Source organism: Phymastichus coffea, unplaced genomic scaffold, assembly GCF_024137745.1.
Source record: "Phymastichus coffea isolate CEN01 unplaced genomic scaffold, Cenicafe_Pcof_1.1 PCOF00044, whole genome shotgun sequence".
Taxonomy (NCBI): domain Eukaryota; kingdom Metazoa; phylum Arthropoda; class Insecta; order Hymenoptera; family Eulophidae; genus Phymastichus; species Phymastichus coffea.
The window spans coordinates 1709122-1775000 of NW_026706855.1; the positions used below are offsets into that span (position 1 = coordinate 1709122).

At 41.4% G+C, this 65879-nt stretch overlaps 9 protein-coding genes and 1 pseudogene across 13 annotated transcripts in view; 3 read left to right on the forward strand and 7 right to left on the reverse strand.

The window, feature by feature from the left end:
• Positions 1-6919: 6919 nt before the first annotated feature.
• On the reverse strand, positions 6920-8353 carry LOC131664692 (putative inorganic phosphate cotransporter). The gene is made up of 2 exons (XM_058935990.1): positions 8204-8353; positions 6920-8143 (listed from the first exon to the last, which is right to left on the reverse strand). The coding sequence occupies exons 1-2, from the start codon at positions 8351-8353 to the stop codon at positions 6920-6922; spliced, it is 1374 nt and encodes a 457-aa protein (XP_058791973.1).
• Positions 8354-11861: 3508 nt separating this feature from the next.
• LOC131664413 (COMM domain-containing protein 2-like) lies at positions 11862-13331 on the forward strand. Its single transcript, XM_058935466.1, has 6 exons — positions 11862-12056; positions 12118-12195; positions 12400-12482; positions 12569-12742; positions 12829-13117; positions 13198-13331. The coding sequence occupies exons 1-5, from the start codon at positions 11990-11992 to the stop codon at positions 13033-13035; spliced, it is 609 nt and encodes a 202-aa protein (XP_058791449.1). The 5' UTR covers positions 11862-11989; the 3' UTR covers positions 13036-13117; positions 13198-13331.
• A 1202-nt stretch (positions 13332-14533) lies between these two features.
• Positions 14534-17918, reverse strand: LOC131664412 (sialin-like). 2 transcript variants are annotated; one of them, XM_058935463.1, is made up of 4 exons: positions 17267-17918; positions 16403-16626; positions 14734-15955; positions 14534-14672 (listed from the first exon to the last, which is right to left on the reverse strand). In XM_058935463.1, exons 1-3 carry the CDS (start codon positions 17304-17306, stop codon positions 14741-14743), a joined length of 1479 nt encoding a protein of 492 aa, XP_058791446.1. In that variant the 5' UTR covers positions 17307-17918; the 3' UTR covers positions 14534-14672; positions 14734-14740. The 2 variants fall into 2 exon arrangements, with proteins under 2 accessions (XP_058791446.1, XP_058791448.1); XM_058935465.1 differs by having other exon boundaries at positions 14553-14672; positions 14729-15955.
• Positions 17919-20602: 2684 nt separating this feature from the next.
• Positions 20603-21556, reverse strand: LOC131664693 (putative inorganic phosphate cotransporter; annotated as a pseudogene).
• A 359-nt stretch (positions 21557-21915) lies between these two features.
• Positions 21916-26251, reverse strand: LOC131664494 (putative inorganic phosphate cotransporter). The gene is made up of 3 exons (XM_058935640.1): positions 25960-26251; positions 25532-25764; positions 21916-23834 (listed from the first exon to the last, which is right to left on the reverse strand). The coding sequence occupies exons 1-3, from the start codon at positions 25982-25984 to the stop codon at positions 22635-22637; spliced, it is 1458 nt and encodes a 485-aa protein (XP_058791623.1). The 5' UTR covers positions 25985-26251; the 3' UTR covers positions 21916-22634.
• Positions 26252-31616: 5365 nt separating this feature from the next.
• On the reverse strand, positions 31617-33838 carry LOC131664399 (putative inorganic phosphate cotransporter). Its single transcript, XM_058935444.1, has 3 exons — positions 33623-33838; positions 33311-33555; positions 31617-33242 (listed from the first exon to the last, which is right to left on the reverse strand). Exons 1-3 carry the CDS (start codon positions 33639-33641, stop codon positions 31986-31988), a joined length of 1521 nt encoding a protein of 506 aa, XP_058791427.1. The 5' UTR covers positions 33642-33838; the 3' UTR covers positions 31617-31985.
• A 180-nt stretch (positions 33839-34018) lies between these two features.
• On the reverse strand, positions 34019-37486 carry LOC131664400 (putative inorganic phosphate cotransporter). 2 transcript variants are annotated; one of them, XM_058935446.1, is made up of 5 exons: positions 37411-37486; positions 37046-37100; positions 36570-36643; positions 36417-36508; positions 34019-36064 (listed from the first exon to the last, which is right to left on the reverse strand). In XM_058935446.1, the coding sequence occupies exons 3-5, from the start codon at positions 36622-36624 to the stop codon at positions 34856-34858; spliced, it is 1356 nt and encodes a 451-aa protein (XP_058791429.1). In that variant the 5' UTR covers positions 36625-36643; positions 37046-37100; positions 37411-37486; the 3' UTR covers positions 34019-34855. The 2 variants fall into 2 exon arrangements, with proteins under 2 accessions (XP_058791429.1, XP_058791428.1); XM_058935445.1 differs by having other exon boundaries at positions 36417-36643.
• Positions 37487-37983: 497 nt separating this feature from the next.
• Positions 37984-44163, reverse strand: LOC131664436 (uncharacterized). Its single transcript, XM_058935514.1, has 4 exons — positions 43434-44163; positions 41301-41570; positions 40757-41002; positions 37984-40086 (listed from the first exon to the last, which is right to left on the reverse strand). The coding sequence occupies exons 1-4, from the start codon at positions 43622-43624 to the stop codon at positions 39894-39896; spliced, it is 900 nt and encodes a 299-aa protein (XP_058791497.1). The 5' UTR covers positions 43625-44163; the 3' UTR covers positions 37984-39893.
• An 11069-nt stretch (positions 44164-55232) lies between these two features.
• On the forward strand, positions 55233-61126 carry LOC131664478 (zinc finger protein 260-like). 3 transcript variants are annotated; one of them, XM_058935612.1, is made up of 5 exons: positions 55233-55661; positions 56229-56354; positions 56438-58081; positions 58161-58326; positions 59223-61126. In XM_058935612.1, the coding sequence occupies exons 3-5, from the start codon at positions 56685-56687 to the stop codon at positions 59937-59939; spliced, it is 2280 nt and encodes a 759-aa protein (XP_058791595.1). In that variant the 5' UTR covers positions 55233-55661; positions 56229-56354; positions 56438-56684; the 3' UTR covers positions 59940-61126. The 3 variants fall into 3 exon arrangements, with proteins under 3 accessions (XP_058791595.1, XP_058791594.1, XP_058791596.1); XM_058935611.1 differs by having other exon boundaries at positions 55233-56354; XM_058935613.1 differs by having other exon boundaries at positions 55233-56354; positions 58161-58320.
• A 4567-nt stretch (positions 61127-65693) lies between these two features.
• Positions 65694-65879, forward strand: part of LOC131664435 (protein yippee-like 1) — a 21293-nt gene continuing 21107 nt past the window's right edge. Inside the window, exon 1 of the mRNA XM_058935512.1 lies at positions 65694-65879. This exon is cut by the window's right edge and continues 172 nt beyond it. The gene's annotated coding sequence lies outside the window, so the exon portion shown is untranslated.

Here is a 65879-nt window from a genome sequence, read left to right on the forward strand (position 1 = left end):
AGGATCGAGAGTTGGGATTGAGAGATAAAGAGTTTGGACGTTTGGTTTGCGGGGGCAAGATTTCGAGAGTTGAGAATGAGAGAGCAAGAGTTCAGGAGATGGGATGGAAAGAGCAAGAGTTCAAGAGTTAGGATTGAGAGAGTAAGAGTTCGAGAGTTGGGATTTAGAGGTCAAGAGATCGAAAGTTGGGTTTTATAGGTCAAGAGTTTGCGAGTTAGTATTGTGGGAGTAAGATTTCGAGAGTTAGAGTCGAGAGAGATAGAGTTCGGGTGTTGGGATAGAGAGAGCAAGAGCTCGGGAGTTGGGTTGGAGTAGCAAGAGTTCGAGAGTTAGGATTGAAATTGACAGAGTTCTTAGGTTGGGATTGGGTGGGCAAGAGGTCGAGAGTTGGTATTGAGAGAGCTAGAGTTCTTAGGTTTGCATTGAGATAGAAAGAGTTCGAGAATTGGCATTTAGATTTCAAGAGATCGAGAGTTGGGATTTAGAGGTTAAGATTTCGAGAGTTGGGAATGAGAGAGAATGAGCTCGATAGTTGGGATTGGGAGAGATAGAGTTCAGTAATTCGGATGGAGAGGTGAAGAGTTCAGGAGTTGGGATTGAGAGAGAAAGAGTTTGAGAGTTAAGATTGAGAAATCGAGAATTCTTAGTGTTGCATTGCGATAGAAAGAGTTCGAGAATTGGCATTTAGATTTCAAGAGATCGAGAGTTGGGATTTAGAGATCAATAATTCGAGAGTTGGGTATGAGAGATCAAGAGTTCGGACGTTGGGATTGAGGGGGCAAGATCTCGGTAGTTGTGTTGGAGGAGCAAGAGTTCGAGAGTTAGGATTGAAATTGAGAGAGTTCAAGAGTTAGGATTGAAAGAGTAAGAGCTCGAGAGTTGGGATTTAGAGGTCAAGAGATCGAAAGTTGGGTTTTATAGGTCAAGAGTTCGAGAGTTAGTATTGTGGGAGTAAGATTTCGAGAGTTAGAGTCGAGAGAGATAGAGTTCGGGTGTTGGGATAGAGAGAGCAAGAGCTCGGGAGTTGGGTTGGAGTAGCAAGAGTTCGAGAGTTAGGATTGAAATTGACAGAGTTCTTAGGTTGGGATTGGGTGGGCAAGAGGTTGAGAGTTGGTATTGAGAGAGCTAGAGTTCTTAGGTTGGGATTGAGAGGTCAATAATTCGAGAGTTGGGATTGTGAGATAAAGAGTTCGGACGTTGGGATTGAGGGGGCAAGATCTCGGGAGTAGTGTTGGAGGTGCAAGAGTTCGAGAGTTAGGATTGAAATTGACAGAGTTCTTAGGTTGGGATTGGGAGGTCAAAGGATCGAGAATTGGGATTGAGAGATAAAGGGTTCGGACGTTGGGATTGAGGGGGCAAGATTTCGAGAGTTGGGAATGAGAGAGAAAGAGTTCAGGAGATGGGATGTAAAGAGCAAGAGTTCAAGAGTTAGGATTGAGAGAGTAAGAGTTCGAGAGTTGGGATTTAGAGGTCACGAGATCGAGGGATGGGTTTTAGTGGTCAAGAGATCGAGAGTTAGGATTGTGGGAGTAAGGGTTCGAGAGTTATGGTCGAGAGAGATAGAGTTCGGGTGTTGGGATAGAGAGAGCAAGAGCTCGGGAGTTGGGTTGGAGCGGTAAGAGTTCGAGAGTTACTATTGAACCGCTCTTAACCGTTAAATCCCAACTCTCGATCTCTTGAAATCTAAATGCCAATTCTCGAACTCTTTCTATCTCAATGCAAACCTAAGAATTCTTGCTTTCTCAATCCTAACTCTCGAACTCTTGCTCCAACATCCCAACTACCGAGCTCTTGCTCTTTCTATCCCAACATCCGAACTCTATCTTTCTCGACCCTAACTCTCGAACTCTTACATCCACAATCCTAACTCTCGATCCTTTGACCTCTAAAACCCAACTCTCGATCTATTAACCTCTAAATCCCAACTCTCATACTCTTACTCTCTCAATCCTAACTCTTGAACTCTTGCTCTTTACATCCCATCTCCTGAACTCATTCTCTCTCATTCCCAAATCTCGAAATCTTGCCCCCTCAATCCCAATGTCCGAACACTTTATCTCTCAATCCCAACTCTCGATCTCTTGAGCTCACAATCCCAACATAAGAACTCTGTCAATTTCAATCCTAACTCTCGAACTCTTGCACCTCCAACACTACTCTCGAGATCTTGCCTCCTCAATCCCAACGTCCGAACTCTTTATCTCTCATACCCAACTCTCGCATTATTATCCTCTCAATCCCAACCTAAGAACTCTAGCTCTCTCAATACCAACTCTCGACCTCTTGCCCACCCAATCCCAACCTAAGAACTCTGTCAATTTCAATCCTATCTCACGAACACTTGCTCCTCCAACACAACTCCCGAAATCTTGGTCACTCTATCCCAACATCCGAACTCTATCTCTCTCTACCCTAAGTCTCGAACTCTTAACCTCTAAATCCCAACTCTCGATCTCTTGAAATCTATATGCCAATTCTTGAACTCTTTCTATCTCAATGAAAACCTAAGAATTCTTGCTTTCTCAATCCTAACTCTCCAACTCTTTCTCTCTCAATCCCAACTTCTGAACTCTTCACCTTTCCATCCCAATTACTGAACTCTATCTCTCCCAATCCCAACTATCGAGCTCATTCTCTCTCAATCCTAACTCTCGAACTCTTGCTCCAAATCCCAACTACCGAGCTCTTGCTCTCTCTATCCCAACACACGAACTCTATCTCTCTCGACCCTAACTCTCGAACTTTTAGTCCCACAATCCTAACTCTCGAACTCTTGACCTCTAAATCCCAAATCTCGTACTCTTACTCTCTGAATCCTAACTCGTGAACTCTTGCTCTTTACATCCCATCTCATTTCTCTCTTTCTCTCTCATTCCCAACTCTCGAAATCTTGCCCCCTCAATCCCAACATGCGAACTCTATCTCTTTCTACCCTAACTCTCGAACTCTTACCGCTCCAACCCAACTCCCGAGCTCTTGCTCTTTCTATCCCAACACCCGACTTCGATCTCTCTCGACCCTAACTCTCGAACTCTTTCCCCTAATGTTAGGATTGAGAGAGTAAGAGTTCGAGAGTTGGGATTTAGAGGTCAAGAGATCGAGGAATGGGTTTTAGAGGTCAAGAGATCGAGAGTTAGGATTGTGGGAGTAAGGGTTTGAGAGTTAGGGTCGAGAGAGATAGAGTTCGGGTGTTGGGATAGAGAGAGCAAGAGCTCGGGAGTTGGGATGTTGGTGCGAGAGTTCGAGTGTTAGGATTGAAATATACAGTGTTCTTAAGTTGGGAATGAGAGAGATAGAGTTTCTGGAGTTGCGATACAGAGAGTAAGAGTTTGGGAGTTGGGATTGACGGCAAAAGAGTTAGAGAGTTAGGATTTAAATAGATAGAGTTCGAGAGTTGGGATTGAGAGATAAAGAGTTCGTACGTTGGGATTGAAATATAAAGAATGTATAGGTTGGCATTAAGAGAGAGAGAGAGAGTGTTTGGGTGTTGGGATGGATTAGTAAAGAGAGATTGGTTAAGTTGGGATTTAGAGAGAAAGATTTTTGGAGTTGGGATTGAGAGAGCAAGAGTTTGTAGATTGGCATTGAGCGGTTAAGAGTCCAATGGTTAGGATTGAGAGAATGAGCTCGATAGTTAGGATTGGGAGAGCTAGAGTTCAGGAATTGGGATGGAGAAGTGAAGTATGTACTTTTTCACCATGATTGTAGCAAAACTATATCAAACTTTGATTAGCCTGAGTATGCACTTAATTATGAAAAATCTAAACTATATAAAAACAATTTCATTTTTTACCTTATTTTACTTCCTTATTTTATAAACTATTTTGTACTATTTAATTATTCGATACAAATACTAATATTTCATATATCACAGTTATCATAATTTAAATAATTATTTTATCCTCTAGTAGAATTTTTAAGAAAATTGTTAATAATTTTTATTTTTACTTACTTTTATTTAAAATGCGACTCCACTACACAAGGAACACTCTTACAATAATTTAACGGTTTAATAGCAGTCACAATTAGTATTTTTAATTACTTTAAAAGCAATCACAATTACTGGTAAAAAACGTTAAACGTTTTAAGAGAACGATTTTCAAACAAATCGTTATTAATCGATGACGATCGAACGTATATGTATGGATATTCAAATTTGTATTTTGTATACAATAAAAGAAATTATTACATAGAAATAAAGACAGATATATTTTAATATATTTTTATTGTCAAATAAATTATTTATATTATTAAAAATACATAAGTATGGAAAAATAATCAACCCACGTCGTAATGCCTATTCTAATTTTATTTTTTGCATCACCGCAGAATGACAGCATTCTGACTTGTATTATGCTCGCATTCTGACGGCACGGCGAGCGTCGCTTTTCGTGCGCCCACTGTACTTGCATTATGACGGCACGCCGTGACGAGCACGCGTGTGCCAGACCGTGCTAGCAGGCTGTGTTATCTGGGATAATTTCGTCAAATTGACGAAAAAAGTGAAAAATCTTGAAATTTCGACAATTTGATTAAAAATGTGTACAATTTTGAAATTACATCAAATATATAAAAATAGTGAAAAATCTTGAAATTTCGACAATTTGATTAAAAATGTGTACAATTTTGAAATTACATCAAATATATAAAAATAGTGAAAAATCTTGAAATTTTGATAAAATTTATGAAAAAGGTGAAAAATCTTGAAATTTCGATAAATTGACGAAAAAGATGAAAAATCTTGAAATTTCGACAAATTCACGAAAAATGTGAAAAATCTTGAAATTTCAACAAATTCACGAAAAACGTGATAAATCTTGAAATTTCGAGAAAATTACGAAAAAATTCCTTGTATAGACCTTTTAATACTATCGCTCTTAATGAAGTTTTTGTACAGCTGTATTTGTAGTTTAGTCATTTTTATGCAGACTGCTAATTTATACTTTAAAGGCAATTTTGATATTTTGATAGTAAGACATTGGTACGTCTAATAAGACATTTATTTACAATTGTGACTAACTCTCGTAATCTTTCTTGAGCTAGTTAACATTCTTTATCAATGGTGCCAGCAAGGTCTTATTCTCGAAGAATTGGAATTTCAAAATTTTTCCTAAATTCCTGTGAGACAAGTTTTACAATAAATTTTATATGCAAAATCAATTACTTACGTTCTTACGTACAGTGAATTTTTGTTTTCGATTGCCCTGAATTTTAAATTGATGTGATATCACTAAGTGAAACGTGGAACGAAGCCGAATCATTTAGCCGATGGATTGAAAACATAGCTAGAAACGGTACGACTATAGAAAAAGAACTTTTTGATTGAATGGTCGGATTCTCAGCATTGGACCGAGTCAAACCTTTGCAAAAGACTACGAATTTCAACTGGTTGCTGTTGTACTTATTTACAGATACAAATGATAACATGCAATCATTACAATCAGTTTCCATAAAACTGTATATAAAAAAAAATATTGGAATATTTTTGGAAATGTCGTAGGACAGTCTAATGAAGTTAAAAAAGAGAGATGCAATGTCATAATTTTTATTATAAATAATGATTAGGCTATAAATAACTCATATGTTAAAATATATACACATCGTTTAACTCGAATAATAACAAATTTACAATTATAATAATAGCATAAAACTAAAAAATTATTTCGAAATTAGTGTAGGGAAAAATTTTATTAGAATTAAAGGAAACGGAGAGATATGTACTCCATGCATACATTACGAGGGTGAATTCATGATCGAGCAACTCTTTCAATCTAAATCTTATTTAAAATTCCGATTTAACGTTGATTGTAAATGACGTCGACTTACAATTGCTTGAAATGTCATTAAAAATTCTAAAAATTTTAAGAACTGATTTATTATCATTTAAGGTCGTATATTATGACAACTGTTAAAAAATGATTACTTTAAAAAATAATACAATTAATCTTGTTTGATTTTGCTTGTTCGAAAACAAGATAGCGAGATTATAGGCGATATCTGTATAATTTGATAAAATTCCAATGTTAGATTGGAGTCACATTCCCTCAGTGGATAAGAGTGTGGGTACTGTGCAAAAGACCATGGGTTCGAGCCCCACGCATTTCAAAAGTCGTAAGGGAGAAAAGTCTATACATGCTAATAACTATTGGGAACCAAAACTAATGTGTACAGTGTACAGACACTTATAGTGTACCTCTCCAGCATTCTACATAAACGTAGTTCTTGAAGTAATAATAACAATAACAATAGCAATCAACAGTTACAATAGTCGTCGAGATTATTGGATTATTTGGAATTTATGACACATTTCAATCATAAAAAAAAATATGTAGAAAAAATATACATAATTTATTAACACTTTCGAAATTCTAATCCGTTGATTCAGCATAGTTTGAAATAATTTACAAAAATATAGTTTATTTAGCTCAAAAATAATCGAAAATTTCAACTCACCTCTCATTTGATAATTAAGGAATTAAATGTGATATAAATTTCGATTATTATAATTCGAAAATAGCTGCAAATAAATTATCTAACCAACTACTAAACTTTCAATGTAACCCCAAATACATACATCATTTGAGGCGCAGAAAACGGTAAAATTAAAGTTTAAAAGAATACAGACGCATTACAAAAATTAACATATATTTGAAAAAACAAACTTAACTTAACAAATTTACACTAAAAATATCGTATTTATAATAATATGTATAAAAATATATATTCTACATAGTTAATAACTTAACAATTGTGTGTAAAAAACTTTAAAGCAATTGTTATTAACTAAATTTTGTTTGTACTGTGTAAAACAATCAAATAAAATATACGATAAAAAAATAGATAAATTATACTACGTATACGAGAAAATGTTAAATGATATTGTCTACAAAGATTTTTTCGAAATGCGCGTGACAAATCGCTAGGAAATTACTTTGACTTGAACATTGTTCCCCGATTTTGCATTACTCGTTTGATTTCTTTCAAAGTTGGGATCGTTCCAAGGCTTGATTTCGGCGTTAAACCAAAAAAGATAGACAACATTCGATAAGACAGCAAACATAAATACAATCCAAAATACCAATCTCCATTCGACGAGCGTTGAGTTGGGTGTCAAAACACCGATGATATACGGCGTAATTATTCCCACGGACGCGGCCAATCCGTTTCCAACGGCCATCAGCGAACCCGCGTAATTAGGGCTCAAATCCAAGGGATTCATCATAACACTTGGATAAAGGCAGCCCATCAAAGTTATTCCAAACATGAATGCCACAACGACGAATGTCTTGTCGCACTCGGCGTACGAAGCCAGCACTAAAAATAAACCTGGACCCATAACAGAAACCGAGGCCAATAGTTTTCTGACGTTGGTCACAGACATGCACTGGTGCTCCAATAATTTGTCGTTGATCCAAGTGCTCACCATGGTGTTGAGCCACATGAACAAGTAGGGCAATGCCGAGAAAAAACCGTTGTTCTCCAGTGAAAAGTCAACGACGTTTCCCATGTAGATGGGCAAATCGCTGACCATGGCGAAGTATCCCCAGTTGGTGCCGACGAGCATGAAAGTGAATGCCCAAAACTCTTTGCACAGCAAGATATGCTTCCACGGAGCTGAAGGTAGTCTGCTCTGCACCTTCTCGGCTTCCAAGCTGCTTTCTAAATATTTCGCCTCTTTGTCGGATATGTAAGGGTGCAATTGTGGATCCTCGTAGACGAACAACAGCCAGAATGGGAACCAAATCATTCCTATCGCACCGAAAAAATAAAAGACAGAAGGCCAACCCATGCCGGAGTATTTGATGATTTGAGCAGGCGCGATGGTGCCGATGAATAAGCCTAGCAGTGGTCCGGCGTACACGGCATTTCCGATCTTGGTTCTCTCGGCGGGTGTCGTCCAGTGCGACACCATTGTGCTGGAAACCGGGTACATGCCAGCGTTGGCTATCCCCATGAGCACACGCGTAACTATGAGAGCAGTCGAGCCGCCCCAATCGACTGCATAAGGCGTGATGAAAGTCAGCAGTGCAGGCACGAAGATTGCCACGCCTAGGAGATGTTTGCCCCCGAAGCGCTCTGACAAAGACCCGTAGAAGCACTGGGCGATCGTGTAACTCCAGAAAAATGAAGACAGAATTACTCCCTGCGCAGACAATTTTTCAATTAAGGCCTGAGCACTCGCAACTTTGCATTTTCCTCGAACCTGCGTCCTGCTGTCCCATGGATAGCGTCGAGCTAACGACTCGTCCGCGCTGCGAAAAACCAATAACGTGTGATTAACCGAATTGGCACTATTCGAACTTTTGCAATTTCCAGTGTCCGAACTTCCTGATTCTTCGGTCGGTATTGCCATTTCAATTATAGTGATTGAAATAATAACTCTCAATATACTTCCTATACATAATCCTACACCGGCAAGAACAGTGAATATCCATTTTTGGGAAATTCCAGAGCCTGAAATAATTTATATTGCTAAAGTGGAATTCGTTCGAAAAGCCAGAAATAATATCGCCACTTTTTCTACTTACAACAAGATTTCCAAGATGATAACATTTTAATTTTTAATGAATCGCTATAAAGATACAGTTGGCATAACTTTATAGGCTTCCATTCGAATGCTAAATTCAAGGCTTTAATGGCTGGAAAGCAATTCTTATATTAACAGTATTTGTTACAAATTCATGTAAAAAGCAATTCAAAAATCAAACTTCCATTCTCACAAGCAAACTCACACTTCAGCGAATAATATTATTAAAATAATTAGAAACTTCTTTCAATTAGCTTACTCTCAACACTTCGCCTCTAATTCATATAATTCTGACACAAATTTTCTCTTATTCCTTTTAAATATTCTGTGCACGTTTACATTGCAGACAACTAATTCCTTTCGAAGTTTACGTGCGAATAATTCGTATTACGAATGCTTTTCTTTTTCAGATTGCGCTTTATTATCTTTTGACCCATATTGTTAAATCTACAGTGTGTCACACCTAATTAACTTGATTAAATCACTTAGATAAAGCTACTGGTTCTTTCAATGGTCAGTACCTACGTGACCAAGAATGCAGATTGATGGCATCGAAAATTGTGACGTTGGCTTATGTTTACATACAAAAACATTTTTAATTTATTGCTTTTCTTTAATAATACCATAAATTGTATCAATCGCATTGGAATCAGATCTTTGTAGATGTTGATACAATCGATGTTTCGATAATAACATATTAACATTATTTAACAATATTTATAACTGTTTTGATAAATTATCAATGCTAATCCGAATATCAATGTACGTGATCTCAGTGATGATAATTATTATATCATTCAGGAATTTAATGTACATATCATTTACATATAAATGTGAAGAAAATATGCTTAACTCATGTACAACTCAGAAATGGTAAGCTCGTTACAATACACAGATTTTACGAGAATACCGCTTAACGTATCACTTTTGCAAATAGAGTTTGATATTGATTGTTTTTTCTCAACGCATCGATGGTTGGTCGCTCAAGATTATCGCATAAATTTTATCTATTAGTCAATAATCAAGAAAGCTGGAACGATTCGAGCTCGAGCTTTTATGAAAAAATTAAATATATCAAGTATCTATACCAGCCAAATGATTTCGAGAAATTGCACGCAACACACAAATTGAAAAGAAAAAAACGGACATTTAGAAAAATCTTATAACTATCAGTCCAAATAACTCCGAGTCCTGACTGAGCCGAGTTTAACAGAAGTTTACGATAAAGCTTATACTGATATTTCGTGTGTAGACTTGGAAGATGTACAATGAAAAACGAGATATGTCGTTACTAAAAATCATCATTTTATTCAGGTGATGTATGCTATTATTTTCACCTTCAAGTAGATACCATTTCAGATTCGAAATAGCATTTTAATTACTTTCCCTTTCCTTTTTATAGAGGTACAGCTTCTTGTTCAACTTCTTTATAAGCGATATTTACTTCCAAGTCCTTGCTATTTTTAAAATCTATACATCGTTCCAGTCTTGAATTTCGGCACTGGCGAATAAAACGGAATAGATCGGTTATTACGGCAATGCCAAATACAATCAAAAATACTAGCCTTCACTCTGCAATCGCCTGATTTAGTGTTAAAATACCTATAATATAGAGAGTGAAAACGCCTCCGAGAGCAGCTAGTCCATTGCCAATAGCCAACAGAGTACCAGAATAGTTTGGACTCAGATTCAAAGCGTTAACTATCAAACTCGGATACGAGATCCCATGACCGTTATTGCCGAGAAGAATAGTACGACTAATGCTTCGTTGCATTCGATGTACGAGGCAGCAACGAGGAATCCAGCCAAACTCACGATTGAATTCATGGTAAACAGTTTTCTTGCGTTTGTCATGGACATCCACTGCTTTTCAATGATTCCATTGACAATTCAAACGCTCATGCCGTGACGATCCATTCGCCAAAGTACGACAACGACGACAGATGGCCATTGTCTCCTATGGATACTTTCACGATATCACTCATGTACTTGGGTAAATCGTTCACCACCGTAAAATAGGCCAAGTCGAGGCCGAAGAGCGTTACTGCAAAAGCTCAAGCTAACTTCGAGCATAGTATACGTTTCCAAAGTGCCGGAGCGAGTCTTTGACGCGACTGTCTCGACCAACGTTCACTCAGGTACTCGAGTTCCTCGTCTAAAATGAATGGATGCATTTCTGTATTGTCGTAGCACAGTAACATCTACAGCAGAAACCACATTATCCCGACTGCTTCGAAGAAATAAAACACGCCTTGCCAACGCAGATCTGTGTGGCTTATGATGATTGTCAGCACCATTGTGCCGAGAATCGTTCCAACCTCAGCTCCCGTCAAGGCGATCGTGCAGCATTCGTTCTTTCCGCTGGCGTTGTCCATTGGAATACCATCATGCTAGTCGCCGGAAACATCGAGCCACTGTTTATGCCCATGAGTACACGTAGAATTATAATAGCTGTCGAATCACCCTAGACGATAGCTGGTGTCAAGAACGTTAAAATGCATGGTATAAGAATGTCAAGTCCCAGAACATTTGCCGCCAAAGCGTTCGAATAGAGTACCAAAGGGAAATTGCGTGGCTGCATATCCCCAAAAGTAAGACGATAGTATTAGACCCTACAACAAATTTTATATCCTTGATTTATCACATTGAGCGTGTTGTTAGTTTTTAACATTTTATTGTTTGCTGCATCTATTGATTTAATGACTGATGAATTGTAAAAATTACCAGAGTGTATTCGTCCCACTCGTATTTTTCAGCATTTGGTCCAGTCACATTTTTTACTATCGCGGGCTTTTAAAATCAATACAATTGTCGTGTTTTTATTGCATTGTTTCTTTCATGGAAGGAACTATTTATGTGATAGTGATGGAAGGGATGACGCGAATACCATTGCCGATGGTCAAAGCCAGAAATGCCATTATGGTAAAAATCCATTTTTTTCCACATTTCATATTCCATATTCCTGAATAACCTATGGATAAAACATGATTTGTATTAAAAGTGCTGTTAAAATAATAAACAAAGTATTAAGTATAAAAGCTACGTAATAGAAAATTGATACTTAATTTAAATGATTTGTCAAGACGAAAATTGTATTGAAATTGTAATAAACAAAAAATATATCCTATATTTGAAGTAATAATAATTAATTGAGCAACTAATTATAAATTACGTATAGTAATTACAATATTCACATAATTTTATTCATAGCATAATTGAATCATGCAAACATTGTGATAATGAAAATTTTGTATTTACTGCCAATCAGTCGGCGTTTATATATAACTCTTTAAAAATGGTTACTTCAATAATATACTTATATATGCCACTTCTGCTTGGATACATCACACAGTGTATGTATACAAGGTCTGTATTTATCTACCCTGTTCTCATTTTATTTATTTTTATTTTAATGATAAGCTTGTAAAGTTTATTTATTGGTCAATTGAAAAAGTATTAACAATGTTGCCAAATTTGAATGTTGATCATAAAGAACACCTGTCATTTCTTACTGAGCAGTCAACACAAGGTATAGACATAACCTACATCGTTTATGTTTGTCACTGATTTAAATCTTTTATTTTTTGCAGTTTTACAAGACTTTGGTAAATTGGCCATCGACTACTTACAAAAAGGACCAAATTTTAAATTATATAGCGCAGCAGCGCGTACGTAACATATACAATCTTAAATTTAATAATAGATTATAGAGATTTTGTAAAACTATATTTCATAGCAATATTTTTCAAAAGAGTTCTATTAATTTCTTTTTTCTTTTAAAATAACTATATTCCTCAATTTTATTCATTTTCCAAGTGTATAGAAACAGCATGTACGAATAATTGAATAAAACATTTCTTTGAAATTTCCAGAAAAATTACAAGCTGAACCTCTAGTAATAAAACATTCTGTTGAAGCTCTTCTTAATCTTCTGTTGGAAGGTTGTAAGTACAAGGTAAAATTTATCTTCGATATAATAATTTTACTGTGACTTGCATTCTAATTTCAGTTTTATATAATACACGTTTAAACAAATTACAGCTTACTCAGAATGATTTTCGAGAATTGGTTAAAAGTTTGGGTTTTTCCAAAGAACAAGAAATCTTAGTCAGTAAATTATATACAGTAAAAAAAGAAGAATTATCTGAAGCTATTTTAAATTTTAATTTAAAAGTTCCTCAATACCACAATATGGATTGGAGGTTTGAAGTACAGGTAATAATTAAATAGAACAAATGTTTTTACATTATGTGCAATAATATAATTAGAACATTTTAATCATATTCTTAATATATTATCAGATAGCATCTAGATCACAACTTAATCAAGTCATTCCCATGGTGATATTAGATTTATGTTTAAAAAATACTTCTGATTCGAATGAAGTAAAACACGTGCTATTACAAACAGATCCAAATAACTTGTTGCATTTGACACGAGAACTTGAACAGGCAGTCCGAGAAGGTTTTAGTAGACATATAAGACGAGTTGGTAGGATTATAGAGTAGTTTTTTATAAACAGCTTTTATATTCAATAGTTAGATAATCAACACTTCCACAGTTGTAGCTTTTATATCGGTAAACGAAAAGGTATAATTTTAATTATTTGCGAATGCTGTGAAATATTTGTTATTAAAAAATAGCACCGTAATCTATATTTTATCCTACAGTTATAATCCAAATTAAGTTCATGCTTATGATCAATTTCAATTACTTGAGCTTAATTGAAATAATAATAAAAAAGAAAATTACATCAAATATTTTTGAAGCTGACAGAAGACTGAATTGTTACCTTGTAACTTTATATCTGTTACATTTAGTTTCTTCTCTAACTATTTATATTGATTCACTTCACTCATGCACAACTAATTAAACTGTTGATATTTTTACGCTTACCAATAATCAATGAAAAATTATTTGATTATATTTTCAATGTAAGCATTATTCTATTATATAAGGTTTTCATCGTATAATAAAACTACAATAAAAATAAATTCAGCGTTTAATTTTTAAAATCATTTCGATAAGCTCGTGTTCTTATTTAATAGTAAGTACTAGTTAGATAATGAATGCCCCATAAATAGTGTTACATAATAATAATAATAATGATTTATATGAAAATTAGTTACGTTACTTACAACAAATTTTCCAGGCCGATAACATCTTTTTAACAATGAAAATCGCGTTCAATAAAACTTAATTACTCCCAGTGGCAAGGTGTTCAGTAAGAGATAACATTTTGAAGCAATACCAGTGATAATGATAAGATATTGCCATAATAAATTTACGCCATTCATTATATTTATTTGAATGGATTACAGGAATAACAAAAATATATCATCAAATATAAACGAACAATATTCGTGCATTTTGACAAGTTTATGCTTTAATCATTATGTAGAAAACTTGGGTTTTCATGATACAATTATTTATAACTTATAAATTTGAGCAATAAATGATTATCGTCATTACTTTCCTTGTCAATATAATTTATTATATGTACACTTTGAAAACCTCATTAAGTTATTTGCGTTGACTGAAACTGATAACTTATTTCAATTATTTTTACTGAATTTGAAAATTTTTTAAGTGTATGTCTCAAACTTTATAAAATGTTTTTACTCTTTTTTTACCAAAATAGATTTTGAATATCCTGAACAATGAAAAATCTAGAATATCTAGATGATCATTCAAAGTAATCTTGTATTTGTATAATATTTGACATTTTCATGCAAGTACTTGTATTGGTAACAGCTTACAATAACTTATAAAAATAGGAAGAAAATATTTTATTACTGTTTCAGATCATGCTAATTTCATTTTAACTTGAATACGTTTCGATATAATAAAAAAGTAGACTTTAGTTGTATTATTTGTTTAAGAATAAAAGCATCACGATAACATGAAATCGCGCTTAAAAGCCTGAAATGGTGATCGTAGTATAGAATTAGCAATTAATTCGAGTAGAGTAATAATTTTATAAACAATAATCGACAATATTGTACGGAATATTTTAATTTAGAAAGAAATACTCCATTCGTAAACACAACAGCAAATTGTTTCTCTACGTGTAATTAGCGCTGGCGTGCGTATACGTAGAGATATTTATTAAAAATGAACTTTGTTGCACAACGGCGCAGCTTGTCTGTAAAATATTTACAAATCAATATCAGACACGTTCTAATCTGAACGATCACATACATTACCGTTTCGCTACGTCGCAATTTCCTCCGCGTTATTTTTATTTGTCTTTCTCCTCTCCTGCTTAACGAATTCCGGATCGTTCCAGTACTCGACGTCGCCGCTGCCGTGAATCAAAAATATTATGCTCGTAGTGATGCTGACTCCAAAGACAATCCAGAAAACCAGTTTCCATTCCGTCAAGGTCTGATTGGGCGTCAAGACTCCAACGATGTAAGGCGTAACGATTCCAGTGAGAGCAGAGATGCCATTGGTTAGCGCCATCAGCGTGCCGGCGTAATTGGGACTCAAATCCAAGACGTTGACCATGATGCCAGGCAAAGCCGTGCCCATCAGAGTCATGCCAATGGTGAACATCACGACGACCATTACTCGATCGCATCCAGCGTAAGAAGCAGCGACGATGAAGATGGCCGGACCGATGAGCGCTACGCTCGAGCCGACTTTCCTCACGTTAGTCATGCTCAGGTAGCCTCTGGCTATGACCCAATCGGCGATCCACGAAGTCAGCAAGCTGCCCAACCACATGCACAGGTAGGCCAAAGACGATAGGTAGCCGTTGTTCTGGATGGAAAACTTGAGCACGCTACTCATGTATTTGGGCAGATCGCTGACGATCGTCAAGAAGGTCCAGTTGTGACCGACCAGAGCGACGATGAGCGCCCACAGCGGCTTCGACGCGAGTATGTGCCGCCAGGGAACCGGCGGTGGCTGCTGATGAGTGTGGTCGCTCAGTCTCTCGTTCAAGTACTTCACCTCGCTCTCCGAGATGAACGGGTGCTCGCGCGGATTGTTGTAGCAGAGCACCACCCAGATCAAGAACCACAGCACGTTGACGCTGCCGAAGAAGTAGAAGACCGCCGGCCAGCCGGTCAACGAGTAGCGCAGTATCAGACCCGACACCGTGGTCGCGTAGACGGTGCCCAGCGGAGCCCCGGCGTAAACGAACGAGCCGGTCTTCGATCTCTCCTCCGGTGGCGTCCACTGCGCGAGCATGACGTTCACCGCTGGGTAAGTGGTCCCCTCGCCGAGGCCCATCAACACGCGCAGGACTATCAGGGCCGGCGCGCCGCCCCAGTCCACGGCGTTGGGGGTCAGCAGAGTGAACACAGCCGTCAGAAGGATGCCTATGCCGAGGGTATACTTTCCGCCGAATTTCTCGGCCATCATGCCACCCGGCAGATGAGTCAACACGTAGCCCCAGTAGAACGACGACAGGATGATTCCCTGAAAGCCGCAAGCATCCGTAATGTCGAGGCAGCGCGTTGCGTCTCGCGGACCGACGACGAAGTCGTTAAAATTCATTCGCGGATCCTTATCCAGCGCCGATGTGTTTTGTTTAATTAAGATTGCGATTCGGCCGATTGCCGTGACGGAGACGAAGCCACTCAAGCCAATTGATTAAAATTAAATAGCCTGCGAATTTCAATTGCCGATCGACAGAGCGGCTGCGCATCGCAGATTAACCGATTTATGTAACGAATGTCATGGGTTAAATATACTTTTCCTTTTTTCACCTTGCCGCGCACGGCGCAACCGTTTATTGCTTTAACGACGCGAGCATCTATTAACTCTTGCGATAAAAGCTTGCAAGGCTGCGCCCGCTGATTTATCGAGCGAAAGTGCAATTCGCAGCCGCGCTATTATTCCTTTTTCGCGCATAGCCGACTGTACCTGAGTGTATTCGGTCCATTCGTAGCTGCCTTTATGCACGGCGGTTGCGTTACCGCTCGACGTAACGTTGACTTGACACGCGTCGTCCCTCGATTCGGTCGCATGCTCCGTAGGCACTGCCATTTCCGTGATGCTGATCGACAGACAAGCTCGCATGGCGTATGCGTTGAACAGGCCCAGAAAGCCCATCAGAGCGAATATCCATCGTTGGGGAATATTTATGCCTAATGAGGAATAATTCTTACACAAGTGCTCGTCGTCTTTCCAACGCGTCTCGCTTGCAACTTTAATCGTTGACGCATCAACGATGTGTTATCGATCAACCTCGTCGCGCTTTGTAGTGCCGATTGCAATTCGTCGATTAATTAGCTGCGTTATCAAAGTTTCTTTTCTCTAAATACGGTGGACAATTATTAATAGTAAGTCGTCGCCATTAACTTATCAGATGCAAGCGCTTGCGTGCAGGAATACGATTGTAGATCGGTTAGTACACTAGACATTTCAATAATTGTAAGTAAATAATGAACGGCCGACATCGTTGCGTGGTATGAAAATAATTTTGAACGACACAAGCAGCCAACGAGATCTTGTCTGATAGCGTTTGAATGCATTGGTGACTCGGTGGCTATTTCTATATTGAGAGCGATGTCTCTTTTAGAGAATTCTATTTTGGCAACAGGCAAGATAAGGCGGAGCTCGATGCAACAATGACTTATCCGGTATCGTGGTAGCGCGTTAACGCGCTTACAAATCATTGCTCGAGCGCGGCATTTCATTTTCAAAAGAATTAGGAGAGCCTCCTTTGCCAAGCATGAAACCAAGTTCGAATGCACCGATGAATCGCCAGAAAAAGTATGTACTTACAGCATGATCTCCACGCGTCCAACGCCCACTCGGATCGCATCTTTCGACCGGTATCGCAGTGCAGTCTCGCAGAGATCGCGCCGAACGTCGTCAAATATTGAACTTGAGATACTCGGAACAGATGAAATCTCGCGTTAGCGCTTCGCGGACGAACGCACGTCGTGGCTCGGTAATTTACGCGCTCGCGCCAGCCGGCGACCCGCTACATTTCAAAGAGACAGTCAACAAAGCACTATACCCGCGACCCGCGCGACTGCACCGCGCCGCCAGATGCTTGCCGATGCCTCGTCTCAGCTGTTTAAAGAGCACGACGCGCGCGCGCGCGCAACCGGGCTTGTGCTCGTCGCACCTTTCGCGCTTGCGATCAAAGCGAGCGGAAGCTCGAGCGCGTTAAAAAGGGAAATCGAGCAGCCACCACTCCGCGCGGCGTTACTCGCATTGGCGCCAGCGACGTTACAAGCGCCGCGCGCGCACTCTCGAGCGGTGTCGCGCGATTTTCCGCGGCCCGCCGACGAAAAGCCAGTCTGACGAGCGTCCAGTTCGAGCTCGGCTGAACAGGCACAGAGCTCTCATATAAATAAGAAAACCTGCACTCGCGCTCGATAACTTATAGCAGGCGAATTATTGCGTGCAGCGAAAAAGGCAGTCAGAGTGAGAGAGAGAGAGAGAGGACGCGCGCTTAGATTGTGCATTCACGATTGGATAAAATGAGCTTGAAATATTCAACATTTTATTAAGAATTTCGCCGCGCCTCTTGCGTCACCCGAGCATACTCAACTTCATCGAACGCGTACATCCGAGTTTCTTTTTCTTTGGCATGGCCGGATGCCATGCTCAATAGAGTCGATATTATGGTTTTAGAGGGATCCTCTTAGACGACCAAACTTACGTCGTTGAATAATAGCGTAGGGTCCTTGTTAAAAGACGTCGCTCGTCGTGTGCCCTCCACTTTCGGGCACTCCTCGTGCAATTTAATTCAAAGTTCTTAGTTGCTACCACTTGATAAATTTCGAACAATTCTTTCTTTTAGATCCCTTTAAAAAATACACCTATGCACGCGCACACGGATTTTCCAATTTGAAATCTGCGAGGGAATATTTTGTTATAGATATTTATTTTCGTAATCTTTGTCGATAAAATATTCGGGTTTCATTCGTAACGACTCCGACAAATACAAGAAATATTTCAAATGATAATTTGTGAATCACAAAATAACTATCTTAGAATTCTACTTGCAGATGATTCGTTTTCTGTTAAAGGAACATTGAAATTATATTCTTTTTTCAACTAATCTCATTAACATTCGCGAAATACTTTAATTGTCGTTTCTAGTATATGCGTAATCAATGTAGATTTACATTTGTACCAAATATGCATATTTCTGTTTTTTCTAATAACGCACTTTTAATCCTGTAGAAGGATGAGTTCGCTAAGAAAGATATCTTATCAGCTTATTACTGTATTCGATGGTTTCAGTATGCCTACACCTGATCATACTGCAAAAAGGAATTTCTTTCGTCCGTTGCATTCTCAAGCAGCTGTTCTTGAGATAACAAAAATGTGTTTAACGGGAAGGTTTTACCTTACGTTAAACAAAATTTTTCTCATTACGTAGAGTAACTAAAATGAAATGGTGATTTTTGTCAAAAAGCAGTTCGCTAAGCTAACGAAACATGTTCTGTTTTGAGAGTGAAAAATTTTTAACTTGTTAGAATCTAACCAATTTAACCAATTCAATTGATCCGGCAAACTATGCGTAAAGCAATGACATTTTCGGATTAATGTTATTCTAGTTACTCGTTAGATAACATTGCTCATCCCGATATAGAACAACAATTTCAATTATTCAACTGCGATATATTTATTTAAAAGTGTCCCATCAGTAAGAATTATGAAGGAAACTGCATGTAGCTTTAGTCACGTACGTAACTCTACTCAACTGATTATAATCGACTTGAAATGTCATTTACAAATTGTAAGATTTATTGAAATACTTGAAAAGACAAATTATAAGTTTGGAACATGTGTCGAGCGGAGCGAATTGATGTATAACAAATTTAAAATATCAACGAAATTTAACATTAAACATCTGCACAGAATACTCAAGGAAATATCTGTTACAAAATCATTATTGAAATGTTTAATCATCGATCGTAAAGTCAAAAAATGTAGTCGTCGTTACTGCATAGATTTATTTACGAATGCCGGAAACTTTTTCAATGCAATTGTTTCACAAACATATGCATCGTAAATGTCCAAAGATTTGTATTGGGAAGAAGAAATGTTCACTCAAGACTTATGCATCAGTCAAATGTTTGCAAACACCGTGTTGATCTTTTCAATTGAAACGCTCAACCTTTTAATTTAGCAAATCAAAATCATTTAACTCGATCATTTTCCTTGACCAAACTAAATTGTCCGACAAAATGAGAGAGAAAGAACTAAAACTTAATTGCTCGTTTTATTTTTGTTTCGATCAATACCAAATAATAATTATACATTGTGCGATAAAATGTTACTCATCAAACTTTATACTTGAAATGGTACTTTTTACGTGTAAAAATAAGAATTGCTTTTTCATAATATATTTGTGATATTATAGCAGTAAGTATAGCATTACATATCATGTTCTCGTTTACTTTATAAAATCCTAATACAAAATATCGATTTTCTATGTAAACTTAAACATCATTAAAAAATCGCACATCGTCAATCTATCAAAATCAAAGCTCTAGCAAACAATGGCGTAACTAATACAACACAAAGATATAATGTTTAAGTAAAAATATAGAATTACAGCCGCAATTACAGTCTAACCTCCTCGACAACCTTATTCCTCTTGTTCTCCTTCTCCGCGCCGACGAATTGCAGATCATTCCAGCACTCGACCTCTCTACTACCGTAGAGCATGAACACGATATCGCTAATGACCAAAACTGCGGACGAAACTCAAAAGACCAATCCCACGTCTCCACTCGCCGAGCGTTTGATTGGGCGTCATTACGCCGATGACATACGGCGAGGCAATGCCCGTTCGTCAAAGCCATCGACGTGCCGGCATAGTTGGGGCTGAGATCAAGCGCGTTGACCATGACACTGGGAAAAGCCGTGCCCATGGCCGTCATGGCGACGGTGAACGTGCCGACGACGAAGATACGATTGCAACCTGCGTAAGAAGCGACCACGATGAAGATCGACGAGCACGTCGCGGCCATTACGTATGGTCGACAATCGGGCAGTCCGCGAGCTACAAGCAAAGAAAAAACCAGGGACCCGAGGTAGCCATTGTTTTTCATGGTAAATGTCAGGACTGCACTTGGGATAGGCCAGTTGAAGTCAATCACAGCGGCTTTGATCCTCGTGGGTGTGCTCACACGTGCGCTCCTTCAGCTAATCCATCTCGTTTTCAGATATGAAAGGATGCTCCCGCCGACTGTTGTGGCACAGCGACGGCCAGATAATGAACCATATTAGAAGACCGCGATCAGAGCCGCGGTGAGCTCCACTGAGCGAGGGGCACGTTGATGGCGAGGTACGTTGTACCTTCTCCGAGACCCATGAGGATTCGCCCGAGTCAGCCCAGTGCACCGCCGCCGGCGTCAGCAGAATTTGGACGCCCAGAGTGTACTTGCCGTCGTATTGGTTCGCCACTATACCGCCTGGTAAGTGTGTCACGATGTAGCTCCAGTTAAATGACGACAGTATCAGGCCCTGTGGACAGTCACTTGTCATTCATACGCGCCTTTCGGTCTACTTGTTCTTTGTACGAGAGGCCAATGCTCATTACGAATCGTTGCTCGATATCTGATAATCGAGGCGCAGTTTTTCACTGACTCGCATTTTCGACAAACGCAGTGCTCTCAAATAGCTGTCAATGCGCACTTGGTCGATCATTGATTCGATTCCCAATGGCTACGCATCTCATCGAGCTATTCGGCACTCTACAGAACGTCAAGTAAAAGTGAAGACAATAGCAATGAAAAACCTGCGTAGGTCCCTTTACTGCCATGCATCGTAATGTTGGTTGGTAAATCAGTTTCCGTAGTCGGGCAAGCGTCGTCGAACAGCACGCCTTCTACGCTCGTTGTCGGTACGACCATCTGCGTAATGGCGATCGATAAGCAGGTTCGCATTGCATATGCATTGAACAGCGCCAGGAAGCTCATCAGCTCAAAAATCCATCGCTACGGAATATTCGCGCCTTGCAAATAACAAAAACCGCACAAATTCAAGCAATTGATTGTCTTTAATCGCAACGAAGTCGCAGCACTTTTGTACTTCGCCGAGCATATCGCTGCGTGCGCCTTGGCTCTTGTTCTCGAGGCAACGAGATCTAGTAGAGGAGTCGCTTGCGGAAAGAAAAAAAAAAGAAAGAGACACACGATTTGCAGTCGCGCATAAACGATGACACGTATCGGACTCTCCCGCAATTTATATATCGATCGAATAATAAAGCTTCGTTGGGAGCTAAAGCGAGCGTCGCGAGACTTCGTTTTCAAGGGGGGAGAGGGAGAGATGAAGTTTGAGGCGTCGTCATTGCGTCGGAAAAAAGCGCATTCAGAAACGTTGCTCTGCGTCTCATTTCATCCGCTTCTGATGAGATAGTTTGCTCGTCAATTGTCTTATAGCATTTAATTATTGATTTTCTCTACGCTATTTTATTTTCGTAATTTAGTACACAATACAACAATAACAAGTGAGTTAATGTGTGAAATGAGGCCTTGTATTTATAAATTGCGTAAACTTATCGCACAATTCGTCGTTTTGTAGTTCGCATTTCACTCTTCATCTGTTGAAATGAAAAAAAAAAAAAAAAAAAAACAAACAAACAATCGCGTTCAATTGCATGCCATGAGAATTAAGGAACGTTTAGAAAAGAAACGAACACAATGAGGCATGCGACATCAACTGTCAGTCAATCAAATTCCGATGTGTGCATTTAACTTTCTCTGATTTCTAATTGCTTAGTAATGTCGAGATTGAAGACCATTATAGAAGGCACGTGATAATTTTTATATGGTCAAACAATGCGATTGAAGCGACGATGATGTAAAATCTGAAATATAAAAATTACTAATGCGCATAACGTAGTTTCCAACAATGTTTTATCTGTAAGTGAAGGGATCCATTCGCAAAAACAGAAAGAAACTTGATCCTCGCACTATTCACTAAATAAAAAGACAATGCTGACTACTGTCTACGCATAAGTGCGAGATCGTAACAATACAATATCGTGATACAGAAAATGCTCTCGGCCATTCGTCATTGCGTATGGCACTCGTTGCTCGTTGCTCCGCTACACGACGTTGTCTAGTGATTTGGGAAAAGCTATGGGATTACTATGATTGGAGAAAAAAATAAAGAAATATCAAAGTTTCGTGTTCATCTTCTTATCGTACTCGTCTTTCAAGAACTTGGGATCATTCCAATCCTGGACGTCTCCGCTGGCGAACGATACGAAAATAGTATTCGTGACGAAGAAAACGAGAAAGACGATCCAGAAGACGAGGCGCCACTCGCTGAGAGTTTGATTGGGCGTTAAAACGCCCACGAGATAGGGCGTCATAATGCCGGTAAAGCTGGCTATTCCATTGGTGAGTGCCATGACGGTGCCCGCGTAGTTCGGACTCAAATCCAGCGAGTTAACTTTGATGCCGGGCAAACTGCTGCCCATGAAGGTGACGCCCAGCGTGAACATGATAACCACAGCGACGCGGTCGCAGCCTGCGTAAGAAGCGCCGATGATGAGCAGTCCCGGAATGATCGTGGAGATTGTGGTGTTGATCTTTCGCGCGTTGGTCCTCGACACGTAGTCGAGCGTGATCATTTTGTCGGTGATCCACGATATGAAAAGACAATAAAAGACCGAGCACAGATTGGGTAGCGAGGACAGGTAGCCATTGTACTCGACGGAAAATCTGAGTACGCTACTCATGTACTTTGGCAAGTCCGTGACGAGCGTGTAGAGGCCCCAATCGTGGCCAATCTGCACGGCGAGCAGCGCCCAGAAACACCGCGATCTGAATATGTGCAACCAAGGCACGGCTGGCGAATCCTTGTGGGTGAGCTCGTGCAGGGACTCCCGCAGATACGTCTTCTCTTTGTCGGAGATGAATGGATGCTCGTCTGGATCATTGTAGCACAGCAGTGCCCACAGTACGAACCACAATATGCCGATGCCACCGAAGAAATAGAATACCCCAGGCCAGCCGACCGATGAGTAGCGTAGAATAAGTCCGGATATCGTGGTAGCGCCAATTACGCCGAAATCTACACCGATGAAGATCACTGCGGTGATCAGTGAGAGCTCTTGCGGCGGCACCCAGTGCGCCATCATCACGTTCAGTGCAGGAAATATAACACCTCCGCTGAAGCCCATGAGCACTCGTAGAATGATCAGTGCCGTGGAGTCGGCCCATTGGACCGCAATTGGTACCATGCCAGTGAATATTGCCGTCAACAATATTCCCAGTCCCAAGGTGTGCTTCCCTCCGAACTTTTCGGCTAATAGTCCGCCTGGTAGGTGAGTGATCACGTAGCCCCAATAGAACGACGAAAGAATTATACCCTGGAATCATTTAACTTGGTTAGTCTTCTTACGTACGAGTACGTTTCGTTCAGCCGCAATTGCAAAGCTTGTGCAGCTGCTTTATCGATAAGTATCTTGACTATGATCGAACTTGTCTCATTTAATTAGACGTTTTCCTCGTTTTTTTCTCATTTTTTCCTCTTTTTTCCTCTTTTTTCCTCTTTTTTCCTCATTTTTTCCTCATTTTTTCACTTTCACTGCCTCTAGAAATACACAGCGAGTTTTTGAAAACTACTTGAGCCGCTAGAAACTGTTAAAGCACTGATTACTTTCTTGCATAATTTTTCAATATTTTTAATGCAGTTGTCTCGTATGAATATCAAACAGCCTGCAAATTTCAAGCTATTGCGTGCTACGTATACTTGTCGGAAAAAAATATAGTTGCCTTGTAAAATAGGCATTTTTAGTTTTTACAATAATATAATAAAACATTTAGCTAACTCGAGTAATTTTACAGAGATCGATTTGAAACTTGCTACAGATATTTCTTAATACCAATTGTAAAGCGAGTTTGTTTTGCAAATTAGGATGTTAATGTTAGACGGAAGACAAGCTCGTAGTAATAGCTTGAAAATGAAGCTTTGCGCAATTAATATCATGATAGCTATTCCAATTGCAAAAGTTGCGTACCGTACGTACAAAACTCTGTTTCGGTAACTGAAAGATTGTAAAAACGTACAATTCTAATTTAACCAGCTGTATGGCAAACAGAAATGATAACTTTGAGAAATCTCAGAATTTATGAAATACATAACTGTTCAAGTATATTTGAATGAAAATAAGAATTGAAGAAAAGGGAACTCGATAAATTTGAGCTAAACGGATTAGCAGCTATGTTAGTTTGTAATTTTCTTTTAAAAATAGACATACTGAGCGCACATCAAACGTTATCACGGCTATGTCATTGCAGATCAATTCAGACGCGAATGGCTATTGTAATACAGTCGTTAGTGTAGCATTATATGACATATAAAGCTTGCTCAAGAGACAGTCTTGGCGAATCAGAACTCATAAACAAAAAACCTTCGAATTTGAACATACGAGTGTTAAAGTTATTTCATCGAATAGATTTACAGCCACGTCTGGAAGATCAAATCGAATGTACATGTGTGTCCCGGCAGAATCGGTCCAGTCGGTTTTTCCGGAATTCCAAATATTCGAGTTTCAATAAGTAAAACTGGCAAATTACTTGAGATAATTGATATTGAATGTTTGAGACCTTTTGAATGGCAGATTCAATATTTTTCCACAATGTCGTTTAGACTGTTATTTTGGGATCTAAAGTTGGTTTTCTCTATTTATAAGTTAACCGATTAGATGTTTGGCATACTTGGCTGAGATGTTTATCAAGGGCTCATAAGACGCGTTACCTCTGAGTTATAATATTATTGCAATAATTTTCGAAGGTCCTAGTCCTTTTCGAACCCATATACTTTTGAAATATCTAATATTATTGCAAAATATTCACATGATGTTTTTTTTTCAGACAATGATTTAAACGATTGAGCATCGTGAATTTCAGAGGTTTCGACCGAACCTCGAGCTTTGCCGCACATGGCAGTAAGTAAGTCGAGTAAATTTTTCTAAAACTCAGACTGATTTGGTTCTGCCGAGACGGCACTGAGATGCAAACGAAAGATCGAATGCTTCAACGATCAGAGCTATGATCGCCTCACCTGAGTATATTCGCTCCACTTATAAGTTGCGCCGTTGCTAGCGATCGGAGTGCTCACGTTGGCCGGCTGAACAACGAGATTCGAGCACGTGTCGTCGATGAGTTCTTCGGTAATATTCAAGGGTACGACCATCTCCGTGATGGCGATTGATAAGCAAATGCGCAATGCATATGCATTGAAGAGACCGAAGAAGCCCATTACGGCGAACACCCATCGCTGCTGCAGCGTGCCGCCTGCGCATAAAAGTAAGGAGGCAATCAGTCGTCACAGGCATTCTGCCTGCTCGCCGAAGGGTGCGAGTTTCACGCGAAGGCGAGCTCTCGTACGGCACACGCGCACTCGCGGTCCGCTCTCCGCTCTCCGCTCGCGAGCCAACGAATCGCGCAGGATGAAACGCGAAAATGCAAAGACAAAGAGCTTGGACTTACGGCAGCCGATCCACGTTGGCAGCATCCTTCGGCTCGAGAGTAACCACGGAATCAAAGTCGGAGCGCCGAAGCGTATTGCAGTGGCATGGATGATGCGCAAGCCAAAGCGTCGCTCGAGAGCTTTATTAAAAACGTAACTTATGAGTTATCATGGTAGCGGCAATATACTACTGGCGTTCCTGTCGCTCCAACAATACTGAGCGCACGAGAGCACGGCCTTGGTATCGCAACACATACACGCAGACTTTCTCAATGCACGCGCGATCGCGGCTTCTCTCGGACGCTACGAGCGGTTGCGCTCTCGACGCGCAAGAATGCTGTACTGCACGCGTGATCGCTCTTCTTTTCCGTTTAGCCGCGCGAGTACCGAGCTGCTAATCGCACAACCACGCTAACAACGCTTTCGTCAAACAACCTTATCGCTCAATTATTTCGATAAAAATGATAATTAGCCGTGTCTCAATGATCTTTCTGTGGAAACAATCGTTTCTTAATGTCCCTCCGAGTTTTATCATAGTCTCGTGACGCATTAGTAGTTTCACTCGTAGTCAAATATTTTCACGACTTTTCATCGTTTTAGGCTCCCTCCTGCTACACAAACGCGTCATGATTATTGTTATTTCAGTGACAAGAGCCTTACTTTTACTTTATGAGATTAGCGAACATTCACCTGACAATAACTGTGTAGTCGTTTGTATAAATCAATTAACCTTAATAATACTAGATTGATAGCACCTGATAATATTTAACAAAGGACATTTCAAATATTGTAATTTGTTAAATTATCATTTGACGAGGAAGTTTAAAGTTATAATTTGCTATTCTGGATAAAACGAGTTACAACAAAAATACTTATCCGTATAATACCTTTGGGAGGAGGGGGAGATTTCTTTTGTTTCCGGACTCATTGAAATCAAACATTCATAAACCAAATTGACATTTAATACTAGTTTTCCTAAATGAAATCATTTCATCTCTGGCTTCTTTTACAATCTGTTATACAACAAAGTAATCACTTGGAATTTTGAATTTGGTAAATGCGTAGATGTACCGATGTAAGTAAGTGTGACGTCCGAAGTGAACGTACACGCGGTGAAATATATTCAAAAACAGTACTCCGGAAAAATGAATAACAATTCTAACCGAAGCAGAATTGTTATACCGAATAGATTTATGCTCGCTACAATGAATGAGATACGTGAATAAGTACTTATTTGAAATAGTTTTTGTTTCTACTTACTCCTTTTATTATTTCTTCCTGACTACACATAAATAAAAGGTTATAAAAGGCAAGGTGCTACAAATCTTGCACGTCATAAACACTTTGACTGGTCGACTGAACTGCTTGACTATCTATGGGAGAGACTTGCTTGGAAGTGGACGTCTGCGTTTTTATGGCCTGAGAAAAGTTTTCTTGCTGAAGGCCCTATAAATCACGTAAAGTTTTCTCTCGGATAACTAGAGCCACCAAAAATCAGATTTTTGTATATCTATAGTGCTCATCAGAGGTGACGTCTCATGTACTAATTGGAGATTATTAATGATGCTATTCTTTATTGTCTTGACATACGAAGCTGTACGCTACATCATTACTTAATATTATTTATAAAATAATATCTTGCATTTTTAAACAATGTTAAATTAAATTATACACGTTATTTGTTAATGATTATTGTGGGATTTGTATGTGTGGGTTGGCGGTGTGAAAGGTCGAGTAATTAGATAATGCAAAGTTCTCTTTTATCGGTAAATAGTTGAACTTTTACAAACAGGAACTTTTACACTGTCCTTTCGCCGAGGGCTTCACTCTCAATTCTACTCTTTCGCTCCCACGCTTTACCTATATTTTATCACCTCTTCCTAAACGCTAGTTGCTCTCACTGGACACGTCCGGTCCAAATGCTAGCGGAAAACTACCTTGTCCTATTATCTTTCTTTAACTAAATAACTCAATGAGTATAAACCTTTTAACTCCAACTTCTATAAATCATATTGTCCAATACTTTACGTTTACCTTACCTTACGCCCTATATTATCGTTATCAAATTTCAACAAAATTGATCTTGCTCGTTTTATCTAGACTAATTGTATTTAGAGTTTTCAAAAACTATAATTCATATTTTCTTATATTTGTTTTAACCAAGTTTCATTTAATACTACATCTTTTAACACTCTAAAGTGACGTTCCATTTGCAAAGTATTCGAAAAGTGTTACAGGTAAAAGTTACATGGTTCAATATGCCCCGCCTATGGGGCAAGTTGGCTGAAATATTTTCTCGATAAAAATCGTTAGTACTCCTTAGGCGGAGTACTTTCAAAGAATTTTTTGTATTTTAAGATAGAATTCATAGTTTTTTAGAAAAAAGTAAAAATGTAAAAAGTTGGTCAATCTGCCCCGGTCTCCTCTACATAGGAACCCCTATTTTCGACCCCGGATTCAGAAAGAGCGGGAAATTCTTCGGATAAGCTTTCATGCTTATCCGACAGTAATTTCTCCTACTGTGTGTTGGGCTGTTTAATAGTTTGTACCGACCTAAACAGCCAAAGGGCTTGGCTCATAATCGGCTGATTAACTCATTCACGAGAGGACCTAATATTCTCGCAGCGTAAAAGCCCTTCCCCGCCACTCCACGAATTCATGATCGAGACATAGCTGCCACATGGGAAATCCTTATAATTTCAATAAACTGAAAAGTTACATTCCAGAAAAGTATGAGAATTTTTAGTGTCAATCAAAAGAGCATTTTCTTCAATAATTAAAAGGCTTCCACTCGAGTAGGATTTTCCGATTCCATTAACCGAGCCCCTTCATATTTAAGCAAGAGTTTCATGTTAGGTGGTGCAAATTCAACTAGCTCCGGGATAAGCATGTTTTTTTGATTATTATTGATACGTTATTACTGAGAATTAATGAATTTTATAACGAGATTCTTAATATGTAGAATGGCTAACTACACTCCCAGTCAAGTAACTAACATTCTCATAACATTAGGTAAATGTAATACAAATTAAAGACTTGCTGGTCATACTTACGACCAAAGATTTTCCAATCAGCACCATCTTTCTTATCAAATTACAAGTAGATCATAGATCCACGACATCGCCAAAGACTCCCGAACTTCAGCTCATATATTATTAAGATCTATCCGATACCATCCTTATTACATTACTCTAGTACAGGAATTAAGTCCAGCAGATAGTGGATTGAAATTTCAAATTTGTAGGTGGGCGCTTGGCATGTTGGACGGAAATCCTGATTTTTATATTGGAATGTTTGTTTCAGTGATGAAACTACATAAAAAAATCTACATTGGTATCGTGAGGTGCTCAATCAACATCGTTGAGGCTTACATGTATAAGTTGGCATATGTAACGGCCAAATGATTGAGCCACATTTTTATTTTGAACGGACAATTGAAAATCCCATGACCTCTAGAAAGATTTGCCAGGATACCTTGAAAACGTTGCAATTGCGGTTAGAAGGAATGACTTGAACAAGATGGTGCTCTTGATTAGTATGGTCGTATCTTACGAACGTTCTTAAATCAGCAATATCCAGATCGATGGATAGGGCGATGTGAACCAATCGCGTAACCTCCTAGATCACCAAATTTAAGTGCACTTGATTTCTGTTTAAGGAGATATGAGAAAAATCTTACTTTTTATGAATCTCCAACAATACTATTGAATATGATGGATAGAACTATACGAACTAGTGAAGTAATAACTCCTGAAATGCTTCGACATGAGCAACATAACTTTCGAGGGCGATTGTTGTTGTGTTTGGAAAATAATGGTGGACTCTTCGGACATTTGATTTATAATTAATTATCTTGCCTGAATTTGCTGAATTTCTACACAGCCTTGCCTTAACTGGTTGGATTTTTACATGAAAGTTCATCTGTACAATTCCCCGTTCTTTTCGAATTTGGAACAAAAAAATGAGATCCACATTGAAGAATACAAAATTGAACCGGAAATGAATCTGATAATCAAGTTTAAAATTTGTGGCGTGACAATTGCTCATTCGTATACCGCGCGAAATACGATGACTCTTCCGACTGTGTATTCAGTTATCACCTAGCGGTTAGGTCTTAGAGTTGGTGGTACGATCAGGGTCATCAGAGATATCGTAACAAGTGCTCGCTCGTTTGGAGTCCGCCGAAGGAGCAACATCTTTACTTACCGTGCTCTCCTCACAACGAACTCTGAGGAATACCGCGTATGGCATTGCCCGACTTCACTTCATAATACTCCAAACTCGTAACAATACGCCTCGACGACGCTGCAAAGGAAGCTGAAAGTCTATTCAAGTATTCCCGTGGTCTAAGGGGAGCAACGACTAAGAGGCTCCAAGAGATGAGCCAATGATTATCTTTACTGCGTCGCGATTACAAGATAAGTAATCCATGTGCGAGCTGCGCAACGCCTTCTCTGAACGATCCTGTCATAGTGTCTCGTTGATATACTCGATTGTGTCGTTTCGATTTTGGTTGACTCGCATTGTCGGAGCTCGATCGCGTCTTAATGAAGAAGCATTAACTTTCTTACCCACGTATTGAATAATAAATTACAGTTCAACATTGGTTAATAAAAGTATATCATTATAGTTTCTATATTTTTCCATGTCAATAATACGATCGTTACAAGTTACATGCAGTCACCGAAGTTTAGCTGATGTTGTCTAAAACATGTTTTGTTGTATCTTGCTATTATCGGGTTATTTGGTAAAAAGAAAAAACTTTGAACTTCGCATGACTTTGATGTGACATTCTCGGACCCCACATATGATACTTTATCTGAACGTAAAATTTCCCGTTCTTCCAGAATCCATGGACAAAAATAAAGATGCCTATCAAGAAAAAATAAGGTTGACCTGGAAATAACCTTGAAAATCAAATTAGAGGTCAAATTTAAGGGCAGCGACAGTTAACTCTCTCTAAACTACATAACTTTTATCTAAAACATTTTTCGAGTACTTTGCAAAAATTTAAGCTATCGTACTATCCAAGTTAAAATGTTGGAACACCCTGTATATATAGACATTTTTTTCATATTGAGTATTAATGAATAACTTCTGTAACATCTTTATTTATTTAAATAAAACTTAAAATTTTATAATACTTTGCTCATTTGCGCCAAACTAAGCTTTAACATCAAATTGAAAAATGTTTGAGAGATTTTCAGTAGTCATAATTTTTGTCTATAAATTGTTATTAATCAGGCCTCTGAACTCTAACATCAATCATAACATTGTATTTTCATATCAATTTTAAATCTCGAAAATTCAACGGAAAGCGAATCGGCTGCACTTCTATGACTTATCTCCCCTTAATATTCTGTGTAGGCGTCACTTGAGTGAATGTTCATATACAGCTACGCATGAGACCGAGAGAGAAAGGAAATAATTAACAGAATATTTCAACACTAGTTGCATTCAAATATTCCTTTTTGTGGGTGCACTTTCTGGTTATACAACTGTATATTTCTATGAAAAAATTCAAAGACAACCAGAATTCTCATTCTCTTTTTATTTCGTTTTCGCAGGGTTCTCAGATATTTTCTTATTCATATTTGTTCTTATAGTTTACTTAATTTTTACTTCTATCATAATGAATAATAGAAAAATTATGAAATTTAATTGAATGGTTTTAAAAATAAAGAAAAATACGTCTGAGGATACATAAATTTGAATTTGTATTAGGTACAATGATTATAAATGTCACTACATTCTTTGCTCTATTATCACCTCATTGCTAACGAATACTTATAATGCTATTTTAAAAAGTATCACATTTTCTTTGATTAAAAGGTAAGATTTGTCAAGCATTTAATTTATTATTGATGTAAAACGATGCTACAACTAGTATTACTATTCATACTCAAACTTCCCTTAATGATCCATAACTACTGGTCGTTAACATTTTTTTTACAATCAATGACGTCCCTAAGTGAAATTCTTATAAACTAATTATCCTTTAAATATAAAACGATACATGGAATTGGAGACTTGATAACGCGGCGCTTTACATATACGTTTTTTTTAACGTTGATACTTTTGTTTTATTGACAGTTAGCCGTTCGACATCTTCCAAGACATCAGCACTGCTCCGTTTCTCTTGCAATCTCTTCGGATCATTCCAGTCTTGTACATCACCACTCGCAAAAATCAAATAATTCACTGTTGTAAAAAAGTATATGACGGCTGAAATCCAAAATATTAATCGCCACTCGTCGAGTGTTTGGTTTGGCGCCAAAACGCCCACTGCATACGGTGCAAGAATACCCATGAATGCTCCGATTCCATTTGATATGCCCAGCAAAGTTCCCGAGTAATTAGGGCTCAAATCAAGAACGTTGACTTTAGAACCAGGATGCGAACTCCCGGCGAAAGTCAATCCAATTGCAATGAGAGCTATTGCCCAAGCAACATTGCAACCAACATACATTGCCATCACCAAAAAAATAGCTGGACCTATACTTGCTACGAATGTATTCAACTTTCGCATGTTGGTTCTCGATGCGTAGCCTTTTTCAATAGACCAATCGGAAACCCAAGACATAATCATGCAAAATATCCAGGCACTCACATTGTGTACAGACGAAGCATATCCATTCAGATGTATTGGTAGCTTCAATACGTTTTGCATGTATTTGGGCAAATCTGACATTATTGTATAGCTATTAAAATCAGATCCTGATTGCGCGATCACTATAGCTAGAAATGCCTTAGACTTCAGTGCACTTTTCCATGGAAAAGGTGGTGCTTTTTCGTGAATATGCTCTGACATACATTCATTCAGATATCTTTCTTCCTCATCTTTAATGAGAGGATGTTCTCGCGGACTGTTGTAGCAGAGAAATACCCAGAAGACGAACCACAAAATACCAACGCCACCGAACAAGTAAAATATATTTGGCCAGCTCTTGCCAGAATTACTCATTATCAATCCAGACATGACACTTGAGATTAGTATCCCGAATCTAATTCCCGAAAAAACAAAAGAGGTTGCTAAAGTTCTTTCATTCGAAGGTATCCACTTTGAAAGCAGACAGCTGACTCCTGGTTGTATGACACCCTCGCAAAGGCCCATAAGAAATCGCAAAAATATCAGAGCATTTGCATCGCCCCAGACAGTAGTAACTGGAGTCAAAATTGTGAAAATAGCTGTGAAAAGCACTCCGCAACCTATCGTATACTTTGGACCAAACTTTTCAGCTAACAAACCACCTGGCAAATGTGTCAATATGTATCCCCAGTAAAAAGATGAAAGAATGATTCCCTGAAGTTATAAGATTTGTCAATTAATAATCACTTGTTATTGGATACATAGCTAGCTATACGACATACCTGCGTATATTCACTCCATTCAAAAGATCCCTCGTATATGACTTTAGTAGTTGTATTATATGTGAAATTGGTAAGAGGGTCATCGTCGTAAGGCGGACAGGCCTCAGCAAGCGATGTTTCCGTATAATTCAGTGGTTTAGCCATCTTTGTGATAGCCATCGAAAGGCATATTCGCAAAGTGTAAGCATTGAAAAATGCGAAAAATGCCATGATGGCGACAACCCATCTTTGTGGTATGCAAAATACTATAAATAAAAATAAGAATACCTTGATAAAAATCTTACGTTTAATTACGACAATCTTTCAACTTACATTTTTGAAATAATGGCATATTTTTATTCACCTTGTGCAAATTTACATTACACAGTAATTCTTAATAAATACGTGTTATTATAGCCCCGAATAAACTTTTTATAACACTCAAGAACTCACGACTAGAGCGTCAATTAAAGTTTCCTATCGTATATACCGAGACCTATCTAGCAGATTGTATTTGATTTGATGTATGATAAGATTAAATTTTACAAATCAACAAGTCACATAATCAATGCAATTTTTATCAATACCGAGTAATGCAAGTTTAAATTTACTTTTGTTATACCGATAAGTGTATAAAAATATCTATGAGTGTACCTTCATTATTGGACGGACTTTTGTAGTAAAAATGAAAAATTAAAGTCGGTATATTTTCAGAAGTAACATTTAATAAAATCTAAAACTACATATCTACCATGCCAGTACGAAAGGCTGCATACATACAGGTGCATTAATGAATAATTTTTGTTATGTTCAGGTATAATCTTAAAATATAAGTATACACGCGCATGTACACGAATTGGACACATTCAATTGGACTATCGTGTATGTAATATTTGTACGAACATTCATAAAATCATAAAATCATTGATGAAAATTTTCAGAAAATACTGTAAACTTTATAAATATATAATTAGAGCGCAGAGAATGAAACTAATAGTACTAATGAAATCGAGTAGACAATAATATTTTATAAAAATATAAAAATTGAAGAAGATCAGCATTTGCGAACGATGTGTGAAGGTACAAAATATATGTTGAAACCAAAGCAATCGATAATTGTTCGTTTTTGCGAAGGCAGTGAAAATAAATATGATGTACATAGATATCTAAGACTCAAAAAATACTTGCTTTGAGACAAATAACTGCGTCGTCAATATTTGCCAGTAAATTGTCAATTCAACATATTAGTACAATATTGGTCAATTGGCCAATGACAACTGCTTTGTTTGCTTCAAGTTATTTTCCAACTAAAAGAAAGAAACGAACTTACGTAAAGTACAAGAAAAAAACATTCGACAGTTAACGCATGACTGTAAAACATCCAACGGTGTATAACTGAAATAAAAATGAATACTAAAGAATGCGATTTTGAGCGCGCGCCAGAGAGGAGAGAGTCGTTGGCGCGTGAAAGTGTACGACGCGCTAAGAAAACGCAAATTCATGAATAGCTAATGATGAGTAATCGGGACGAAACGAAGGAAGCGAATGGTATCGAATCGATCGCGATCACGTAATTCGCGTGACTCGTAGCGCTTTCCTCTTCTCCTCTCTGTTTCTTTGCATCAAGACGGGATCGTTCCACGCGGCAATTTTGCCACTCGCGAAAATCAAGTAAAACACATTGGTGACCGCGAGCACGATGAATATTATCCAAAATACGACGCGCCATTGGTCGATCGTTTGGTTGGGCGTCAGTACTCCGACGATGTAAGGCGTCAATATGCCGGTACAGGCGGCCGCGCTGTTGCTTATAGCCATGACAGTGCCGGCGTAGTTGGGACTGAGATCCAGCGCGTTGACTTTGAGACTCGGAATACCACTTCCCAGCAGGGTGACGCCGAGCGTGAACATGCCGACGACCAAGACTCGATCGCACTTGGCGTAAGAGGCAGCGACGATGAAGAGGCCAGGGCCAATCGAGGCGATGGTCGTTCCCACCTTCCTCACGACCGTGATGGACATGCGCTCCTTGGCGATCAGCCAGTCGGCCAGCCAAGACATGAACAGGCAGCAGAGCCACATGCCGATGTAGGGCAGGGACGAGAGGTAGCCGTTCTGATCGACTCTGAAGTGCAGCACGCTGCTCATGTACTTGGGCAGGTCGGTGGCGATCGTGTAGAAGCCCCAGTCGTGGCCGACCTGCACGGATATCAAGGCCCAGAGCGGCATCGAGGTGAGCAGGTGCCTCCAGGGCACCGGCGGCGGATTCTCGTGGGCGTGCTCGCTCAGCTGCTCCTCGAGGTACTTGGCCTCCTTCTCGCTGATGAACGGGTGCTCGCGCGGCGTGTTGTAGCAGACGAGCAGCCACACGGCGTACCAGAGCATGCCGACGCCGCCGAAGAAGTAGAAGACCGCCGGCCAGCCGGTGTGCTTGAGGATGAGGCCGCTGAGCGCGGTGGCGAACACGGTGCCGAGCGGCGCGCCGACGAACACGAACGAGCCGGTCTTCGAGCGCTCCTCCGGCGGCGCCCACTGCGCGAGCATCGCGTTCAGCGCCGGCAGCGTGATGCCCTCGCACAGGCCCATCAGCACGCGCAGGACTATCAGCCCGCTCGAGTCCCCCCACTCGACGGTCTTCGGTATCATCACCGTCAGCAGTGCCGTCGAGAAGATCCCGAGCCCGAGCGTCTGCTTGCCTCCGAACTTCTCGGCCAGGGCAGCCCCCGGCATCTGCGTCACCACGTAGCCCCAGTAGAACGACGACAGGATGATACCCTGCAAACCACCGTTTCGCTCTTCACTCTGCCTCTCCTTCTTTCCTACGTTGGCCAGGCGTGCCAACACCTTTCTTCGCTCGGTTATTGCTGTCGCAATGCGACGCGCTCGCGATAACATCGAACGATGGCTATCGTATTTAATTATGTATGAATCTTATCGAACAAAATTATTTTTGGATCGAGTAACGCACAATTGTTTCGAATTACCATGCGATTTAGAGAATTTCCGAGGCACGTCAACTTATCTTTGCTCGATTCCAATCTCTCTTTCTCTCGTATTAATGTCATCGAGCTTTTACTGCCACCTCGCGCGAGCAAATTGATAAGGCTTTTATTGTTTTTTTCCTTACTTGCGTGTATTCGCTCCAGTTGTAGCGATCGGCAACACTGATACTCAAATTAGCACTTGCGGCGGGTTCGTCGAGTCTTGGACACGTGCCATCTTCGGATTCATTTCTATATATTGGTACGACCATCTCGGTGATTGTAATGGATAGACTTACTCGCATGCCGTAGGCCATGACAAGGGCTAAAAAGCCCATCAGAGCGAACACCCATCGCTGCGCGATTGGAGCACCTGGAAACACGTTGCTTTCGTTATTTTTCATATTCCATCGCAATGAATCGTCTAACAAATTAAAAAAAAAACTGTTTTGCTTCTAACGGCCGATTGACTGATTTGTCATGACGAAAAAGAAAAGAAACCGAAAATAAATTCAAGGACAAAATTTTAACGACAAGCAATCTTTCTTAGACTACAGTGGATTTATTTCTATAAAAAATAAAACACAATTGTCGAATACGTCATCGCGTCCAACTTTATTTATTCAAATAGTAGTTATGTACCAGACGTATTATTTACGATGAAAACTAAATTGTGTCAATGGTACGCTATTTTCCAATGATAGTGATACGGCAATTGAACAACCTTAATTTCTAATACTAATTTGTTCTAGATAGAGGAAATAGTTAAACTTACAGCAGAGTCTGAGCCTCGTGATCATGTTCGGATTTTACGATGCAGCTTCGTAATGCTAGTGAACACAACACACTTTAACCATTTATATTTGAGTATGATGAAATATCACTGGCATTTGCAACATTTTTTTCGAGTGGAATTAAATCCATTTGGTGTTTTAGAGCAAATACGCTCTACTCAAAACACAGATTATCGAACTGATTGAACTCAATTTGTCTAACGTTATTTTTATTCTTTTACTTTACAATTGAAACTATCGAAAACAAATTTTAATACAACTCGACAATTTCTTAACGGCTGTAAATTTGATCGCTCAAGCTGGATGGAAACTTTAGAAGTGCCAGTAGATATGAGGACAAAATTACCTGTAAATGTGCACCCGACCTAGAGCTTATTTGCGCGCGCACTGACTATCATCGAATGACTGAGCGTCGACTCCCACCATGGCGCTAGTTTTATCCAGCTTCTTTTATAGCAGATAAGTACATAATCTTTAAAAATCTAATCTTTTATTTCGCACAATCACTTCCTTCCATGTATAATTAAATTTTAAGATTACGTATGAATTGCATTTTATCGAATATTCTTCAAGGGTCATTTAGGTAAATTGGTATATTTGGTAAAAGTTAATTAAAAAGTCTTGGAAATTTATCAGTCAAAATTTAGAAAAGCCATACGAAATCCAAAACGTCAATTTAAATTTCATAGCTGACGTAGAATTGAAAACAAAATTAGGGAAGAAAATAAGTGCAATCGACAAATTTTATTTCAATTCAAGCACATGAAAATAGTTGCAATAAAGAACTTTTAAAGTATATTATTTATTCAAATAAATCATACAAAATTATTCGCAATTTTCTAAATGCAAAAATCATTCAATAATTATGTATTCATGAGTTTGACGTACGCATTTTTACGTAATGAAATTCGAAAAAGTAATAATTTTATTGATTAAACATTTTATTAAAGTCTTTCGACGCTACAATAATCATTACATATCTTAGCTATAATCTAGAAAGTGTGGCATGGCATAAGATATTGTCTATGACATTGGCTATTTTATTATATTTTACATATACATATATGTAACGTGATGAGCAAGCCAGAAATCGCACAACCTATTTACCGACATTGTAAATTATATCTATATTCTTCTCTGACATGCAGATTAATCTTGCAACCACTTACGCGTTTGTCTACTTTGACAAAAACTCTTGCGTATCTTTTAAACTATGAGCTTATAGTATTTTCAATCTATTAAAATTTAAAGATTATGAAATGCGCTCTCAAATTTTTTATCCAACACGAATAATATTTTTCCTGCTAAAATACATCAACATCTTCCATTACTATATCCGATTGTTATTTTTAAGGACGTTCTTGTAGTTATTAGTTGGAATGTTAATATTATTGTACTCCACGACCGATTAAACTTTCTATAAAATCCTCAATATTGTCTAAGTTTTCCTAATTTTATAGTTAGGAATCTGAATATTTTTTAATTTTAATTTTGTCTTTATATAGCTTGAATAATTGTGAATTGCATAAAAAAGATGAATTTTGGAAGAGTTCTCCAGTTATACGAATATTATTTCATTTTTACCGACAGAAATTTAATTAAATTAGTATTCGGCGCATTCATTAAATATAAGTATAACACGTTTTACTTGATTACGAAAAGCATTACCGACTTTTCAAAGTATGTAAGGAATCATGAATATCTACAATTTTTGAAGTTATAATTCATGCTTTCAGTCATAATTATAATACCATTGATTTAACATGCATAAATAAAAACTGTTAATGATTTTAATGTAATTTTTTCTCAATATGATTAGTCTTTAGCTTAAATTAAATGAAATTTCACATGTTATATTAACTTTTATTAAAAATAATCTCACAAAATTTGTAATTTACTGTAAGAAACGATCACTAAAATGATGAGTTGTCAAAATGAATAATTAAAAACAATATGCCACGGATATAGTGTTCACTAATATTGTAAAAAGTATAATTGCTACCTTTATCAATAAATAAAGTACTTTTACATTCTAGTCGCACGTAAGCATCTTCACTCATAGTTTTTAAATTATTGATATTTCCGGAATTCACGAAATTTTCATTTTTTTCGTTCAAGTATAGATTGAAAATATTGCAATGGCTTTGATATGCATATTATAATGGCAAAAATTACACCTATAAATCAGCTGCCCTATAAATCTATCTTAAACCTAATTTAGATTATATATACAAAATATCGCCAATTAATTAAATCATCAATATACTTAAATATAAACCATGGTAAGTAGAGATTTTCTTTTAGTTCTAACTTAAAATTATGTAATACCCTTAGTAAAGTTCAGTAAACTGGTAACCGAACGATATATAGTTTCGTTTTCCGTTTAAGTAGTTGCAACGATAAATGACGAGTTTTCATTGTTTTTGGCGGCTTGTGATACTAGGTACTAGAATAAATCGCAATTTTCGATTCCGCTCATATAAAAATAAATAAACAAACCAACCCAAAACTATATAAAAAAAAACGAATCTCTATCTGAAATATGTACAAACATTATCCTAAAAGAAATCACAACTAGGCATAAAAGCACATAGGTATGCCTTAAAAAAATCTTTAATACGTAGATGTTACACAGTAACAAAACAACTCAAGTACCAGACTTTTTCTTTTCGAAAAATATCGTTTTCTTTTTCTTTGCCGGCAGAATGTGCTTCTCGAAAATTGCGCTCCATGAAAAAGTACCCAAATTTGCACATTTAGATTTGAATCCCTGAAGTTCGTGCTAAGCGAATCGTTTGTCTGTGAATTCGCTTTGGTCTTGAGCCATCCTTAATACGATACGTTGTCCCGCAGATATCCTTGCTTTTTGTAGACATGCTTTTCGCACTTGCCCCACCAAGATCGTTTTTTGCAGATTTTGGCTGGCTTCAGGACAAAACACTTTGTTTGGACCATGTTGAAGAAGATTTTACCGATGAGGTTTGCCGACGACGTGCTGGTCATTTTCAAGCACGTTCTGAATCTAAAAGGAAACATCAAATAAGTATTATCAGCGTCGATGCTACAAAAGTCACGACAATCGTTTATCTCATCGCGATCACATTTCGCCGATCAGTATCAAATGCTTATGCAATTATATCTTCAATTTCCAAGGCGATGTACAAATGTTTTTTGTAGTTGCCGATAGAAATGAGATTCTAACTGAGAGCCGCATTGATTTATTTTGTAAGAATAACGAACGCATATGATTAAAAGGCGTTCGTGATTTGGAAGGTGCGATATATAATCTGCCAGTCACTTCGAAAATCTAACGCGACAATGAGTCTTCACTATTCTAATCTCTATTAAGCAGTGTAACGATTCTAACTAAATTTGTAATCGTTACCCGAACGATCAGAAGGCAAAAGTATTTATCTGCACCGACGTGATTTTCGCTAACAGCTTTTAGAAGGGAAACAATGCCATTCGCTTGAAGCTCCCGAATAAGAGATAAGTTACCGCTCTAGTCGTCGAGAGGCATTCGATGAAAAGGTCGGCGTTCCCCGCGACTGCGCAAGTAAGACATCGCTCAGCGTGAGCATCCGTGGTTTATCGAAACAGCGCACGAAGAAAAAGAAAAGACGAAAACGATGAAAACTGTCCGAGCAAGACAAAGAGAAAAGGGCAAAGGAGAAGAAGGGAGACGAACAAACCTCTCGTCGCATCCGCAGTGACTTAGGGTGAAGGGCATGTAGTTGAAAAGTCCATATCTCTCGGAGAAGGGCGAGATGGCGCGTGGACAATGATCGTGGCGCCGGCAGCACCTGTCAAGGCCATCGAGAGCGCCCAAATCCTTGTAGCTGTAGGCCAATCGATGCGGTCCGCACCACTTTGTGCCCGGCGCTATGATCAGCTCTTGAATGCCGCGTCTCGCTCTCCGCGATGACGACTGCTCCATTCTGCGCATCGCCAATCGAATTAGAAAGCTGCGCGCACTCGCGCCTCAGGGGTGCCCTGGGCGATTTTTCATCCGCGGTCCTTTTTACGACCCGTGAAAGGCGATACTCGTGCGCACGTGTGGGGCGAGGCGTCGCGATCTTCCGCGCGCGCCGACCGCGATTTTTCTCTCAGCTTTTATGGCACGCGCTCGTTGCGCGTTATGGCTCCTGCCCCCCCCCCCCCCGCCCCGCCGATCGATCTCGCGCAGTGGGGCGCTTTTGTTCGTCGCGACGCTCCGTTTTCGCACGCCAGACTCACGATTTGGAGGTCTGCTGCCTGAGGTGCTCGACGGACCGAGCGAGCCAGGGGAATTGCTCGTCGATGTCGGCGCTGTCGTTGGCGTGGAGCTGGAGCGTCAGCTCGAACTGGTGCTCGTTGACGCGCTGCAACTCCTCCTCGCACACTATGAAGTCGCTGATCTCCGTCTCGTCGATCCAGCGCTGCGTTAAGTTGTCGCCCGCGAACACCATGTTCAGCTCGAAGGTGCTGTCGTCCAGCCAGACCTGCCTCACCATCGTTGCCGCCCCGCTGCGAAACGTCGACGAAAGAAAAGTCAGAACGGCATTGTTCGCCAAAACAGTTGCGCGGCTATCGACGGCGCGGCGAACTTTATCAATGGCCAGCCGCGGTGCTCGCACATTGTTCGTTATCGCGCGGCGGCCGGATCGCGACGAGCTGAAAAGCGCGCATCGCGCGTCTCGCTTGCCAGTTGTGGCCGCGCGAGCGCCGTCCGCGCTCTCGTCGGTTTTGAAAACCGCGCGCGGCACGAGAAAAGTGGCGCAAAGCGGCCGAAAGTGGCGCAAAGTGGCGGCTACCGAAAGCCGGCTTAGAGGCCTGCCCCTGCAGATAGAGTGGCCCGCGATGCACGGCCGGTCGCCGCCACGCGGGGAGTGTCGTTGGCGCAGGCGGCTTTCCTCGCCGCATCTTTGCTTTTACGTTGCGGCCCCCCGCCCGGGGCTTTCCAAAGTTTCGAGGTATTACGCGGGCACGGCTCGGTCGAGTTTCGGCGCGATTGCCCGTTGTCCGATGTCGTGCCGGGAGAAGCTTTCGCGGGCGTCGCGGATGATCGTCGTGAATGGTATTTCGATTTGCAAATCAAATGGCTCCGTCGGAATGCATAATGAGAACTACCGAGAGAGGCCATTTCTCGAATTGCCTCGCGCCATTCTTCAATCGGTCGCTTTCGAGTCGTTGTAACTCGACTCTCGTTCGTGGTTGTCGCCGACGAGCACGTTCGCGGAGCAAATTCATTCGACAACAACTGAATCCGCTATTGTTCGTCGTCGTCAAATGCATTGAAAATAACGAAAAGAACAACGGCAATGCTTTACACGGAAATATCGTTTCGAGTGCTTACAGTTCGATAGCAAGGCGGCACAGACGTAACGCTACTTTTTATCGTTGTCCACGCGCAAATTCAATGACAAGTTCGTATCGCGGATGTAGCATCGCAGACGTCTCTCCAATCAGTTGAAATTCGGCGAATCAATGAAAAGCCGATAACTCGGCAAATGGACCGACCTACTGATAAATCTTGACTCCAGAGACATCGCGTCCGCTGGCCTGCGGGCCTATCTTCGCGACGGAGGTCAAGGTTCGACGGTACAATGTACATTTCAATTCGCGACGTCTCGACGCACTCTCGACTTTCGCTCGATTCTCAGAGCGATCTTTTGGCATGGGCCTGCTTCAACGATAAACCTCTTGGCGATCTTCGGCGACGCGCGGTCGTGTGCACGCGTCGCATCGTCGTTGACCCGTGACGGCTTTTCTCGCACGCGCGCCAGTTGCGAGGCAATTGATCGAGAATGAAAAGCCAATTCCCGGGAAACGTTTTCGCCGTTGCGCCTTGGCGCGCGTCAATTAATTGGCGTCCGACGAAACGGTCGGATTATGCCAATCAACTAGACGACGAAAATCCCGAAATGAGAGCGCCGAAATACATTGGTTTGCACTACTCGCGGTATAACGTTACATCGCGAGCTCGCTCTTTCCCAATCGCACAACTTCACGCTTTACGAGAGAGAGAGAGAGAGAGAGAGAGAGAGAGAGAGAGAGAGAGAGAGAGAGAGAGAGAGAGAGCGAGAGATCGTCTGCTTTCGAACTTGAAACGAGGCAAATCAATGAAAGCACATAAATCCGAATCGCATCGGTTCTCGCGCGGAAGTCTGGCGCTGATAATGCCAGCGAGGGGAGCCGTAAATGACGCGTAAACAGGCAGACGAGGTACTCTCTTGCATCCTCGAATCGGAACGTCGTCACGTAGCCGGTGCGGCGGCAGTTGACTCCGAGCTCGGACGTCACGAAGCGCCAGCCACGTGTTTTTCGCGAGGCTGACGTCCGCGTTGCAAGCGCGGCGAGCCGATTGCCGAGTGGCGAAAGGCAACTTACTCGTCGTCGGAGACGACCTCCTTGGCGCAAACGTCGTGCCACCTGACGATCCTCTCGACGATGCCGCTTGGCAGCCTCTTGACGATCGTGTAGGTCTCGCTGGAATTGGTCGGCCGGCACTGAACCACTTGCAGGCCCGCGGCAATCAGCACCAGTACCAGCGTCGCGATCCGCGCTGCTTCCACGGCCATGATTCGGCGCGAGAACGGGCGAGCAAAGGGCAGCGAGGAGAGCGGCGATTCGAATAGTCGCGCGCGCGATCGGCGTCTGGCGTCGGAGCCGCGCGGCGTCTCGGTTTTTCGGGCTCGCGCCCCACCTCGGCGCCAAGCCAATGCGAGTGCGCGCGGCCGCGGACGAGCCCCCGTCGGCGACTCTGGCGCGCGCACACGCGCGTACCAGCCAGGCGAGCCAATTTTAGCGGACGGCGCCGGCCGAGGAAAGGGATCGAGATGCTGCGATTGGTCGCGCCGACATCAGGTGTTTTCGATCGGCTGTGCGACGCGCACCGATAAAGGAGGATCGGGGGCTCTCGTTGCGCTTTCGCCGCTGCAGCCGGTCTTTCGCGGACGTGCGCTCTCGCGCCGGGGCAGACCTCGTGCACGCCGATCTCGCGGGGCGCGAGGACGCGCCGGAGAACGGAGCTGCCAGCCGGCGAAACGAAAGTCGCGCGGAGACGCGGCGGATCGCTGGCACGCCGGCAATGCAGTCGCGCCTTCCCCTACTCGCCGCGCTCGTCCGCTCGCGAGATCCCCGGCGCGCGTGTCCGTTCGCGCCCGAGCGGCGAGAGAGCCGCTGCTCGGCTCTCGCGCCGATTCAGCGCCGGCGCAAGATTCGACAGACGGCTCGGACGCCAGGGGCTCGCATCGTCGCCGCGCCGGGTCAAGTGTCCGTGGAATCGCGCGCCGTGCCGGCGCGGATCGTACGATCGTGACTGTGCGCGGCTGCACGTCCGCCGACTGAGGCGAGCCGCCGTGGGACGAACGCACCGCTCGCGCGCGGGCATCGCCGATCGGCAAGACGGTGACGCGCCGAGGCAGACGAATCCTCTCGTTTTCTCTGCGGACGGGCCACGCTATAAATAGAGGGACGCGCTTAATACAGAAATAAACGACGGCGAGCTGCACTTGGCGCCGGCCGATGTACTTGCGGCGAGCGCACGTGACCGCAGGCCGAGTGGCCTGACGTTCGGCGAAACCGCGCGCGCGACCTTTCTTTCGCCTCGCTTCGGTCCAGTTTGCGAGGGGCTGCAAGGGGCGCGGGAGGGGGCAGGGGGCAGACCACCTCCAAAGTAAGGCTGGCACAACGGGTTGCGCAAGGCGAAGCTGTCGATTGGTCGCTCATCCTTGCAAAGCGAAGCCCGGCTTGCGGTGCTTGCGATAACACGGCTGCCGGTGCGCTCGCCGAGAGGAGTGAAAATCAAGCGGAGATTTGCCGCCTCGTAAAAGCAACGAGCCTTCGCTCGCGGTATAGCCGCTCGGACGCGAAAGCTTCTCGGCCCCGGCTTGCGGACGATAAATTATGAGCTGTACGGACACCCAAGCGAGATTCTATAGGAGGCATTGGCTTGGGAAGCACGGAAGACACTGCTCTCTCGCTCTCTCGCTGTACCTGTTGGCCGCTAGCCAAAGGTCGCAAAAGGCCTTTTCTTCGCGAGTCAGTTGAGCCGCGTATCAATGAGAAATCGTTTGATTCTTTCTCATTTGCATTCGATAATGTCAAGTTCGAGTGCGACTATGTGAATGAGACCAACGATCGTCGGCCCTCCCGCGTAGATCACGCAACGTCCTTACGTAAGTCGGCGGCGTATGCAAAAAATAGTCCGTGGATATGCGCGTAGAAAGTATCTCGTCGCTCGCGTGAAAGATGGAAGGAGAGAGAGAGAGAGAGAGAGAGAGAGAGAGAGAGAGAGAGAGAGAGAGAGAGAGAGAGCGAGAGGTAAGCAACGAAAAAAAAACAAAGTCTCTCCCCGCTCTCGCAGCAGCAGCTTTGAGGTCGCGATTCGCCGATTGGCGCTGACGTGGCCGCTCGAAAAGTGGCGTGATCTCTGCGCCTCGGTATTATGCATATACAAAACTGGCAGGACGAATGAAACACTCCGCGATCAGGATCACCGTGTCATTCCTTTAGCGAAGAGGGAGATGACGTAAAATTCACTTTTTTTTGTTTTTCCGTTAGCACGGATAAACTGGAGCGACAGCGAGATTCGACGATTGGCCGGCGTCGAGTCTTAGCTCGAATGTTTCGGCGTGACTGCGCGAGTGTAAGTCAGAAGAAATGATCCTGCAGCTCAATTTTACATGGTAAAACAAAGGGAAATGGGAAAAAAAGAGCGAAAAGGGAAGAAGGTAACGAGCGGCGCCAACAACTCCTCGAGAAATTAATTGCGCGAATGGGGGAGCAGCAGCATTGTGTGTGGCGCTGCTCTCTTTTGCAGCGAGCTGCTACTACTAGCCACGAGGGCAACTAGTCCTCCGTTGCGCTCCACTGCTCCCTGGCCGCCCTTCCGTTCCTTCTTTTCTCTCTGTTTCTATTCTCCGAGCCATTCTTCTCTCCGCGCGGCCACATTGCGTCGTCGAGGCCGCGTCTTGGTCGACGAAGCTTGTTACACTCTTATGAATCCAATGTTCTCCGGCTGACCTGTATAACATTTGAATTTCTCTCGCCACTCCAGTGACTATTGCTTTCCGAGGAAAGATCTCGGCGTCCGAATGGACCACGAAAAAGGTCTCGAGTGCACGCGAGCGCTTCCCGGCATAATGTTGTTTGGAGAAGGAAACTCCTTCGATGCGTGCCTTTTACGAGAGCTTGCTTCGACTTACCACCTGTGTACCTATTCGACAAGTTCGCGGCACGCACGTATCTATGTGACCCGGGGGCCCCTGTTGACTTTTCTTCATTGACTCGAGAGTAATAGCCGGCAATGAGTGCGTAGCGTGCACACCAACTGGCCCCCACCTTCTCTTGAACTGTCAAACCGACAGTATACTCGTTATTGCTTATCCTTTTCGAGCGCGTTTCCGCGAAGGAGAAAAAAGGTTCGTGCTCCTTGTAGCGTTGCACCGACTGACCGTTACTGAAACAAATCAAAAAGTTTTCCTTCGGATTTCATCTAACGCCGACCGACGAGAATCGCCTTCGCGGACTAACTTTGGGTATGCGACGCGCTCTCGTCGCGCAAACAACGACTTGTCGGTGGAGAACAGCGCTCGACAACTCATCGTCACGCAACGCAACCAGTTAGGCTCACCTTACCAAATCCAGTCGATAATCGACGAGGAAAGCGATTCTTTCTGTTTTTTTGTTTCTTTTTTTTTCTTGTTCCACCGCTCGTCGTTCCCCGGGAAAACATTGGAGTCAGAGACGACGAGGAGCCGAGAGCCCATTGAAAAATGAAATGTAAGATGCGCTGGCGAGTGGAGACCTTCCCCGAAAAGAAAAATTCTCCGCCAGTGTGTCTGCGCGATGTAAAACCAAAGCAAAAAAGAAAACGGAAAGGACGTGAAAATCGGATGGAATGCAAAGCCAAGTGCTTTTCACGGGCACTGATTTGTTGCGTCTCAGAGTACTGGGCTTCGAAGTTTTGGACTCACGCGGTCATCTATTGGTTCGTCGATTAAATTTGGACATTCTGTAACCGGTTACTTTTATTACAGCGTTTTCTTCGCGAATCTTGCAATCTCTCGAGCCGTGGTAAGGTGCAATCTTTTTTTCCTAAGAAGCAGCTTTTAGACAGATTGAGGTATCTTCGCATATGTTCGACATTGTCGCGCGCTAACACTTACGAGTGACGAATTATGTGCATACGTATAGCAGTTCTAGTAGACCTTTTACCGATATCGAAATGCATTACGATAAATCAGTCAAGTTTCATTCTTTTCATCCTGTAAAACGTCAATCTGATGATTCTTTCTTTTTAATGAAAATTTTTTGTGAAAATATACTAAAATTAACTCATTCAGTGTACGTAAAAGTGACGAAGCGAATTATTTTCTCGAGTATGTAATTTCAATCTTTTTCAATTCAATGAAAGTTCTTCTTTTCTTTCTGTTTTTACGAGAATGCAGTGTCGAAGCAACAACGAGACTGTAACGCCCCCCTCTCCCCCAAACTCCATGCAGTATCGTACGATTATGATGACGTGACGTATAGAGTCGTCGACAGTGGCGGTGCGGCTTGAATGCACATACATATATACATACAACGGAGCCGAGTCAATTGATTCGCGACAGCGAAGTGCGGCTTCATTGGAGCTGGTTTAGCTGGTTAATAGACCTCCTCTGGCGCAATGTATATACACGAAAAGGCCGTGATTGCGTATGCAGCAGTCTTGATTGGCTTTTTATTAAATGTTAGATTTTCAGACTGCAGACGCCTTTTCTTTTTTTTCTTTCTTTCTTTCTTTTTTTTTTTTTTATTTTATTATTGTCCTGACGCAAGAATGAAATTAACGAAAAACATCTCGACAGCAAGGAGAGAAAAAGAATTCAAGAATCTTGATAGGCGACCAACAAAAACGAGCGAAACAAGCGACTGAAGAGCAGCAAGGGCTGCAAGTGGGTAGGAGAGAGAGAGAGAGAGAGAGAGACGAGCCGCGTTGCTCCCGTTTGCGGTGTGCGCGCAATGATCGTCAGCGACGCCTCCCCATCCAGTCAACGGTTCGCGACGCGATGATTGCGCAATTTCCGCGGCTCGCGGCCAAGGTCCACTCTTGGTCGCGCGCAGACTGCTATGCCTTTTCCGGACACCTGCGTGCACGCGCGCTAATTCGAATTTAAACACGGCCTTGTTATTGTTTGGCGTTTACCAGCGGCAAGATGGCGAAAAAAAAAATCGAGTCTGTAGTTTAGTGTCGGTGTATATGAGAGTGCACTAACTCGTCGCTTGGGACCCCGAAAGCCCGTCGACGTAAAACGATAGCCAAGCTACGAACGTATAATTTGCGTGAATCGGCTTGACGAGCGACGACAAAGCATCTTACCCGCAAGCACATCCGACTCCGGCTCAAATAAATAGCGCAACCCGATCGGGCTGGAAGCTAACGAAGCTTGGCCGATTATTGTCCGGCTGCCGTCGTGTAAGAGCACGAGTAGTGCACACGCGAGCGCGAGAGAGGCATCAGCATAATCGAAGCCGAAGCTCCAGGCGCGCAGATCGGTATCGCCATTGGAGGCTCTTTGATGTGTCGCCGCCGCGCTGCGTTTCGAGGGGACGCGGCTGGCACGCTGGAAATCGTTGCCCGCGCCCCCGCGCCTTTAATGCGATTGTGGTGGCCTCTCTCTCTCTCTCTCTCTCTCTCTCTCTCTCTCTCTCTCTCTCTCTCTCTCTGTCCCGAGCGCGTGGACAATGCGGCAAAAGAAATATCTGGAGAGGTGTTGCGCGATGGGCGGAGCGAGTTTTGACAAATGTCCGCATCGCCGCTGACGAGTTTTCTCGGAAAATTCAGCGCTGCTCGATCGATTCGAGAACAACCGTGGCTTACACGGTAGCGAGCCAGCATTGCGTCAGAAAAAACACAGCCTGCCTGTCGCCATAATACTCGATCGATCTTATATGCATATATTCAAATCCTCTGGCGAAAGCTTGTTATACAGCGTGCAGCGCCATTAGTCGTGCGACAGTGCAAACATAAACTTCCAATAATTTATTCACTTCCTGTCAAATCAAAAGCACGGAACTTTAATAGTTAGTGTCAAGCTTTACTTATTGAACTCCTCTTACGCAGTGCGCTCACATGTGTACTTATCGGCTTTCCCTGCGATCAACTTTTCGTTAGCCTTCGCACGTGTGCACGAATTTTTCTTTGGCTGCGTTTTAGCTCCATTTCATAGTCTTTCGAAACGCGTGCATCTTGATGACTAGCTCAACATTGACGCCATCCCACAAATGAACCAGCAAGAAAGAAGCAAACAGGCGTCCACTGAAAGTGAGAGCGACATGCCAATGCCCGTTGCCACCGTATCTCCCAAATCTGCGATAGAGCACTACAGATAAGTGTGCCTATAAACGAAAAGCGCAGCAAGCGAGACGCCCTCGGCTGGCGCGCGTCACGGTTAATTTTCCCTTTTCGAAACGAGAGAGAAAAATCAATTAGAATCGAATCCGCAGGCGCCTCTGTGTGCGTAGATGCGCGAGTGCGTCGTAAATCGTGCAATCTCTCCCTTCGCCGCACGCTCCGTGGGCTCGCTCGCGTAACGCATTGTGCGCGCGTCCGGATGCGTTTGAAAAGGGAGAGTTGCGCGTGTCACGAGGAATTTCTGCCTAGATTTTCAATTCGGAAGAGGGGAGGCCAGTTGCTCGCGCGCAAACGGCGCTGCCCGAGATTATTGTGTGTTTATTACGCGCGCGCTCGTCCTGACTTTGTCCGCGCCCACCACCTATGACAAAGAGCCACTCCGAGCCCCTCCCGGGCAGCTTTCATTCGGCGATCGACCCCGCACTGTCTGCGGACGCCGTTGCGGTTGACGCCGAAGAGAATCGAAGAAACGCAACGAGTGCGCCGACGAGAACGCGCGAAGCGCGCTAATCAGCTCGCGAAGGGGAGATGAAGGAGAAAAAAGCGCGGGTGGTGTCTGCGCGCGCCGACGCAGCGGCAGTTTCGCAAGTTAACGCGCGCCAAAGCGAGAGAGAGCGAGCCGGTACAGCCAGGCGTTTGTTAACTCTTCTCCTCAATAGGTCGCATTGTGCCCGCGCCTCATAACTATTCCCAGCCAGTTGTCTTGGAAAGTGTCTCACGGTAGAAACCCGTTGACCGGCATTTCCTTTTGTTTTTTTCCTCCTCACGAAAGTCTCTTGCTTGCTTGCTTGCTTGCTTGCTTGCTTGCTTGCTTGCTTGCTTGCTTGCTTCCTCGTTGACAATCCGGTCATAGGCACGCACTTTCCGTAATCAGCCGGCTTTCGTCTCGCAAAACCGCTGGACGCTCGATCACCTCGCGGCAACGTAGCGAATCGGGCGCAATTGAAGCACTTTTTCGTTGGACAAGTCTCGCGCCAAGTATCTCGTAATCATACGTTTGCGTGTAGTTTTGTGCGCTGATGCGCAGTAGCGCCATCGACGAACAATGTTTTCCTCTGAGAAACGCCTTGTTTCTACGTTCTAGTTATTTCTACGTTAGAACGAGAATCGACTTGTAATAATAGCGTGTTTCACGTATTCTACGATCGTCAGTGATAGATCAGATATTATCTCATTTCATATTGAAAATTATCACATTGCATAAGTAATTGTCGGAATGGCAATTTTATGTAATTTCCGTTATCTCTTTCGTTCGAAGGAAAACCAAAGTCTCATTAAAAATGTAAAACACATCGTTACCACATAGCTCGTACTTTTTACGACTGAATTGTTGTATTAACTATTGCGCAGAAACTTACAATTAGGAACCATTAAAAAGTATGAGACCACCCGGAAGACCGTATGCGTAATGATCTTTTTTTTCCAAGATCGATATTCATTGCACGTTTTGTAAATATGCAATTAAACGAGGTCTGAAAACTACTTTTTTTTCTGCGACAACGTTCTGTCTATGACGAACTTGATGACAATAGGTGATGCAAAGAAAAAGGTCAAGGTCAATTGAATGGTATCATCACGATGCTACATATTAGAGGCGAAATGGAGCCAAGGGGAACGAGCGCAGTGTTGTGTCTAATTGCACGCTTTATTATAATAGCGAAACCCGTGCGACGTGTGCATTTTCCACTTGGCTAAGCACGAATCATCGCATCATAAGCGATCGTTAGAACCGCTGTGTCGAAGAAAAGTCGATCAACAAGCCTGCCTGCGCTGTTTGCACACGTACTTAGCGTCTTTCCAACGTAGTCACCGACGTATGCGTCGTCCGATGATCGCGATGTACGCAAAATCAGTACGTCATTGGCAGGCGCACAGATAGGTCTGATGAAAACCGGTCAGCGTCAGAGTCGTGGTAATCAACAGATATTTCCCGCCGCGCGTCTTCTCATTTTTATTCTAGCGTCGCGCGAGTCGATTTGGTTGCGACGCGGTCTCGTTCGACGCGATCGCGAGTGGCGCGAGATAAGCGTGGCAGCGCCAATATCATTGTTCTTCGTTTGTTTTTCTTTCCCGCCTCGGACTAATTGCAACGTTGTTTTTCATTCGTATTCGTCGTCAGCGAGCATCGCCCGATCTTAATTGTTGCTGGAGCTGCGTCGCGGACGCAGATGCAGCTCGTCTAGCTACCGCCGATCGTAATATTTTCCGAACTTGGACAACTTTAACGCCAATCCACTTTCCAAATGACGCGACGAAGCGTACCTCCGCGTACTCGAAGCTCTATCTGCCATTACGTCGGATAAAAGGAAAAGAAAAAGAGAAAAAAAGAGGAAACAAAAATGTAAAGATCGACAGTGGACTCGCCGGTCAACAAGCAAGACTGAGAAAAAATAAGATAAGTTTCGGATGCCCGCCTGGAAAGCGTCATCGTACGCGCAGCTGACAAAGATCGAAATCGCGACATACGGCGCGTCGTAGAGAGAGAGAGAGCAGAGTACATCGGAGCCCAACGAAATTTCATCGATCACAAGCAATTAGCCCTGACACCCTTCCACGCGGCACATCTAATCACCGGCTGCATCGGCCATTCGTTCTTAACGATCGCCAAGATGATGGTGTACAGTGTGTCGCAGCTTACGCAGTCCTCGGCCATTTTTCAGCACCGCGGTCGTTGAATAATGCGCCCTCCGCTGCCGAGGAAAGAGGAAAAAGGCAGAAGAATAATGCATCTTGCTAGACGAAATTGAACCAGCCGATAAGTCAATCGACGCGCGTGCGCGCGCGCGCGCTACCTTTGACAAAGGGGACGAGCGAGCAGACTAATCGACGTTCTTATTCTCCGTCGAGCGCGGCGCCTCCTTCGCTACCGCTCTCATCGAGTGACCGTAGTCTGGATAAGACATGAGTTGTGTGTAATTTTCGGGAAATCCCGGCCTGATGCTCATTAATTATTCTCGCTTCTTTCCGGCCCAGCACGTACAAGTCGACCAATGAAGCGAACGGATGGATTGCGGTGGAGGCTATCGGCTGACGATGGTAATTGATTGTCATCTTCTCTGCGGATGCCTTTTGTCGCGCGACTTGCTCGGGATTCGCGTAGATTTGTTCGAGCGAATACGTGCACCGACGAATGCTTGGAGAAAGTCTCCGAGCTTGATGTCGAATTATGAAACATTACCAAACACGGCGTCCACGCATTTTACGAGAGAGAGAGAAAGAGAGAGAGAGAGAGACAAAGGCATATCGCTGATGAGAACCGATGACAATTCAATCAAACACTTCCAACGCAAAAGGAAAGAAACAACAGACGCGTGCGCGAGTTGATATTAATGGAGTTGTCGAGGGGTGTTGTCGTGGTAGTTAGATGCATCGTCGATCGAGCCGTGCGCAGTATCCCGCAGCGGTCGAACCGGGCAAACGCATTATACGCGAGGGGGTAGAGCATTTGCCGATCCAACAACTGCGTGTGCAGTGCACCTACTTATCTCTGCCTTCGCGCTTCACTGCTCGTTCTATATATTGTCGTTCGGCTCTAACTTTTTCATTTATTCATTCACACACACACGCACACTCTGGTCGTCTGCTCTTTGCTTAACGTGCAGCATAATAGTTTCGACTAATCTGTCATTACAGATCGTATGCTGATTTTTGATAGAAACGTTTGTCATAATAATGTCCCGGGGAACATGAAGAAAGATCCATCTTGTTGCCAAAACTGTCGTATAATTCAGTTAAATTAGTTTCTTGTTTAACATTTACGTAGATTTTCGCTTCGGTATCCACTTACCGTCTAAAGAATCATCCACGTCTTAATAGGGAACCTAACCAATGACGCATTATCATTCAAATATAAATAGGATATTTGCATGTACAACTTCTGCGTGACACTTTTTTCATTCGGATAAATTCAAGTATCCCATGGCGTAGAGTCAGTACTTTGCCTCATAGATCGCGCGTTAACGTTGTTAATTACGTTTTTTTTTTGAAGAAAGGCTTGCTCTCGTGAACAATAATAATATTGGCAGTTAAAGTTGGAAAAGCCAGGTTTAGACCGAAAGAAAAATTCGGGCGATAAAGATAAGATTTCCCGAAGATTTTTTTATGGCTCGCCCATAACGCACACCTTCGCGCTCGATACCTCTATATAAAAGAGCATTACTCGCGCGCGCTTTCAGACTCTTTGTCCTTATAGCCGTATAAGCTCGGAATATAATCGACAAAGAGAGAGAGAGAGAGAGAGAGAGAGAGAGAGAGAGAGAGAGAGAGCTCTCTTTTCGATTCTTCAACTGTACTCCGCGCCGTAACGCAGTCGTCGAAAAATTTTTGCACTCAGGGGCTGTAAGATCGTAAAAAAGTCAGAAGCATCCGTCGTCGACGCGCTCGTAAAACGGGCCAAGCCTACCCTCCTGCATTCCAAGCAACCCTGTCTACACGACTGTAGGTCGTGTTGCATAATGTCCCATTTGCCGGCCAAGATGTCTTTCGTTTGCATTGTTCTTATATCGATATGTTAGTGGAATCGATTTACAGTAATCATTCATTATAATTAATCCATTTTAATCACTTTGCTTTTGTCGCTCAATGGAAAAGTCAGTTTGCCAGAACAATCCTCGCATATGAGAAATTTCATTGTATGAACAATGCAAGTGCTTCGTCAGTTGTTATCAATTTCGCTCATGACTTTTACTCAAACTGGTTGCACGAAACATTCGCTTATCAATTGCTGACTCTGCGCGTTGATTCTGTTACGAACGCATTCACCACTCGGGTAGAGACCAAATGAATTTTTAGTACTTTTCCCTTTATTGATTGTTCCTATATACTGGTCATAAAAAAATACAATGTCAAGGTAAGCCCTTTCTGTTTTTGCGAAATTTCATTGGAAATATTTTATTTGTATTAATAACTGATTCGTTACGCTCATACGAATTATCAACGGTTTCATATACAACAATCCTACAGTCGACTGGTAATGTTCCTATCGTGCTGCTTTGATTTGTGCTAACAGTAAATGTACTGCCAATCATTATTTTACATGAGTCGATAAATTAACAACGTTCGATAAAAAGGTTGCGTTGTTCAGATGACTATACAGATTAGATTTGTTCTTTTAAACAAAGTTTGACGTAAAAAATAAATCTATAAACTGCAATTAATGAATTTTCAAATATCAAGAGCTACTCGCACTCAACAAAATAAATAGAAGCATTTCATAATAAAATTACATTTCAAGCTGACATTTATAAACTATTAAAAAACATTGTATAACAAAGGACATCGTGAAGCAAATCATCCTTACCTTTATTTGTACGCAATTATGCCCATAAGAATAAAAATTACCATTAAATACTTTTTATGGGACTTTCTCGTATAAATGGATATGTATTTTTTTCAATTTACATTAAAAAATTAATGAGGATTTTAAATAAGCAGTTGCGCGAAGCAAATAATGTAATGTAGTAAGTGCCAAGCAAACAAAAATTATAAAATATTGTTTAATTTTTAAAGAGTTGATCTGAAATCCGACATGAAATATAGTCAACTCACCTTATCAATTCACCGCGGTAAACTTTGTTAATTAATTAATAAAAAATTTCAAAACTGCTTGAAGTAAAATCCATTTTACAAATTATAGATGACGAGAATATACATTTCGTAAAAATAGCGGGCTTCGACGCCGCACGTGGCAGTGCTATCAATTGAGGCGCGCAAAGATGCCGGTTTGTAACAGTGACGTAAGAGGACGCAGCATAACGCTGCTCCCTCGCAAAATATCGCGTCGATTGGCAGGCTTGCTGGCCGGGAGCGCTCTGTTGTCGCTTGCTCTGCTGCGGTTGTCGCGGTTCTCTGTGTCCGTCGTCGTCGCTGCTGCCGTCGCCGCCACCGTAGACTCTCAAGTATATAGGCACGAGCAGTGGTAGTTTACAAATAAAATGGCCGATACGCCGTGGAGGCCTTGCGCGCGCGGAGCTTAGTGCTTCGGGTAAATGGAAAAATGTGCGCGCCTCGTCGTCGACAAAGGTAGGCCAGCAAAGTAGCCACCTTGAGCTGCACATCCGCCGCCAGCGTCACCGCGGTAGCAGCCACATCTGTGCACGCGCGCGCGCTCGCTCGCGCACGCACGCACGAACGCACGCACGCACGCACATCCTAACAAGCAGCAGTCAAAGAAGAGAGCAGTAGCTCCGTTTTGTGTCGTCGCCAGCAGCGCGAGAGTGAGTTTTAGCCGCCACCTTTGCTTGTGTGTGCGCGATTCTTACTGCGCACGCACACCCAGAGACGACGCGAATCAGAGAGAGAAAGTGATAATAGCGCCGGCAGTGAGTTAAAGAGAGAGAGAGAAAGAGAGAGAGAGAGAGAGAGAGAGAGAGAGAGAGAAAATTTCAGTGCGACCGAGGCCAAAAGTCTGGGCGAAGAAGCGGAGAAATGGGTGCTTCTAAGTGACGGATTTTCCACGGGGAAGAAGCCGAAAGTTGCACGCTTTATTAAGCTGTGTCAGCTTGAACACGAGAGAGCAGTCGATCAGCGGGTTTCCCCCTCCCGCTGGCCGTTCGCGACACGACGTACATACATACACGGAGCCACGCACTTGTGCGCACCGTCGACAGCCCACACACACCTCTTTCTCTCTCTTTTGCTCTCACACACGCTCTCGCACACGCTTGCTCGCTCCTCGTGTTTCCTCTTTTCACTTTCGTTGTGTACATACCGCCGACAATCAAGAGACTTGCAACGAGCAAGCGAGACAGACGGACGGATACGGTCTAGTGTTGTTCTTTAAGGTTACCGCCGTGAGCGCGGGACGCCGAGGAGGTCTCGAGCGTCTCTCCCTCGATAGAGGTTCCACTCTGGAGGGCCGCTGCAGGTGGCTTTTTTTCTTTTTGTCGTGAACGCCTAGTTCCGTTTGTGTAAGTGTTCACTTTTATTTCTCTTTTGTTTGGCACCCACGTCGTGAGCAATAACTAATTGTTTGTTTTGTGCGAATCAAAAGACAGAGGACATCGGAGGTGTGCGAGGGACAGATATGATCCTCGCCGTCGACGAGCCAGAATTTTGGGATACTGGAGCGTGACACATATCTTGCTCTGGAGCCGTTAAAGATATTCCCCGCTGACCAGTTCGTCATTGTGGAGCAGGTGGTTGGCCCCGAAGATGTGTTGACTACGGACAGTGAAGAGCCCACCGTTACGACGGCGAGTAGTCAACAGGCCAACGCCTCGATCACCACTTTGACGAACATGTGTACTACTCCCGGCAACACCGGCGCCGGGTTTGGATACGCATGGTCATTTAGCGGACCCGGCAGTGAGAGCCGGGAAGCAACTCAAGCCGACATCGCCGGTACCATCAACTATGCAGCGGTCAACAACAATCAAGATCAGCCAGCCGCTACCAGCCCGAAGATACAAATCGACGTGAAGCCAAAAGTACAGAACAGCACACACCGGAGAACTATGTTCGCAGCAATAGACACCTGCCAGCAAACACCCACCACCACCCACCATGGGCACACTACAGCTGCAAATCAGAACCAGACCTCTCATGTAGCCCATGTCAGGAGCAAGAAACATCATGCTGCTGATGTTTTCACCCTTACCTGCGACAAGGGACATGGATGCAATTGCGATGCCCATCATCCTACCACCACTCCATCTCTTTTCCCCAACACTCTGGTCTTCACCACTGATAAACATACTGTCAGCAAACATTTTATGACTCCCATAGGTCCACTACAACTTACAGCCGAAGAGTACAACGAAATCATACTGAAAAGAGCAGCCGCAGCTAGTAGCCAAGCAAATTCCAACAGCGTTGCCTCTAGCCAGGCTGATACCCACCTTGACCATGTATTCACCCATGTAAATACAGTACAGATTGATTCCAAACCCAAGGCCCAGGACATGGGCTCACAGGTTCGTGTACCCAAGGAAAGACCCTATACTTGCTCTGAGTGTGGCAAATCTTTCCTACTGAAACATCATCTGACGACCCATGCGCGAGTCCACACTGGCGAAAGGCCTCACATATGCATACACTGTGGCAAGAGTTTTGCACACAAACATTGTCTGCATACTCACCTACTGCTCCATAGCGCCGAGAGGCCCTTTCAGTGTCGGGAGTGTAAAAAGTCCTTCACCCTCAAGCATCATTTGGTCACTCACACGCGAGTACACACCAGAGAACGACCGTTCGTCTGTCCCGAATGCGGAAAAGCCTTTCCTTTAAAGCGTCACCTGGTGACGCATAGCAAATTCCATACTGGTGAGCGGCCCTTTGTCTGTGAAGAATGTGGGGAGTCATTTGCCCAAAAGGAACATCTCACTATGCACTCGCGCTTCCATGGTAGCCTACATCCATTCGTTTGCCCAGACTGTGGCATGAGCTTCCAGAGAAAGTTTGAACTGGTCAATCATGGTCGTTTACATGGTAGGATACCACATTCTTGTACAGTCTGTGGGAAAGAATTCCTACAGAAGAGAACTCTACTTGCACACATGAGGTTACACACTGGAGAAACTCCTTTTGCATGTACTGTATGCGGAGAAGCTTTTCCCAGGAAATCTGATTTAATAACTCACTCCAAGATACATAATAGCAGTAGTGCGGATACAGACTCAAAACTGTACAGGTGTCAGTTAGTAGAAGCCTTTGTTGATAAATTTGATTGATGTGTGAGTGGACTATCCACTGATTTGATCAATTAAACTTTTCAGAGAATGCGGACTAGAATTTAACAACAAGGAAGCTCATACTTTGCATATGAGGTTACATTCTGCAGATAGGACTCTTGTCACTGATCTCTGTGGTCTGGCTGCAACATTTCAACAAACAACTGGGCATTTCCTCACAGCCAACACTTCTGCTGCGCATCAGGTAATTGTAAGGACAAATTTGATTTCATTATGTTCTTAAATATAAGATTTTGTATTGTTTGAGAGATTTACTCATTTATAGTGAATATTGAAATGGTACAGTAACTTTTAAATCAATTAATATACAAGGACAAATTTCACCTCAATGGTAAATAAGATAATGCAACAAAATTATTCACCATAACGAAGAATAACAATAGTGGTAATGTTGGTTTTGAATTGTTGCCTTTCTAATAAACTATAAGCTGCTCAGTAGCGATGACAATGTTAATGAAAATTGACTTTTCCACATTGATATTTGTCGAATAACTAGACAAAAGCAAATTGAAAAATTGTGTTTTTTTACTAAACTCCAAGTACTATTTTAAAATTAATTATATTTTTGAAAATGAGTAATAAGATCAGATAAGTGTAGAATGATATTTGTAGTTTTGTAATCTAAATAGTTGAATAAAATTTATACATTTTTGATTTTTCATTCCATAGAGTAGCAGTATCGATGGAAAGGATACTTTTCGTAAAATTGGCAAGATTTAAAATGGTACTTAAGAGTTAATCATAAAAATTTCATTTCAATTTGGCTTGGCTATATTTTCTTTATCACATGCTTATTTAAATAACATTTTCTTTATCAACAATACTACACTTTCTTTCCTGTTCTTTATTTCTTGATTTTTTTGGTATTATTTAACGCGATAAATCAAAATTGGTTGTAGATTCATAGTTAAAAGATGTGTCAGAATGTACATATCAAGTTTCGTGTCTTGATTTACAATAACTCGATAGAATTTACTGAATCCAAATCTTTCGGTTAGTAATTAGTTCTGTTAAAAATCAGATTATTAAAAATGTTATTAAATGCAAAATTAAATAACAAAACTAAGGATGATAATGAATTAATAGATGAATGGACCTCTGACAACGACGGTGAGCCATATGCATGGCGCAACGCAGACTTCACCACCAGTAGGAACCGGTCCAAAGCCTAAACCTCACATCTGTCCGGACTGCGGTCGAGGATTCGCTCAAAAGCACGGTCTATCGCAACATCAACGTCGCCACTCAGATGGTAGTTGCCATATCAGGTCGCACGTGTGCGACAAGTGCGGCAAAGCCTTCTTCCAGAAGAATCACCTGCTGCTGCATCAACGTCAACACATGGACCCGCCACCAAGTATATTACGCCAGCAACAAAGACAAGCAGCTCAAGCTGCAGCTCAAGCTGCCACTCAAGTGATAACTGTTGAGAACTGCAACATGGACAGTAAAACCATTACTCTACAAGCCATTCAACAAGTACAACAACAGCAGGCAGCTGCTGCACAGGCAGCAGCTCAACAGCAACAACAACAAGCTGCTCAACAAGCAGCAGCTCAGCAGCAGCAAGCTGCTCAACAACAGCAGGCGCAACAGCAGGCTCAAGCTCAACAGGTTGCGCAACAAGCTCAACAACAAGCTCAACAACAAGCGCAAGCTCAACAGCAAGCAGCGCAGCAGCAGCAGCAACAACAGCAACAACAGCAAGCGCAGCAACAACAGCAGCAGCAACAAGCGCAACAACAGCAGCAGCAGGCAATTACCGTGGATGCTAAAGCAATACAGTTGAACGTCACCATGTGAGATAATTTACCGATAATAAGAAAGGATAACGATTGTTGGCCAGTTGTTGGCACTCGGTCACATGCACCCGCTGCCACCACAGAAAACCCTCTGCACGCAATTCTCTTGTACTAACAATAATGCAATAGATATATTTATTATCATTAGATTCTTCTCGAATATCGAAAAACAAAATAGCATAAATGAAAGAAAAGATAACCAACTTTTATTATTGACAAGAGTATATATATAGATATAGATGTCTATATATACATATATAGATATAGATATCTATATATACATATATAGATATAGATATAAATATCAACAAGCAGACAAAGCAAAATAAAACAACAAAATCTTATACATATTTAAGACATGTGTTGGAGTTTCTAGACTGGAGGCTTATCCTCAGACTGGATTAAATTTCGAACACACAAATGACGCTTATCCTCGATGACCAAAAAAAAGGACGGAGGAAAATGAGAATTACGCAAAGGTGCATTTCAATATTCAATACGATTATTCAACATATTATTATTTCGATTTGGAAATTAATCGAGTTAAAGAATACAACCTTAGTCTAGAAACATTTCAAGGCTTGTAACAAGAAAAAAAATAAAAGTAACCATGTATTAGTGTTTTACATATACTTTATATATACTACATAAAAATATTTACTTTAGATACGTATAAAAGAGTGGACGATAAAAAAAAATGATATGAGTGTCGAGTATAATTATCACGCGCTGCTACTGCTCTGCTATGCCAATTTTTCAGATTCGTTAGAGATGCCTTGTAAAAATTATACCATAAACTTTAAATTAATCTTATGGGCTTGTTGCAGCTTTAATAACTTTTGTATCAAATTGTTAACTTTTTTTGTACGTTACAATTTAAATTATTTACATCAAACATAAATTATAATTGATTTATATACAACAAAATTATAACAATACACGGTGGCACCGTGTGTTGTATTTTCTATCGTACGCTCATAATGATACTGAGAGAGAGAGAGAAAGAGAAAAAGAGAGAGACAGAGAAAGAGAGAGAGAGAGAGAGACAGAGAAAGAGAGAGAGAGAGACAGAGAAAGAGAGAGAGAGAGAGAGAGGGAAAGAGAAAAAGAGAGAGAGAGAGAGAGAGAAAAAGAGAGAGAGCATTATAAGGAGAAGAGGTGGCGGACGGTGTGCATTCATGAGGCATATGGACCATAATTCTTAGAACAACGCAACACGTTGTAAGCGAGCGCCTCGCAGCTAATGGCTATCGAAATAAGACCTTGAAGACCAATCACACTGTATATTACCTCTTTTTTTCAGTGAATTTGAATCATAAAGTCGAGCCGTAAGATAATTTTCCTCAAAGAAAAAAAGAAAGAACGAAAAAAGCATGTAAAGATCAAAATATAATTATGATAAAGCGCTATTTTTTTTTGTTTAACATTTATTTTATAGTGGTTTGTTATTTTCAAAAAATAAAAAATTTATTTTTCGATTCGATGGTTGATGTTAAATGTTGTTTTATACGAGAAGATGTACTTTTGATAAAACAATTATCAAAATCATTCAGGAAAGGATGTGTAGTTGCACAACTCTGACGTATGAAAGTAACATTAAAATTTTAAGATTTTTACGCTTTGTATTCAATTTTTATAGATATGTGTGACTGGTGATTCTTGGCTTTATATAATACGTTGTTTTACATTGTCACAGAAATTATACGATTACTTTTATAAGCCCAATGATTATATCTGCTTTGTGAAAAATTATTTTGGGAAGAATATTGAGAAATTAAAAAAAAATTGTTTTGTACAGAGGCATTTGAATCGAACAGCGCTTTATTGTCAAAATAAAACAACAAATTTAAAATGAAATGATATTACTGATGGAAAAAGATGGTAATTTTTATTAAATAATTATTAAACGAAAAATTTGCATTCCAAAAAAAATTATAATAATTCAATTCCCATTTTTTTGAATTCGAGAATTGAGAAGTGTCTTGCATTTTATTTGTAAATGTGAATAAATGCCGATTATATAGGCGTTAATTACTGCGCCAGAGTACTGTACTTTGTAAAAAAATATTATTTTTCAGACTACATATTTTTACATAGATTCCTTCTTTGCATATATTTACTTATATCAAACAACAACCGAAAGCTAATTTTGTTTTGTATAGTAATATAGTCCTTTTATAAGTGATTAATAAAACTGGTTTACTCAGCATCCACACAAATTACTTCAATTTCCAATACGATATTATAATAACTTTTGAACAAGTGAATATGGTTTCAACTTGAACGTAATCACAAACGCATTCAGAATAATCAATGTTTGTCAATTCAACTCAGTTGTACAATAATAACATGTAATTTTTATACTTCCTTTATTTGGAAGATTATAAGATCCGGTAAATAATTTGTAAATATTGAACTATATCTCAAATAAAGCTCGTAACTGTTGCAAATGATTACATCAAAGCAAAACTTTTAGAATAGATGAATCTGTGTAACAATACATTTATACCAAGCTGCAGTGTATTTATTTTAATGAATAAATATATCAAACAAGCAAACAATAAAACAACAAAAATAACAAAAATACTAGTTTGTAGTTTATAAAACGTGCCCTATTGAAAGATAGAAAAGAAAAAATGTGGACAAGTCGTTTAATAAAAAAACAATTACAAAAGTCAAACTTCATGTGTATGCCTCTCTTAATTTATCTTTCTCTGTGTTTCTCTCTCTCTTTCTCTCTCTTTCTCTCTCTTTCTCTCTCTTTCTCTCTGGCAAATTCTAAGTTGTTATATACTATATACGATGAAGTCGCTGGTGCAATCAAAGAAAAATCTTCGAAGAGCACGACGTCGACTGACAAATATAAATCAGCTGCGTGACTTGTTTTCACTGACGCGTTCAAACACTTTATTTTGATTCTTTGCTTTCGGCATATTCGCGAGAAGGGATTCGCAGAGCAGTAGCCCCCTAATAATAAATGACTACGACGATAAATGATAAATGAGAACTACGAATATGTTTATTTCTACGATTCTGTGCAATCTTTTTTTTCTTGCTTTCATCTTTTATGTTTCTATTTGTGCGTGTAAGGGTGTATGTGTTTGTGTATACGAAAAAGAGAGAGAGAGAGAGAGAGAGAGAGAGAGAGAGAGAGAGAGAGAGAGAGAGAGAGAGAGAGAGTCCGTCTTCGCTTAGCTTTCTTTGTTAACAGTCTAAAGTGAAACAAATTATAGACGATGATATTTTATATGGATAACTTAATCTGCGAATATAGATGTAGAAAGGTTTTATCGTGAAAAAATATTCTTTAACGATAAATCGAAGTTTTTTATACTAAATTTGATAAATTCGACGTTTTTAATAAAGAGAACGATGGGAAAAAAAATTTTTATATGGTGCCGATACCTAGGCGTACGTTAATTGAAAAAAATTAAAAGACTGTTTGAAATTTACCAATCGATATTCTTGAAGTAATAATTATATCGATAAACATTTTTTCACGATGAAACATCGAGAGCTAACTTATAAACTATAATATAACGCGCGTACTATTCACACACATATACAAACATTGTATAATGCAGAATAAATGGGAAGAGCTGTTCACTAAAAGAGTATAAAAGAAAAGCGCAAAACAATGTGAAAAAGATATGTAATAGATCAAATTGAAAATTTTCCTACTGTACATTCGAAACAAGAACTCGAGACTTCCGCCTCGTTTCTCTTCTTTTTATTCCTTTTTAGCTGGCGGCGCGCTAACGAAAGCGAAAAACGAGGCGGATAGTCGCGTTACACGCAATAAATATACAACATATGCGCGTCGCTTGTATGCATATATATGCGTTTCTAGAACGTGACATTTGTTTCTGCGTTCGTTAGAAAAAAAGACGCATTAAAGACGACGACGATGGTAACAAAATGAAAAGGAGGCGAGATGTACGTGCTTTTATAAATAAGCTGCGCTTCGCATTTTCTTTTTTTTTCCACTTGTAATATAGTTATGTACTAGAATTAAAAAAACAAACCACGTGTCGGCTAGTAGATAGCATTGCGAGCATTACAATACTTTTGGAAATCTCATTAAGCTGTGTTCCTTTTTCAACCCGACTATCCTATTCCTTTTACAATTCCTGGGTGGTTTTAGAATTCGTTTTACAATTCCTGGGTGGTTTTAGAAAAGATTTTTTTCTTTCTGTTTCTTTTCGAAAATTACGCTAATAAAATTGGATCAATGAAATCTTTTCTAAGATAATTGAAGGTGCTACGATCAACGATAAGACGGCAAAAGGAAAATTTCTTGTAAAAAGTCCTGTATTTCATTATGGATTTATCCGATGCTGTAATTGAAACAACTGGAATAACGTAATTTACGAAATATACGAAAAAGTTGTATACTTATCCAAAATTGATTACCTAAAACCCCTTGCGCATTAACATAACGCAAGCTCTCGTCGCAATTAAAAACTAGTAAAGACAAAATGTAATGACGCGAAAAAAAGCGGGCTATGCTGGAGGTACCAGCAGCAAGTGAATGAAAATGGGAGCGGCGCGTGATGAAGAAAGACGATGAAAAGAGGTCGGTCGCTAAGGAGAAAACAACGCGCGCTTTTGCTATACACAGAATGAAAGGGAGAGCAGGAGGCCGATAAGCGCGCAAACATACCGTGTAGCAAAACTAACGCTAAATGCACGTTTTCAGTGCTCTTTGGTGTATTTTTCTTGTCAGTACAGTTTCCGTTGAAAATTAGAATGTTTACTTCACTTGCCAAGCCTAATTTCGCGAAAGTGCTGAGCACAAAAACAAACGTCGAAATATTTTGGAGTCTAAGCAGAAAGTTACAGCTTGGTTAGGCGCGCGATCGATGAATCAAGCCAACAAGAACATTTTCAACAATTTTCAGCTGTCCGTGAGATTTTCTCACCGAGATAAACCGTTGAGAACGTAGAGTTCACGCGTCGAACGTTGATTTCTCTTTGTCCGAAGCAGAGCATTTCGTAATTGAATGAGCGATAGCGCTAGATAGGTAGATAGCGATAGATCTACCTATATATCCATTCTTATCTTAGACAAATCAGTATGCGAAGTCTCGGGCATTATCGGCCAACTTTAGCGAAGGCACCGTACAAATTTGGTCGCTTATCACGCGTCGGGTTCAGTGAGAGCGTGAGCACTCGTCGTTCGATCGGCGACGATGATGATCGCAAGCTCCTGCGATAAAGCGCCGCGTTCTTCAAAAAATTTTCGCGCCACCTGCCGCTCGTGTCCGCAAGCAGCTGGTTAGCAGTGGCGGATGCGCGCGCCTGCGCTTCCGCTTGTTTGTCTTGCGTCCTTCTCTCTCTCTCTTCGCACACACATACGTGTAGGCGACCGACCACGCGGGCCACGCTCTTTCCTTTGTCTTTCTTTCGCACGCAATTAATGCCACTTTTCCACCTGCTTTGCGCCACAATAACATTGCTCTGCTTTTTATTCTAGCTTTGTCGTTATCAAGTTAGCGGAGTGCTGTGCTATGTTGAAGTCAAATTAACAGCTGAATGTTGTCAAAGTGTAGCTGCCTTTGGCGTTGTAGAAATAGTGCAAGCTGCCTTCATTTCTTTTTATCTCTCTCTCTCTCTCTCTCTTTCGCACACATGTATTCGCGCATATCCTATCTTGGTGTAGCGAGAGGAGAGTCGTGGCGGCGGTGGCGGCGGTCGTGGCGGCGCGCGCAGTTGGGTCGCCGCGCAGCAAAGCCAAGTTGAGCCAAGCGAACACGCACTGCTCAGTATTGTGTTGTCGCTCGCTGAGAATTGAGCCAGATCTGCGCACTCTGTATACACACAGACACATATATCAACAATCTCGGAGATATCGTTGTGCATAGCGCAATTTAAAGAAGCCCCACCGTCATCGACGATATCTCGAGTTTTAGGAACGCAGTGAATTTTCTCTCTTTCTCTC

What these genes read in the sequence shown, in the direction of transcription:
- LOC131664412 (XM_058935463.1), bottom strand. Translation starts at nt 17,306, where the DNA reads ATGCGATCCGAGTGGGCGTTGGACGCGTGGAGATCATGCT. An exon ending in GGACGCGTGGAGATCATGCT is followed by an intron (nt 16,627 to 17,266) that starts GTAAGTACATAC and finishes ATTCCTCATTAG; the next exon opens with GCATAAATATTCCCCAACGA. An exon ending in AATGGACCGAATACACTCAG is followed by an intron (nt 15,956 to 16,402) that starts GTACAGTCGGCT and finishes TGCGGCTTTCAG; the next exon opens with GGAATCATCCTGTCGTCGTT.
- LOC131664478 (XM_058935611.1), top strand. Translation starts at nt 56,685, where the DNA reads ATGTGTACTACTCCCGGCAACACCGGCGCCGGGTTTGGATACGCATGG. An exon ending in TCAAAACTGTACAGGTGTCA is followed by an intron (nt 58,082 to 58,160) that starts GTTAGTAGAAGC and finishes TAAACTTTTCAG; the next exon opens with AGAATGCGGACTAGAATTTA. An exon ending in CTGCTGCGCATCAGGTAATT is followed by an intron (nt 58,327 to 59,222) that starts GTAAGGACAAAT and finishes ATGAATTAATAG; the next exon opens with ATGAATGGACCTCTGACAAC.
- LOC131664436 (XM_058935514.1), bottom strand. Translation starts at nt 43,624, where the DNA reads ATGGCCGTGGAAGCAGCGCGGATCGCGACGCTGGTACTGGTGCTGATT. An exon ending in GAGGTCGTCTCCGACGACGA is followed by an intron (nt 41,571 to 43,433) that starts GTAAGTTGCCTT and finishes GACGTTTCGCAG; the next exon opens with CGGGGCGGCAACGATGGTGA. An exon ending in CACTGCGGATGCGACGAGAG is followed by an intron (nt 40,087 to 40,756) that starts GTTTGTTCGTCT and finishes GTTTCCTTTTAG; the next exon opens with ATTCAGAACGTGCTTGAAAA.
- LOC131664692 (XM_058935990.1), bottom strand. Translation starts at nt 8,353, where the DNA reads ATGGCAATACCGACCGAAGAATCAGGAAGTTCGGACACTGGAAATTGC. An exon ending in CATGGGACAGCAGGACGCAG is followed by an intron (nt 8,144 to 8,203) that starts GTTCGAGGAAAA and finishes TTGTCTGCGCAG; the next exon opens with GGAGTAATTCTGTCTTCATT.
- LOC131664413 (XM_058935466.1), top strand. Translation starts at nt 11,990, where the DNA reads ATGTTGCCAAATTTGAATGTTGATCATAAAGAACACCTGTCATTTCTT. An exon ending in TGGAAGGTTGTAAGTACAAG is followed by an intron (nt 12,483 to 12,568) that starts GTAAAATTTATC and finishes AACAAATTACAG; the next exon opens with CTTACTCAGAATGATTTTCG. An exon ending in ATTGGAGGTTTGAAGTACAG is followed by an intron (nt 12,743 to 12,828) that starts GTAATAATTAAA and finishes ATATATTATCAG; the next exon opens with ATAGCATCTAGATCACAACT.
- LOC131664400 (XM_058935445.1), bottom strand. Translation starts at nt 37,070, where the DNA reads ATGATCACGAGGCTCAGACTCTGCT. An exon ending in CACGAGGCTCAGACTCTGCT is followed by an intron (nt 36,644 to 37,045) that starts GTAAGTTTAACT and finishes ACGTGTTTCCAG; the next exon opens with GTGCTCCAATCGCGCAGCGA. An exon ending in ACTGGAGCGAATACACGCAA is followed by an intron (nt 36,065 to 36,416) that starts GTAAGGAAAAAA and finishes GGTGGTTTGCAG; the next exon opens with GGTATCATCCTGTCGTCGTT.
- LOC131664494 (XM_058935640.1), bottom strand. Translation starts at nt 25,984, where the DNA reads ATGCTGCCAACGTGGATCGGCTGCC. An exon ending in GCCAACGTGGATCGGCTGCC is followed by an intron (nt 25,765 to 25,959) that starts GTAAGTCCAAGC and finishes TTTTATGCGCAG; the next exon opens with GCGGCACGCTGCAGCAGCGA. An exon ending in AGTGGAGCGAATATACTCAG is followed by an intron (nt 23,835 to 25,531) that starts GTGAGGCGATCA and finishes AAATGATTCCAG; the next exon opens with GGTATAATTCTTTCGTCGTT.
- LOC131664399 (XM_058935444.1), bottom strand. An exon ending in AATGGAGTGAATATACGCAG is followed by an intron (nt 33,243 to 33,310) that starts GTATGTCGTATA and finishes TTATAACTTCAG; the next exon opens with GGAATCATTCTTTCATCTTT.